This window comes from Bos indicus x Bos taurus, chromosome 3, assembly GCF_003369695.1.
Source record: "Bos indicus x Bos taurus breed Angus x Brahman F1 hybrid chromosome 3, Bos_hybrid_MaternalHap_v2.0, whole genome shotgun sequence".
NCBI classification, from domain to species: Eukaryota; Metazoa; Chordata; class Mammalia; order Artiodactyla; family Bovidae; genus Bos; species Bos indicus x Bos taurus.
Window position 1 is genome coordinate 3,226,499 of NC_040078.1, and position 72,089 is coordinate 3,298,587.

The 72,089-nt window shown below is 42.4% G+C and overlaps 1 protein-coding gene and 1 non-coding gene across 2 annotated transcripts; both read right to left on the bottom strand.

Annotated features, from left to right (window-relative positions):
* Window positions 1–16,593: 16,593 nt before the first annotated feature.
* MGST3 (microsomal glutathione S-transferase 3) lies at window positions 16,594–40,232 on the bottom strand. The gene is made up of 6 exons (XM_027527002.1): window positions 39,691–40,232; window positions 22,127–22,250; window positions 20,929–21,002; window positions 20,063–20,120; window positions 17,615–17,687; window positions 16,594–16,836 (listed from the first exon to the last, which is right to left on the bottom strand). Exons 2-6 carry the CDS (start codon window positions 22,241–22,243, stop codon window positions 16,700–16,702), a joined length of 459 nt encoding a protein of 152 aa, XP_027382803.1. The 5' UTR covers window positions 22,244–22,250; window positions 39,691–40,232; the 3' UTR covers window positions 16,594–16,699.
* TRNAD-GUC lies at window positions 38,200–38,271 on the bottom strand. Its single transcript has one exon. It is a non-coding gene; the product is annotated as a tRNA-Asp (tRNA).
* Window positions 40,233–72,089: the final 31,857 nt, after the last annotated feature.

A 72,089-nucleotide genomic window follows, 5' to 3' on the forward strand; every position in this document is an offset into this window, starting at 1 on the left:
CTGGTTGGGGTGTTTAATGGTTGGATGAGGCCCACCCACAGTGGGGAGGGCCATCTGCTTTGCTTATTTATTAGTTCACCAGTTCAAACGCTGATCTCTTCTGGAAACACCCTCATAGACACATTGGGGCATCATATAGCCCAGTCTGATTGACACATAAACATCACAGTAGCCAATAGGCGAGGGATGATTCTTGTTACTGGGCCTGCATCTGTTTATGTACTGTGGTGGGCAAACACTGTAATTAGAGGATGAGAACAGTTGAATCAGCCTTTCTTTTTTTTTTTTTTTCTCTAATTTTATTTTATTTTAAAACTTTACATAATTGTATTAGTTTTGCCAGATATCAAAATGAATCCGCCACAGGTATACATGTGTTCCCCATCCCGAACCCTCCTCCCTCCTCCCTCCCCATACCATCCCTCTGGGCCATCCCAGTGCACCAGCCCCAAGCATCCAGCATCATGCATCGAACCTGGACTGGCAACTCGTTTCCTACATGATATTTTACATGTTTCATTGCCATTCTCCCAAATCTTCCCACCCTCTCCCTCTCCCACAGAGTCCATAAGACTGTTCTATACATCAGTGTCTCTTTTGCTGTCTCGTACACCGGGTTATTGTTACCATCTTTCTAAATTCCATATATATGCGTTAGTATACTGTATTTATGTTTTTCCTTCTGGCTTACTTCACTCTGTATAATAGGCTCCAGTTTCATCCACCTCATTAGAACTGATTCAAATGTATTCTTTTTAATGGCTGAGTAATACTCCATTGTGTATATGTACCACAGCTTTCTTATCCATTCATCTGCTGATGGACATCTAGGTTGCTTCCATGTCTTGGCTATTATAAACAGTGCTGCGATGAACATTGGGGTACACGTGTCTCTTTCCCTTCTGGTTTTCTCAGTGTGTATGCCCAGCAGTGGGGTTGCTGGATCATAAGGCAGTTCTATTTCCAGTTTTTTAAGGAATCTCCACACTGTTCTCCATAGTGGCTGTACTAGTTTGCATTCCCACCAACAGTGTAAGAGGGTTCCCTTTTCTCCACACCCTCTCCAGCATTTATTATTTGTAGACTTTTGGATCTCAGCCATTCTGACTGGTGTGAAATGGTACCTCATAGTGGTTTTGATTTGCATTTCTCTGATAATGAGTGATGTTGAGCATCTTTTCATGTGTTTGTTAGCCATCTGTATGTCTTTTTTGGAGAAATGTCTATTTAGTTCTTTGGCCCATTTTTTGATTGGGTCGTTTATTTTTCTGGAGTTGAGCTGTAGGAGTTGCTTGTATATTTTTGAGATTAGTTGTTTGTCGGTTGCTTCATTTGCTATTATTTTCTCCCATTCTGAAGGCTGTCTTTTCACCTTGCTAATAGTTTCCTTTGATGTGCAGAAGCTTTTAAGGTTAATTAGGTCCCATTTGTTTATTTTTGCTTTTATTTCCAATATTCTGGGAGGTGGATCATAGAGGATCCTGCTGTGATGTATGTCGGAGAGTGTTTTGCCTATGTTCTCCTCTAGGAGTTTTATAGTTTCTGGTCTTACGTTTAGATCTTTAATCCATTTTGAGTTTATTTTTGTGTATGGTGTTAGAAAGTGGTCCAGTTTCATTCTTTTACAAGTGGTTGACCAGATTTCCCAGCACCACTTGTTAAAGAGATTGTCTTTAATCCATTGTATATTCTTGCCTCCTTTGTCAAAGATAAGGTGTCCATATGTGCGTGGATTTACCTCTGGGCTTTCTATTTTATTCCATTGATCAATATTTCTGTCTTTGTGCCAGTACCATACTGTCTTGATAACTGTGGCTTTGTAGTAGAGCCTGAAGTCAGGTAGGTTGATTCCTCCAGTTCCATTCTTCTTTCTCAAGATCGCTTTGGCTATTCGAGGTTTTTTGTATTTCCATACAAATTGTGAAATTATTTGTTCTAGCTCTGTGAAGAATACTGTTGGTAGCTTGATAGGGATTGCGTTGAATCTATAAATTGCTTTGGGTAGTATACTCATTTTCACTATATTGATTCTTCCAATCCATGAACATGGTATATTTCTCCATCTATTAGTGTCCTCTTTGATTTCTTTCACCAGTGTTTTATAGTTTTCTATATATAGGTCTTTAGTTTCTTTAGGTAGATATATTCCTAAGTATTTTATTCTTTCCGTTGCAATGGTGAATGGAATTGTTTCCTTAATTTCTCTTTCTGTTTTCTCATTATTAGTGTTTCTTGATAGATAATTGCACAGAGGGTCCTCTCGATGGATACTTGTACACAGGGTCCTCTCTTGACAGATACTTGCACACAGGGTCCTCTCTTGGTGGATACTTACACACAGGGTCCTCTCTTGATGGATTCATGGATACTGAGCAAGGCCAACAGGGATCTCACTCCATGTCTCAGGATCCTGGTGTGACTTCAGCAGTGGCAGCCGCCTGGATAAGATGGGTTTCTAGTAATCCCTCTGAAGAGAAAGCAGCTAGGGTGTTCTGTCTGCTACTTCCCTTCTCATCAAATACTCACACTGAACATGAGGAAGTTCTTAGCCCTAGTTTTTAGATGAAGAAACTCAGAATTGGAAAAGTCTTGACCACAGTCAAGTCATAGGTTGAGGAGCGGGGTTCCAACCCAGGAATGTGGGGTTGTTATTCTTGTGCTTTCTGCTCCTTCCACGCTTCCTAGTCCTTAGTTCTGTGTATTCATTTCCTATGACAGTTTACCGCAAACGTGGGGACTTTAAAACAACACCTTTATTATTTCGTGTTTCTGGAAGTCAGAAGTCCACAATGGTTTTACTGGGCAGATCAGGGTGTTGGCGGGGCCCAGCTCCCTCTGTAGGCTCTAGAAGAGACTCCTGACTTTTCCAGTCTCCAGAGTGCATTCTGTGGCTCATGGCCCCTCTGCCTTCAGCACCAACAGCTTAGCATCAGGTCTCTCCCTGCTTCCCTTGCCCTCCTCTGTGTAGGCAGATCTCCCTCTGTTTCTGGACAATTATGACAGCATTGGGGACCGACCAGACGGTCCATAATTATCTCTCATCTCAAGACCCTTAACTTAGTCATATTGTAAAGACTCCTTTTGCCATATAAAGTAATATTCAAAGGTCCCAAAAATTAGGAAGTGGGCATACCTGATGAGGAGCATTATTCCAGCTGCCACCCCAGCCTTGTCCAATGTGTTCTGGACGTTAACAGCTATTGTATTTCACAAATTGGCCTGAACAAAGATTCTTAGCTGTTAATGAAGCATCTTAGGACAATAATATATATATATATATATATATATATATATATATATATATATATAATGCATTTAAGGAAACATGATTTAGCCTAGGGGCCAGGCCTTCCTTTGGTTTAGAAGAAGTTGTGTCATCTAGTTAAATTCTGGAATCTTTTTTTCTCCACTAGTATTTTGATTCACTTTTGAAAGTTAAGCAGAAGGTATCCTTCTTTCTCCCTCCTCCCATCTAATCTGATCTTCCGGAGGTAACTACTGTTAATGTTTGGGTGCATATCTTTCCCAAGATTTTCTTAGAAGTAATAACTATTAACCCTGTATCTTGATGAAGCCACGTGTAAATGTATTCAGCTCATGTTCCTTCATATGCATTGTAGGATTTCTTTGGTTGACAAATTCCTGTGGGAAAGCATCATTTAACTGCTATTGATAGAAACTGTCTTGGAGTTGTATTGATGGGAAAGAGGAAAACCAAGACTCATGTTGGCTCACTCCTTTGCAGTAGCTCAGAGTGCTGATCTCTGGTCTGACTTTTCATTCCATATAGAAGCAATCTCTCACTTGGGCAGGTCTTTTTCAGATAAAAGGTAGCCATTGGGCCCCTTCTTTCCACCTGCTCCTCTATTTCTTACCTTGGAGTCTTTTGCTGCCTAAGGCAAGAATCTGGCAGAATGAAAGTTGGTTACAGTTTACTGACAGCAGCGTGGAAGCCATCCTACCAGGAGCTTCCAGAGATGGGGGTTTGGACAGCCCCGAGCCCTTGCTTGCTTCTTACAATGGCAGTCTCCACCTTGGCTTCTCCAAAGTGCCTAGTTCTGAATTTGGCTTTCATTTGAAGTGAATATAATTCCTTGTTTTTTTTTTAATACCTAAAGACCTATGTTTTTCTTTCTAGGGTATTGAGGGGAAAAAATCTGCAAAGGGGAAAAAGGAGACTAAGCCTTAGCAGTTAAGAGATGCTGTGAAAAACTATCAAGTCAGATCAGCAGTGAGCAGTCTCTCACTGTGAACTAGAGTTCCTCATGCTTTGCTTAAGGCCGACTGTGGCTTCAGTTAGAACACAATCCACGTTCCTTACTGTGTCCACCGTGTCCTGCGATCTCACTTCCTCTGTTCACCTGTGCGTTACTCTGCCAGACTCGTTCTTGCCTCAGGAACCTCATGTTCACTGTCCCTCTTCCCCAGAGAGCATGTTTTCCCAGATTTCCCATGGTCTCCCTATAAGCTGAAAGCCCAAAAGTAAACATTTACCTCCTTAAATCTACGGTACACACCCTCATCCCACTGTGCTATTTTATTTACTTCAAAACATTTATCACTATTTGAGATTACATGCTTGGCTAGAATGGAAACTCTAAAAGCCAGAACTGCCGTGCCACTGGGCTCACAGGAAGTACTCAGTGTTTGTTTAGGTGAACGGATTAGAAGGGTTGGGTAGAGCCCTGGTACACAGTATGGTCCCAGGACAGCAGGCCTATGAATCAAGAGTCTGTATTTTCACAAGATCCTCAGGAGATTCTTATGCACAATAGTTTGCCAAACACTGTATTTAGAGCAGTGGTTCTCAACTTTGGCCACATGTCTGAAATACCCAGAGAAAGCTTTGAAAATAGATTCTAATTTAATTGATTTGGGATTTGGCCTAACTTGTCTGTATTCTTAAAATGTTCCTGCCAGGGTGAATTTAGGGGACAGTCAAGGTTGAGAGCCACTGCTCTACTGCTGTGCTATCTCTAGCCACATGTAGCTATTTAAACACAAAACTAAATGCAAACTCAGCCTTTTAGTTGCTCTCACCGCATTTCAAGTATTCCATGGCACACGTGGGTCGTGGTTCCTGTAGTGGACAGTGGAGATGAATATTTCCATCATATCAGAAAGTTCAATTGGACAGCGCGGCTTAAGAGAGGAAACTGAGAGAGCTGTTTTCGATTGAGTTAGGAGAGCATCTTTGGAAACAAATGCTATAGCGGAGAAAAGGAAAGGGGGCCAACTCTGGGTGGGTGGGGTCCTTGGAACACGAGTAGATACTCTGGTTGCTGACGTTTGATGAAGTTTCACCAGCAGGTGGCGCTCATGCTTTCTCCCGCACCTCGTGCTGGAGCCTGAGCTGGCCCTTAGCCCTGGTGGGGACAGAGCTGGGCACTGCACGCACCGTTGTTTGATTCTTCAGAGCCTCATACAGCAAGGATGGACAGAGGTCAAGATGATGGACCAGAAGGATGTGGCAGTCTCTTCCTCCCACAAATACATCTAAAACAGTCAACGTGTGGAACAGTTCTCACGGAATACCTGCTGAACGCTGGCAGATCTCATATAACCAGAGCTGTAGGAAAGATGGCTGGGTAGGACAAAAGAAAAATGTAACTGGGATGGGACATGTGGCCCTGGGAGGGAGCTGTGAGAGAGGAAATGTTCCCCCATTCTGGGAAGCCCCTTCAGTGGCTGGGGGATCAGCCGGGACACAAAGGGAGCTTCAGAGGCTTGGAGGAGAGTGCAGCGGCTGCACTGTGGCAGGCGGAACAGAGACCTGCACCGACGGTCCTGGCCATGGGCAAACTGAATAATGCAGAAGAGTGAATAAGTGATCTGGAAGATAAAATAATGGAACTCGCCCTATCAGAACATCAGACAAATTTTAAAAACGAAACCAATATTTGAGACCTATGGGAGAACATGAAGTGAGCCAATCTACACATAATAGGGATCCCAGAAGGAGAAGAGAAAAGGGGGTCAAACATGTATCTGAAAGAAATTAGCTGAAAACTTCCCAAACCTAAAGAAGGAAACACATATCCAAGTATAGGAAGCTGAGACAGTCCCAAACAAGATGAACCCAAACAGACCTCCCCCAAGACATAATCGAAATGACAAAAGTTAAAGTGAGGGTCCTAGAGGCAGCGAGAGAAAAGCAGTTACAAGGGATCCTCCGTAAGACTATCAGCCAGAAGGGAGTGGGAAGATATAAAGGTCCTGGAAGATAAAAATCTACAACCTACGATACTCTACCCAGTTAGAGTATCACTTAGAAACATTGGGCTGCACCCCACGGGCCCACAAGCCCTGTACTTGCCCATCCTTGAGACCAAAAATGAGCCTGGAGTCAGTGACTGACATCGGTGGTTTAATGGATGGGGGATCTTATGTGTCTAAAGCAAGCTCCCACTGTGTGCAGCAGTAAGGGGGCAGGACATGGTGGCAATCTTTGCTCCCGAGGGGAGGTTACCAGTTACGGGGGGATTGAGGTTAGGTTAGGTTGTCTTATCTGTTACCAGGGAAACTGGCAGAGGGTCATGCTCCTCACCGCTGCTTTGATAAGTGATCACAGAGGAGATACACTGATCTAAAGATTAGAACAGTCACTAGCTGATGTGGGGGCAAGTGTACAGGAAGGTCAGTCATGTGAGTAGGGTACAGGCCCTTGTCAAGCAGGGGATGTACAGGAAGCAGGAGAACAGCCATCCTGGGGACCTGCTCGTACACTCACACCTACATCCCCTGCATGACCCTCACTGTCTTTGTCCACCTCTCTTCCATGATCCTGGGGACAGGTGTGTAGCAGGGCACTGCAACCAACCAAATACCACAAATAGAGATGGCAGCAGCCAAAGAGTATCAACAGTAAGATACCTAGTGTGCCAAGAAAAATCATTTGCCAGAATGGGGACAGATTTTGGAGCCAAGCACTAACTGGGTTAATAGAGAGGAAGCCAATAGGAGCAGCAATGCCCTGTCTGCTTACAAGGAAGGTAAGGCCACCCCTGGCATTCACAAACCCAGAGCCACCCGCATGGGGCAGGGAAGACCCTAGCTCTGAAGGAAACATTCTAGTGCTCTAGCCAGAAGTGTTTTGTTAGCAGTGCACACATTGCTGCTGCTGCTAAGTTGCGTCAGTCATGTCCGATTCTGCGCGATCCCATAGACGGCAGCCCAACAGGCTCCCCTGTCCCTGGGATTCTCCAGCCAAGAGCACTGGAGTGGGTTGCCATTTCCTTCTCCAATGCATGAAAGTGAAAAGTGAAAGTGAAGTCGCTCAGTCGTGTCTGACTCTTCGCAACCCCATGGACTGCAGCCTACCAGGCTTCTCCATCCATGGTATTTTCCAGGCAAGAGTACTGGAATGGGGTGCCATCGCCTTCTCCGAGCGCACACATTAGGTCTTCCCAAATGAAAAACAGTTAATTCTCCTAGTTGGACTTGTATGTGCAGCCCTATTCCAGCCCACAGAGCATAGCCTGGGATAAGGGGCTCATGGGCAGTCACCCTGGCAAAGTGTGAGCGGTATTGTGTGGTAACGTTTGCTGACAGGTCCTTGTGGCATATTGGCATGTGGGAGCAGAAGCTGGTAAGAGTATTTCCCCTCCCCCGTGGTCAGTCCTCCCCCATGTGGTCTCATGAGCCAGATCAAGTTTTCACAGAAGTCCAGAGGAAGACAACAGTGGCCTCTTGCAATGCCCCTAGCAATCTGATTCATTTCTCAGTGAGGTTCTCAGATGTCCTCTGCTCAGGCTAGGGATGAAATGTAAGACGTCTGACAGGCACAGCGCTAGGAAAAGAGGACTGTTAAGCAAAACACAAGCAATGTCCACATTCTGAGAGGATACCACAGCTGTCCTGGTCTGTGCTGCAGTTCAGAAAACTCGGGTTTCCAGTAATATACAGGAACATGTCCAAAATCACATCTCCAATGGCCACCTAGCTTTACCTTAGATGTCTGAACCACAGCTCCTCCATCTGGACTTTCAAATGTATTCCCCTCCACAATGGCCAGAGCAGCTGTGCCATGCAGGTTCCTCCAGTCAGTAAAGTTTAAGTTAAACCATCTGTTAAGTCAGAATGACTTCTCCATATATCTGTATGTGAAGATTTCCCCATCCTTTCCCTTTTTGATTGCAGTTTTTTGATAGATCAAAGTATATGTCCTTCAAAGCAAGGGCGAATGCTGCCTGCACTGTGTCCAGACCATGTTCCTCCAGCCAGGCCTCCTTTATATTTGCCTATTTCGCTACATTGCAGGAAAACTGATCAGACACTGTTGATAAGCTCTGAGGTATGTTAATGGGGAAATATTTTAGAGGCTACATACTTTGTCAGTTGCACCAGATTGTTACAAACATGGTACATGTGCTTTTAGCAATAGAGGTAAAGCAAGCAGTGTTACATATCCTGAGTAGTTATACTCCATGACAGCTTCACTAGAGAATTTTCATTTCCTCCTGAACATCAAGGCAAAAGTGTGGCTAACAGAATAACTTTCATAAATCCAGACTTCAGTTAACAGTACTAGAATTTAATATCCACTGAAACGTATTTTTCTCTCCAAAATTACCCTCATTTCCACTAAACACAGCCAAATCAAGACTAATTTGTCAATTGACTGCATAGGCCCCTCGAAACTGGCTGTGGTGGAACTCCTCAGGCGTCTCAGACTGAATTCCCAAAAGGCCTTTCGAGGCCAGGAAAGCCAAGCCAGGGTCCGCCATCAGACTCTGCCTCAGTGGAATCCCCTCTTACAGCAGGCCCCCAAAATCTGAGATTCCTGAACATGCCAAGAGAGAGTCTTACCCATTCACCTGATAAGGTTGCTTGGAACCCAAGAATCTCCAATTTCTAAAGGGACCAGGCAGAAAAGAAGAATGTTTCAGTTCTACCCACAGGTATAGTTTACCAAATTGCTGTTAAGTCATAGTTAACTTCAAGGAAGGGCTTCTCTATATCTGGAAAACACAGATCGTACTCCAGACAAAAAAAACAAACAAACAAAAAACCGCACAAAAATTATAACCATATTCACCAGTTAACTCAGCTACCAGTCCTTTCAACTTTTTATGAAGTCATCAGGTTTTCCATTAGCATTCTCTGGTTACTTACCCAGTTCAGCAATATGATTTGAGATTTAACAGAAACCTGTACTTGTCAAAAAGTCCTTCCTCTGAATCTTCTTGAAGTACTTTTTGCAAAAGCATCAGAGTACAACAATAACTGCCTGTAAATGACAGAAGACTTTAAAAGGTCCAGTTAAACTTGATTATAATGTAATCAATACAGAAACTCAGTTACAATAACTAGAATTATGACTGATTATAATCTTGTGCTTTAAAAACCTTAGTGTCTAGCAAAAACCAAGGAGCAAGTAATTGTGAACTGTTTCTCATTCCAGAATTTCCTGATTGGAAAACTTATGCTTTAGTCTTCCTCTCCTAAGAAGGCAAAGGTAGGTAAACTTAGACCCAGCTAGCAATTAATGTTCCAAAATTTTTCCTATTTGAAATGACCCAGATAGTTAATGAATTCTCTTCATTTAACTTAAATTGTCAAAACCTGGAGAGACTGTTTTAGATAGGCATTCACAAAACATAATTATTCCTAGGGAGTTTATCCAAAAGCTCTTATCTCATGTACATTTCCTTAAAGTTTCATCATATTAAGTTGTCTTCCTTGCAGACAGATTTGCAACAGACATAATAAGGTCTTATTTGATCTCTAGTAAACCTAGGTATACAACAGAAGTGCAAGTATCACATTTATCACTGATGACTCTAAAGACTGCTGCTGCTAAGTCGCTTCAGTCGTGTCCAACTCTGTGTGACCCCATAGACGGCAGCCCACCAGGCTCCCCCGTCCCTGGGATTCTCCAGGCAAGAACACTGAAGTGGGTTGCCATTTCCTTCTCCAATGCATGAAAGTGAAAAGTGAAAGTGAAGTCACTCAGTCGCATCCGACTCTTCTTGACCCCATGGACTGCAGCCCACCAGGCTCCTCCGTCTATTGGAGTTTCCAGGCAAGAGTACTGGAGTGGGGTGCCATTGCCTCCTCTGGACTCTAAAGACATATCTGTATTAATCAAACCAACAAGCTTAAGTAGCTTCAGTACCAGATATCGATTCAGTACTGAACATTTCCCAGGTCATGTGAACCTGAAATTGAAATTCATTCTAGCCAGTTTCTTTTATACTTTCTGAAAATTATTTAAGTGCTTAATTTCTTTTAAGCCAGTTAAACAGAGCTCATCCAGAAACCAATCTCAGCCATGCCATTTGGAGACAAAGACATGCCAAAACCAGTTTTAGAATGTCAAGAGTCCCATCTTGGGCATCTTCAGGGTTTTTTCTCCCCCCCAGTTTCTAAACAGCCAATTCAGTTAAAACAAATAACAGTAATAATAATACATATCACTCACATTCATATACATCAGTTTCAGGGGAACATGAATCATCATTCAAGTTACTAGGACCTCCAACAAGGGTCAAAACCAGGGAGAGACAACAGGGCTTAGACTCAGGTACTGGGGACTCATGCACACACCCAAGGTGAAAACCAAACCAGTTACAAAAGGTTCAGTTGGATACAATAGCCGAGCCATTAGGGGCCATTACTCTCCATGCTCACTTGGTGGCTCTCATTCATCAAAGACAGCCACTCCCAGGATTGCCCCACAACTTTCAGGATTACCCCCTGCAACTTTTGGTCCCCACACACTAGTGGACAGTCCCCCCAACTTTCCACTGCTCATCCTTATCTCCCAATGTCTGTGCTCACGGGAGTTTCCTTGGTCTCCTTGCTGGCTCTGACACTTGTTGGGCTGTATTTTGCAGGCCTCCAAGCCCTATACCTATCCATCCTTGAGACTGAAGAAAGAGCCGGGAGTCAGCAACAGGGACCTCAGTGTCTTAATGGGTACGGGGATCTTACGTGTTTGAAGCAAGGTCCTGGAGTGATACCCCACTGTGTGTGGCAGATGGCAGGCAGGACATGGTGTCATGGGAAATTCTACCAGGCAAAAAAGAACTTATATCAATCCTTCTTAAACTCTTCCAAAAGACTGAAGAGGAGGGAAAATTCCCAGAGTCATTCTTTGAAGCCATCATCACCCTGATACCAAAACCAAACAAAGACACTACCAAAAGAGAAAATTAGAGGCCAATATCTTTGATGAATATAGATGCACAAAACTCTCAACAAAATATTAGCAAACCATATCCAATAGTACATAAAAAGGACCACACACTGTGATCTAGCTGTATTAATCCCAGGGTCCCAAGGATGGCTCAACATGTGCAAATCAGTCCTTGTTTGATACACCACATCAACAAAAGACAAAAACTACATACCATTTCAATAGATGCAAAAAAGCATTTGATAAAATTCAGTGTACATTTATGATAAAAACTCTTACCAAAGTGGGTATACAGGGAATATATCTCAACATAGTAAAAGCCATTTATGACAAACAGCTAACATGATACTCTAGTGAAAAGCTGAAAGCCTTCCTGCTAAAATCTGGAACAAGGGAAGGATGCCTATTCTCACCATTTCTGTTCACAACAGTACTGGAAATCCTAGCCACAGCCATTAGAAAACAAAAGGTATCCAAATTGGAAGGTAAGAGGTAAATTTGTCATTATTTGCAAACGGTATGATAATAGATGTAGAAAATCCTAAAGATTCCACATGAAAAGTACTAGAACTGATAGATGAATTCAGCAAGGTAGCAGGACAGAAGATTAACATACAGAAATGAGTTGCATTTCTTTACAGCAACAGTGAAATAATAGAAAGTTTTTTTTTTAAACATCCCTCTTAAAATCACATTAAAAAAATAGTTGGAAATACATGTGACCAAGAAGGTGTAAGATTTATATGCTGAGAACTATAAAACATTGATAAAGGAAACTGAAGATGATTAAAAGAAATACAAAGATATCCCATGCTCTTGGATTGAAAGAATTAATATTGTTAAAACACTAGGCCATTGTACCCAAAGCAATCTACAAATTTAATGTGATACCTATCAAATTACCCATGATATTTTTCACAGAAATAGAACATATAATCCTATAATTTATATGGAGCCACAAAAGACCCTGAATTGCTGAAGCAATCCTGAGGAAAAAGAACAAAGATGGAGGGATAACCCTTTCAGCATTCAGACAATACTATAAAGCTACAATAATCAAGACAGTCAGACATCCTGGAGTGTACAGTCAAGTGGGCCTTAGGAAGAATCACTATGAACAAAGCTAGTGGAGGTGATAGAATTCCAGTTGAGCTATTTCAAACCCTAAAAGAAGATGCTGTGACAGTGCTGCATTCAATATGCCAGCACATTTGGAAAACTCAGCAGTGGCCACAGGACTGGAAAAGGTCAGTTTTCATTCCAATCCCAAAGAAAGGCAATGCCAAAGAATGCTCAAACTACCGCACAATTGTACTCTCTCACATGCTAGCAAAGTAATGCTCAAAATTCTTCAAGTGAGGATTAAACAGTACATGAACCAAGAACTTCCAGATGTTCAAGCTGGATTTTAAAAAGGCAGAAGAACCAGATATCAAATTGCCAACATCCGCTGCATCATAGGAAAAGCAAGTTCAGTTCAGTTCAGTTCATTTCAGTCACTCAGTCGTGTCCGACTCTTTATGACCCCGTGAACCGCAGCACACCAGGCCTCTCTGTCCATCACCAACTGCCAGAGTCGACCCAAATCCATATCCATTGAGTTGGTGATGCCATCCAATCATCTCATCCTCTGTCGTCCCCTTCTCCTGCCCTCAATGTTCCCCAGCATCAGGGTCTTTTCAAATGAGTCAGCTCTTCGCATCAGGTGGCCAAAGGATTGGAGTTTCAGCTTCAACATCAGTCCTTCCAATGAACACCTAGGACTGGTTTCCTTTAGGATGGACTGGTTGGATCTCCTTACAGTCCAAGGGACTCTCAAGAGTCTTCTTCAACACCACAGTTCAAAAGCATCAATTCTTTGGCACTCAGCTTTCTTTATAGTCCAACTCTCACATCCATACATGACTACTGGAAAAACCATAGCCTTGTCTAGACAGTCCTTTGTTGACAAAGTAATGTCTCTACTTTTTAATATGCTGTTTAGGTTGGTCATAACTTTCCTTCCAAGGAATAAGTGTCTTTTAATTTCATGGCTGCAATCACCATCTGCAGTGATTTTGGAGCCCAGAAAAATAAAGTCAGCCACTGTTTGCACTGTCTCCCCTTCTATTTGCCATGAAGTAATGGGACTGGATGCCATGATCTTAGTTTTCTGAATGCTGAGCTTTAAGCCAAATTTTTACTCTCCTCTTTCATCAAGAGGCTGTTTATTTCTTCTTCACTTTCTGCCATAAGGGTGGTGTCATCTGCATATCTGAGGTTATTGATATTTCTCCCAGCAGTCTTGATCCAGCTTGTGCTTCCTCCAGCCCAGCATTTCTCATGATGTACTCTGCATATAAGTTAAATAAGCAGGGTGACAATATACAGCCTTGACATACTCCTTTTCCTATTTGGAACCAGTCTGTTGTTCCATGTCCAGTTCTAACTGTTGCTTCCTGACCTGCATACAGATTTCTCAAGAGGCAGGTCAGGTGGTCTGATATTCCCATCTCTTTCAGAATTTTCTACAGTTTATTGTGATCCACACAGTCAAAGGCTTTGGCATAGTCAATGAAGCAGAAATAGATGTCTTTCTGGAACTCTCTTGCTTTTTCCATGATCCAGCAGATATTGGCAATTTGACCTCTGGTTCCTCTGCCTTTTCTAAAACCAGCTTGACCATCTGGAAGTTCATGGTTCACATATTGCTGAAGCCTGGCTTGGAGAATTTTGAGCATTACTTTACTAGCATGTGAGATGAGTGCAATTGTGCGGTAGTTTGAGCATTCTTTGGCATTGCTTTTCTTTGGGATTGGAATAAAAAATGCTGACACATTGAGTGCAGCACTTTCACAGCATCATCATTTAGGATTTGAAATAGCTCAACTGGAATTCCATCACCTCCACTAGCTTTGTTCGTAGTGATGCTTCCTAAGGCCCTTGACTTCACATTCCAGGATATCTGGCTCTGGGTGAGTATGATTAATCACAGCATTGTGATTATCTGAGTTGTGAAGATCTTTTTTTGTATAGTTCTTCTGTGTATTCTTGCCACCTCTTCTTAATATCTTCTGCTTCTCTTAGGTCCAAACCACTTCTGTCCTTTATTGAGCCCATCTTTGCATGAAGTGTTCCCTTGGTATCTCTAATTTTCTTGAAGAGATCTTTAGTCTTTCCTATTCTATTTTTTCCCTCTATTTCTTTGCATTGATCACTGAGGAAGGCTTTCTTATCTCTCCTTGCTGTTCTTTGGAACTCTCATTCAAACGGGTATATCTTTCCTTTTCTCCTTTGTTTTTCACTTCCCTTTTCATAGCTATTTGTAAGGCCTCCTCAGACAGCCATTTTGCTTTTTTGTATTTCTTTTTCTTGGGGATGGTCTTGATCCATCTCCTGTACAATGTCACAGATCTCTGTCCACATTTCACTAGGCACTCTGTCTATCAGATCTAGTCCCTTAAATCTATTTCTCATAAGGGATTTTATTTAGGTCATACCTGAATGGTCTAGTGGTTTTCCCCACTTTATTCAATTTAAGTCTGAATTTGGCAATAAGGAGTTCATGATCTGAGCCACAGTCAGCTCTTGGTCTTGTTTTTGCTGACTGTATAGAGCTTCTCCATCCTTGGTTGCAAAGGATATAATCAATCTGATTTTGGTGTTGACCATCTGGTGATGTCCATGCGTAGAGTCTTCTCTTGTGTTGTTGGAAGAGTGTGTTTGCTATGACCAGTGTGTTCTCTTGGCAAAACTCTATTAGCCTTTGCCCTGCTTCATTCTGTACTCCAAGGCCAAATTTGCGTGTTACTTCAGGTGTTTCTTGACTTCCTACTTTTGCATTCCAGTCCCCTATAATGAAAAGGACATCTTTTGGGGGTTTTCTAGAAAGTCTTGTAGGTCTTCATAGAACCAATCAAATTCAGCTTCTTCAGCATTACTGGTTGGGGCATGCTGCTTCTGCTGCTGCTAAGTCACTTCAGTTTTGTCCGACTCTGTGCAACCCCACAGATGGCAGCCCACCAGGCTCCCCGTCCCTGAGATTCTCAAGGCAAGAACACTGGAGTGGGTTGCCATCTCCTTCTCCAATACATGAAAGTGGAAAGTGAAAGTGAAGTTGCTCAGTCGTGTCCAACTCTTAGCGACCCCATGGGTTGGGGCATAGACTTGGATTATTCTGATACTGAATGGTTTGCCTTGGAAACAAACAGAGATCATTCTGTCGTTTTTGAGACTGCATCCAAGTACTGCATTTCGGACTCTTGTTGACTATGATGGCTATTCCATTTCTTCTAAGGGATTCCTGCCCGCAGTAGTAGATATCATGGTCATCTGAGTTAGATTCACCCATTCCAGTCCATGTTAGTTCGCTGATTCCTAGAATGTCGACACTCACTCTTGCCGCTTCTGTTTGACCACTTCCAGTTTGCCTTGATTCATGGACCTAACATTCCAGGTTTCTATGCAATATTGCTCTTTACATCATCGGACCCTGCTTCTAACGCCAGTCCCATTCACAACTGAGTGTTGTTTTTGCTTTGGCTCCATCCCTTCATTCTTTCTGGAGTTATTGCTCCACTGATCTCCAGTAGCACATTGGGCACGTCCAAGGTCAGGGGCAGCAGCCGAGAAGAGCTACCCCACCTCCAGGGTCAGGGGAGGCAGCCATGAAGAGATACCCCCCACGTCTAAGGTAAGGAGCAGTGGCTGTGCTTTGCTGGAGCAGCCGTGAAGAGATACCCCATGTCCAAGGCAAGAGAAACCCAAGGCAGCAAAGCTGCTTAAGTCTACTGTATTTTTGTTGCTAAGGATGTCCTCCATTTGTACCTATGCAAGCAGATCTTAGCATACACATGCAGAAAATTAGATTCATCTTTATTAACTTTCATAATCTTCAATTTAGTCTGTCACTTGGTGGTTCAGACTGTAAAGTGTCTGTCTACAACGTGAGAGACCCGGGTTCAATCCCTTGGTTGGGAAGATCTCCTGGAGAAGGAAATGGCACCCCACTCCAGTACTCTTGCCTGAAAAATCCCATGGATGGAGGAACCTGGTAGGCTACAGTCCATGGGGTCGCTAAGAGTAAGACATGACTGATCAACTTCACTTTCAGTTTTTAACTATTAGAATCAGTCTTCAGTAGAGATTAAAAAAAAAAAAAAATCCTATTGTCATTCTATATATTAGCTAGTGATAAGAGAATCTTATATCCCAACTAGCACAAAAAGACTTTCCATCAAGCCTCAGGTGTTTACTGCCATGGCATGATTGTGGGGGGCCTTCCCAGGTGGCTCAGTGGGCATGATTACAAATATTTTCACAATTAGACATTTTCTCAGCTCACACCTTAAGTAAAGATCCTCTGGCAGGGTAGAAGGGGTGCTTAATACCTGTGGCCCCTCACTCATGTAGTAGGAACAGGATACTTATAGTTTAGATAAAGACTCAAAAAGAATTAAATGATAGAGTCAGGGTTAGGTATGAGGCTCACGCCAGCTAAGATTTTATTCAAGAAAAAAAATGTAACTGAAAATAAAAGTCACTCAAATGAATGAGAGTTTCAAAAAACCCTATAATTCTTCAATGGCAGCTCTTGCACCCGCTGTTCAAGCCGGTTCTAACCCAACCAAGATGCTGGAAGGCAGAGCACACAGTGGTGCCCATCAGGCCAATGAGGGCGATGAAGCTCAGGGCTCCCCGCTGCCGCTTTCTGGGTTCTAAAAGAAAGAGGAAGGAACAGAAGTTACTGGGAACGCTCCACAATTACAATGCTGTCAACATCCACCAGCCATTCTATCAAGGCACTTGGGCTTGTACGTTAGACCATTTGGTCTTAAGAGGTCAGCCAACTCTTTAGCCTATGCTGGCAATTGTCAGATACTGCATGGAAAGTTGTGTGTCACAATAGTATTGGACTTTAAAGCAAATTATAGGATAATAATTAGAGCACCTTTGCTTTAGGATCTTTGGGAACTTCTTTCCTCTTCCAAAAGGTAAGCAAAGCCAGAAGAGTCTCTTCCCCACTTGTCTCTCAGAAACACCGTTTATAGTACAGCTGAGGAGCAGATCTGAAGTCTGACTGCCTGGGTTTGAATCCTGGCTTTCTAGCTTACACTTAGTAGCTCTGAGACCTGGAGTCTTAATCTTTCTAAGCCTCAGTTTCCTCATTTATATATTAATACTATCTATGTCATGGAATTGTTATAGGGTTAAACAACATATGCTGAGGTCTTAGAACAGTAATAGACACATTGAAAATATTCAATAAACATGAGCTTTGTTATTAAATTCTATTCAAAGGTTAACAAAAGGAAAGAAGATAACCAATCTTTCACCATGGCTATCAAATTACTTTGATAGCTACAACTTGGTTATCAAGTTACAGAAAGACAAAGTAAATTAAGTTACTTTGCTTTTTGAAAAGCCTTGCTAAACAGGAAAGTACAGTAGCAGATTTTAAATTTGTTTCCTTGGCAGACAGCAGCGTGTCCTTACCTCCTGTGTAATAGCCGTAAGCATAAAGGACTCGTCCAACGATCCAGGCCAAGCCCAAGCCAGAAACTATACGCTAAAATAGAAGGGCTCTGTCAGTGTTTTCATTCAAGAAACAGGCAGATGTTTATTAACATCTAGGATTGATGACATACTTTAATAACAAGTTAACAATTTCATAGATATGGTAAAATACTCCCTACCAAATGAGGGTAGAATGAAATTGTTTTCCGTCAGGAAAATCAAAGCACTGTGATCCTTCCATGAACTGCTCGCAGACCTGAGAGGTGATTGCTGGCCTGCCTTCTCCTCGGGAGGTGGGATGGCAGGAACCACCGGGCTTGCCTTGGAGGGGTCAGGGTGCTAGAGCACAGTGATTCTGCTCTGGGAGAGGCAGGCCTAGGGGTTGCAGAGCAACAGGAGAGGAAACCAACGGAAAGGCAGGACTGGGGGAGGAGCGCTGTGAGCAGTGGCCTGGGCATTCCGTGCTGAGGGCTGCTTCATCAGTGAGGGCTTCCAGAGGGCTCCGAGGGGCTACGCTGCGCCCTATGCCCAAGTGTGGGGCTCTCCCAGAAAAAGCCAGAGGGGGTGCTATGTTGTGAACCCCAGGATATGCAGTCTTGGAAGGGGACAGTCTCCCCGTTTCCAACACCCTTCAGAAGACAGAGGAAAAACTCATGTGAGATGGAAAAATCCTTCCATTTGGCCGCCCTCCTGGGGTGACAACCCCTCTGGTCCAAAGGAGGCCAGGGAGAAAGAGAGAGAAGAGGTGTGAGGACGTGAGTCACGGAGTGCCGCTGTCCTCGAGCATCTTTCCAACTCAGCACTGTCATCAGTGGGGTGAGCTTCCTACTTCAGGGTTTTTGTTTGTTTGTTTCCATGATTTTAGGGAGTGTTAAATATCGGTAGGAGTATGAAACAACCATAAATAAACACCCAGGCACATATGTCTCTATCTAGGAGGTCTGTAGTCTCATTAGGTTGCTCTGTAAACCCAGGAGCTGTGTTAGGCACTTGTCCTCAGAGCAGTCTTAGGGTATTTTTAAAGAACTAAGCTCAAGGAACGGGATCCCGGGGTGCGGGACAGAAGCAGGGTTTGGGTGCAGAGCAGAGGCTTATGGAAGTCTCAGAACCCTAAATGTGAGGTACCAGTCCTCTGGTCACAACCCAATGGAGGGGAAATCTGGCCCCTTGAAAGGAAAGTTTCTGTCCAAAGCAAGACCCAAACGGCAACTAACCAGAGAACCTTGCTTTATGTAGGTAAGGTGCAGTGCAGACCAAATCCAGGGCTCACAGGGCCACAGCAGCCTACAAGGCACCGAGGTGCCCCCTCGGCCCTGCCGTCACCCCCTGCCCACCACTGAAGCCATGCTGCTCACTGCACACCAGGCAGACCAGACAGGCTCCTGCTCCAGGGCCTCCCCTGCCCACCTCCCGTCTGGGGGTGTCTGGAGGCATGTGCTCCCTACCAACTGCCCAAGTGTCTCCTTCGCAGCAGGGAATGCCTCCTGACTGCGCCCCTCAGCACTGGTCCCCCAGCATTCCCTTTCCATCATGCCCACTTGTGTTTCCTCTGCGGGGGACACCACTTTCTAACATACTACGCGATGCATGAAGCTGAAACGCCAATACTTTGGCCACCTAATGCGAAGAACTGACTCATTGGAAAAGACCCTGATGCTGGCAAAGATTGAAGGCGGGAGGAGAAGGGGATGACAGAGGGTGAGATGGTTGGATGGCATCACCGACTCAGTGGACATGGGTTTGGGTGGACTCTGGGAATTGGTGATGGACAGGGAGGCCTGGCGTGCTGCGGTTCATGGAGTCGCAAAGAGTCGGACACGACTGAGCGACTGAATTGAATTGACATGATGTATTGGGTTGGCCAAAAAGTCTGTTAGGGATTTTCTATAAGACGTGGAAAAACACAAATGAACTCTTTGGCCAACCCAATACTTGCATTACTTTTTCATCTGTAACCCCAACTAAGAGTCAGTGCATGAGACCTGGAGTCTGTGCCTGTTTTGGTCACTGCAGTAACCTCAGGTGTCCAGGAAATTTCTGTTGCCTGAATAAATACAGCAAAGGAAAACTCGATAAACATGAGCCTTCTAGGAGCAGACAGTCCTGGGTTCAAATTATGACTTTTTTACTCTAGTTATTTGATCTTGAGAAAGTTATACAATATTCAAGAGGTTTTTTATCTGTTAAAAAAAAAAAAAAAAAACCAGGAAAAATTCTACCTGCTTTAAGAAACTGTAAGAAGTAACAGAATTTAATTCTTTAAAATATACGGTGCCTAGACATCAAAGATGTTCATTGAATGTTCATTTCCTCTTCCCTCCCCAAAGACTCAGTGAATTAAATCTATTAAATCTAATCAGATGCCTCCCTTCTCCACCCCCCCACCCCCCAAAAAAACCACTTGTGCTGTGCGTGCTCAGTACTTACTGGGTGGTAAACACCTCCGACAGCTAGAAAAAATAAGAAGGGAGGGTACACTTCCAACCTGGAATAGAAAGAAAACAACTTTTTTTTAAGAAAAGCACCCTACTTAAGTACGTCCATGTAAAACTAAGAACTTTACATTCTTACTTGCCAAGTTAGAAATGAGAGTAAAAATAATCATTGAGTAGAGGCAGAAGGCCAGACCACTAAGATCATCCACCTTCTTTTGCTTTGCTTGGGATTAGAGGTAACTCAGAAGACAGTGAGTCCAAGACCTCAAAGCTAACAAAGTGAAGAGGTGAATTAGAGTCAACTTGCTTACAGAGCTCAAAGCCTCTCACCCCTAGGCTGGGACATTCAGCATCACTTTAGAGTGGACTTGTTGCAAATACTGCAGAAGAGTACCATAGCAGTAAAGACATGTTGGGGGAGGGATGGAGTGGGAGGTTAGGGTTAGCAGATGTCAGCTATTATATGCAGAATGGATAAACAACAAGGTCCTATTATATAGCACAGGGAATTGTATTCAATAGCCTGTAAAAAACTGTCATGAAAAAGAACATAAAAAAAGAATGTAGGTATAACTGAATCACTTTGCTGAAAGTAACACAGCAGAAATTAACACAAGGTAAATCAACTTCAATTTAAAAAAAGAAATGGAAAGAAAAGGTTATCCAGTCTCTCACCATCCTAACAACTCTTAATTTTGGTTAATATTATTTTAATCTGTTCATAAACACATTTTACAATACTTTCAATGAGTATCCATGATCATCATCCCAATTACTCAGCAAACCAAGGGTTGAGGTGTAGGACAGAAAGCTCCCACTCTGCAGATGTCTCAGGGGCCCAGCAGGGCCAGCACTCACGTGTTCTGGTGAGCTCGCTGAATGCAGTTGAAGATGTGCCCGTTTTCAGGGTCAGTGCTGTACATGGTAGGATACTGTTAAAACAAAGTGCGTATGATCATATGGTTAAGTGTAGCATTCAATGTTGAGAGTTAAAATCAGCCCTAAAGACAATGTATCCCAAAGCATCTTCTGTCATAACTTTGGTAGATGATCATTCAATTTCTGCTTAAATACATGCAGTGAGAGAGGTCTCATTCTCAGAGGCAGATTCAATCTGGGTCTATTAATATCCAGAACAAGGACGTATGTCTGTGCCATTCAAGGGGTGGAGGCAGCATGCACCAAATTCAGTGCTCTTGTTGACATTATGCCGTCACTGGTGGCTTTGAGATGCACTACGAGCAGTAACTGGGAAACAGCTCCGTCCCAAGAGTCAATCAGATACCACAGCCTTTAAGGTTCCCTTACTGGGGGAATGGAAACTGTGTGTGAGAATGTTAATGGATGTGTGCATTGAAAAAAAGAAACTGGACATGAGAACTTTAAAAGGAGTTCTGCTTAGGGAGCCTAATTATAATTATTCAACAGAGTAGACATTTAAAATTGCTCGCCAGGGACAGCTTCAGTAATTATCCCTTCTAGATTAGCTGGAACTAAAGGAAGCACTCAGCAGACCTGCCCCCTACGTCTAATGTCCAAGCACGGGATAACTGTGGCACCACGTGCTTCTTTTCTACTCGGAAGACAGGAAAATCACCAGAAGACATCATTTTAAATGGGCACCCCAGAAAACAACTGCTATTTAACCCCCCCTTTTAAAATTTTATTTATCTTTGGCCACACCTCAAAGGTTGTGGGATCTTAGTTACCTAACCAGGGATTGAACCCGGGCCCTCAGCAGTGAAAGCATGGAGTCCTGACCACTGCTCCACCAGGGTGTTCCCTGTTTAACCTCCTTTAGAAAATAACTCTCTTCCCAGCAAAGAGCTCCAGACAAAAGCACACCTGGTTTTTCTACAGAAGAGACAAAAGAGAAACAAGACCGAAGAGACCCTCTAGCAGGGGCCTGTACTTCTTTCTCTCCTCCCGCCAGACAGGGGCAGAGTTTCTAACAGGTACGTCAGTAGCATCACTAGCATCTCACCTCTGCCTCTGTGGCTGAAAACGGGTTCCTGCCCCCGACACGCCTATAAGGGCACCATGTGTTCCCACTCACCTCCACTTTGTACTTCTTGCGGGCCTTAGAAACATTGATGGCTAGATGAGTTACCATCAAGAAGCTGGCAGCACCAGTTAGAATCACGAAACCATATTCCTTAGAGAGGACGGCCATCCTGACTCTGTGGGAGAAAGAACACATTAGGGTGCAGCCCGGCACTATGGGCGCTGTGCCACAGGAGGTCTCAGGAGTGCGATGCTCTGTAACCAGCAAGTGTATCCCTACAGATCGAAAAGAGGTGTGAGTGATCTGATGGCTCTAAGAGGTAGTCAGAGATGTTAACCACCCAACAGAATCTTTAAAAAAATGACTGAAGTCTGCAATATACACACAGAAAAGTTCACGATCACATTCTCTTCTGTGCTGGAGTTCCTTTGATCAACACTGCATTTATGAGATTTATCTAAACCACTGCAGTGGTCATTGCCATAGGATGGTCTGGCCACTAAAAAACACAATTCAAATAAATATTTCATAAGGCAAAATGCTGCAAGATTACCAGAAGGAGATGGACAGACAAAAAGGGAAAAACAGAAAGAGAGAGAGAAGAGGGTATAAACCAGTAAGTGCACAATGACTCCAGGCTTTCGTTTGTCTGGTGGCATGGGGGACACTGAGGGCAGGGACCTCTAGGCCTCGCTTGGACCCTGAGGCACGTGCTAGTGTGGCAGCAGGAACATCACACTGGAAGGGAAGGAATGGTTTTTAGTGCTTCGAAAGCAGAACGGGGCTCTGAGCAGCTCTTGGAGAACCCAAGCTGCTACTGCTGCTAAGTCGCTTCAGTCATGTCCGACTCTGCGACCCCATAGACGGCAGCCCACCAGGCTCCCCTATCCCTGGGATTCTCCAAGCAAGAACCCTGGAGTGGGTTGCTATTTCCTTCTCCATGGAGAACCCAAGGTGTTCATCAAATCAATACTTCAAAACTAACCCCATGATGTGTCCTGGTGCCTGCAATGCCACTTACTTTGAAATGCATCAAAAATGATGATATAAGCTAATATAGCAAAATATTAATTCTAGAACCTGTGTTAAATATATATATGATAAATGTACAATTCTTTCAACTTTTCTGCATGTTTCAAAAATTTCTTAATAAAATGTTTGCAGAAAAAAAAGCTCATCTCAGCATTTTTCAGTGTTCGGCAGTTTCAGCTCTTTGAGTTCCTGTCCTGCCCCAGGAGGGAAAGAAGGAACGCCAAGGAGAAGAAAACTTGGTGGTTGCAAAGAAGCCCTAATAATCTCAAAGTAGTTAGTGCTGCCTCCAACCTCTCTGAGCTTTATCACCAGATGTCCAAAGAGCACAGCAGCATAAAGAGAAATAGCTACAAGGCTTCCCGAGCTCTCAGCTGCTGGCCCGCCACGTGCACGGATGCTGCAGGCTGACAGCTCATGTGTGTTCTGCCTTCAGCTTAGAGCTTCCATCCCTGCTAACGGTCTGGCTACCATCTCTTCCGTAAGCCTGGGAGGGCTACCCTGCTCCAAAATGTTTCCAGTCATCCTCACTAACAACCCTACCAGACAGTATTCTCCCCATCTTCCAAAGAATGCCCGGAGGTTAAGTAATGTTCCAAAGGTCTAAAAGAGAAAGTAGCAGAGTTGGGATTCAAATTTAGATTCTGATTAGGTTCCGATGTCCCCTTTCAATTCCACTTGACGATTCAGAGCTGACTTGACACTGGAGTCACAGCATCTTTCTCAGTGTGGAATCTGGGGCCTGTAAACAGCTCAGCTCTTTAAAAGTTTAAGTTTCCCTTACATCTGCAAAATAACATTTGAAAACAAAATCCTAAAATCTGCTCACCCCTCACCATGTTTCACAATAATTTCCATCAGTTTCCCTTGCTACAGTCTTTCTTCACCTGGAGCTGCTCGCTGAGGGGTACCCACCACGCTCTTCTTTGGGACCGCGGACACATTCTGGAAAGGGCCATTCCCATGACTCAGCACCAAAGTCACCACCAGGTCAGCCTCTCCTGGGCCATCACGTGTGGCTGCAGAGAGCAAGGAGTCTCTGGTTCCCCTCCAAGCTCCCCTGCCCTCATTCTCTTCTACAGTTAGTCATTTTCAGAGTTTAGAAAATCAGCTTGGGGAGAAAGCTTTAGTAGTAGATAGCAAAACAAAAATACAGAGTGAATACCAAACACCTCTTTGAAAATTAAAATAAGCACGACTACCTAATTACCCTGGAGTTCAACACATCTAGGCCAAACAGGCTATTGAAAATAAAGCTGTCTCTGACTTTGCCAAAAGCTGCCTGTTTAAGAATTAAACTGTCAGGCTCAGCTGGTAAAGAATCCACCTGCAATGCGGGAGACCTAAGTTTGATCCCTGGGTTGGAAAGATCTCCTGGAGAAGGGAAAGGCTACCCATTCCAGTAATCTGGTCTATAGAATTGCATGGACTGTATAGTCCATGGGGTCGAAAAGAGCGACTGAATTACTTTTACTTCACTATCTGGTTTAGATCCAAGTTTCCAAGCTGAAAGTCCATTCAGACCTCAGCTTTGGACAGCAGGCTGGGCTCCCTCACAGCCTGGGGTCACCTGGTGACTTTTCAGCATGCTTGTAATCTTCCCCCAAATCCCGTAAGTTCCATTTTACAGAAAAGGAAATAGAGGCACAGGTAGCGAGGTGAAGGCAGAGCTAAGACCAGAACAGTCTATAGAACTTTCCCCCAAATACTCCAACTAGCCCTAGCAAAACATTAGAATTCGTGGCCAAGTCACTGGCCTCTGTTTTTCTGGCCTGTAAGGGTTTGGGTAGAAGAAGGTAGGTGGCAGGACAGAGAAGTGCCTTTTGAGGATATGTTTCTACTGCAGGCAATGAACTTGGAAAGGCAACTGCTCAAAAATCTGCAATTTGGGGCTTCCCTGGTGGTCCACTGGCTAAGACTCCATGCTCCTAGTGCAAGGGACCCAGGTTCGATCCCTGGTCAGGGAACTAGATTTCACATACTGCAACTAAGAGTTCTAATGCTGCAACTAAAGATCCTGTATGCCGCAACTAAGACTCAGTGCAGTCAAATAAATAACTAATACATGAATATTTAAGAAAATCTGCAATTAGAAATTAATGTTTACTACTGTGTTCCTCTTCCACAATATAAATGCAGTTTCAGAGGACATGCTCAGGCAGTCACACCCTAATGAAATGAAAATGTGTCTCTTCATAAGCTGCTGTGGTGATAGGTACTGGGGGAAAAGGAATCGGGGTGGGGACAAGCAGAAGCAGGAGCAAGACCTTTGCAGGGCAGAGAAGTTACATGAAGGGGGACTTAGAGTCCGATGCTAAAGTAGGTGGTTTGCAAAAGATGGTGTAATGGGTCAGGAAACTGTAAATGTGCCAGGGGCAGGAAGAGAGAGGAGGCCTTCCCCGAGGCTCTCCCTGCAGGGGCCATGGACACGCCTGCACAAGTGCAGGAGCCAAGCCTGTTCAGCCCGCCCAGACGCCGCCATGCACTTTTACCCAGTGAGGAGTCCTGCTTCACAGGCACTGCAGCCAGCACTTCCCAGCTGGTGTGATCAGGGCTAGAATAGAGAGAGCGGCCAATTGTATCAGCTACTAAGCTCCCATGAGGGAGGGACCATGTTTGTCCAGCATCCTCCATGCCAAGCACAGAGTGTGTGCTTATAGAAAGCTGTAGAATAAACAAAACAAGCTGTAAGTCCAGGTGGCTTTCAAAATGATCCCTCCACTTGGCACAGTGCCTGGCATAAAGTATGTGCCTAACCCATGTCAGTTTCCTTTTTATCCCCCTTAAGATATCTACTGAAACAATGGAAGCAATTGGGTGTATGAATTCCTGGAGAAAGAAATCAGAGCACAGAGAAAAGCTCTGTCACTATAGCTGATGAAGACACAAATCCCATGCGGATTGACAATGCTTACAGCTTGTCCTTTAAGAAAAGAATCCGTTTAATTCACTTAGGGGTCAAAAAAAAAATATCTTCATTTAACAAATCCCTATTTTCTGAGGAATCCAGGACAGAGAGCTGGACACTCCCAACCTGTCGTGGGTTTGGGTGTGTGCACTGGGAAAGGGGAGGCACTTCAGCTCACAGCAGCCACACCCAAGGCGGGGCCACCCGCAGCTAGTAGATAGGTCCCACGGCACAGGCTTGCGAAGCTGATATGTGGAACATAAACCTCTCTTTGACAGGAGCACTCATTCGGACTGCACACCACGGTTCGTTGATTACATACCTGCTCTGTGTCTCCAGCAACCCATATATCCACCCAGCAAGATAAGGTTCTTGGGGTGGGAACTCTGCCCTAGACTTTGCCTTCTACATGGTGACAGACACATATCGGTCCTTTTGGAACTGAACTTTCACGACCAGTGTAGATTACTCTGTAACTATCTTGGTTGTATAATAGCACTTGTTAATTTTCATGCAGTTTTCAAGGTTAGTCACACACCAGCTGTAAAGATTAAAATTTATGATCTGTACAAATAAAAATTTATTTAGTTACTTTGCAGTGTTCCATGCTTCTGGGGGACATGTAAAACAGAACCATCTGGAGAACAGCCTGAAAGCAAGGTAGTATACTTTATACTGTTCGTATTTTAAAAATGCTCAATAATTCTACTGGGAATCTATCCTAGGGTAGTAATCAGGAAGGCAAACAGATATGGTTCAAAGACTTCAGCACTGCTTATAACAGCAAAAACAGAAATGGTACAGATGTCCAAACAAAGAGGACTACCTAAATAAATAACATGGCCATAAAATAGAATAGAATCATCAAAAATAGTGAAATATTTCAGATGGTGAAACAGATTTAAAATATAGTGTTAGGTTAAAAAAAGACAACGAAGTGTATATCTTAGTTTTCTCAATAATAGAAAAAATTAAAGAAGAAAATATCAAAATCATAAGCATAGTTATTTTTAGATGGCTGAATTAGATTTTCCTTTGTACCTTCTAGAATGTCTAGCGGACAAGGGAATGGCACCCCACTCCAGTACTCTTGCCTGGAAAATCCCATGGATGGAGGAGCCTGGTAGGCTGCAGTCCATGGGGTTGCTAAGAGTCAAACACGACTGAGTGACTTCACTTTCACTTTTCACTTTCATGCATTGGAGAAGGAAATGGCAACCCACTCCAGTGTTCTTGCCTGGAGAATCCCAGGGATGGGGGAGCCTGGTGGGCTGCCGTCTATGCGGTTGCACAGAGTCGGACACGACTGAAGCGACTTAGCAGCAGCAGCAGAATGTCTAAAGTGAGCAAATATATGCCAAAAAGTTATATGAAAAATGGCCTAACAAAGACCTAAGCAGACATTTCTCCAAAGAAGACATACAGATGGCTAAGAAACACATGGAAAAATGCTCAACATCACTTATTAGAGATATGCAAATCAAAACTAAAATGAGGTTTCACTTCATACCGATCAGAATGGCCATGATCAAAAAATCTACAAACAATAAATGCTAGACAGAATGAGGATAAAAAAGGGAACCCTCTTGTACTGTTCATGGGAATGTAAACTGATAAAGTCACTCACTATGGAGAACAGTATGGAGATTTCTTTAAAAACTAGGAAACTACCATATGACCCAGCAATCCCATTATTGGGCACATAGCCTGAGAAAACCACAATTCTAACAGACACATGTACCCCAGCGTTCACTGCAGCACTGTTTATAATAGCCAGGACACGGAAGCAGCCTAGATGTCCATCGGCAGAGGAATGGATAAGAAAGCTGTGGTACATATACACAGTGGAATATTACTCAGCCATAAGAATGAACAAATCTGAGTCAGTTCTAGTGAGGTAAATGAACCTAGAGCCTGTTATACAGAGTGAGGTAAGTCAGAAAGAGAAAAATATCATGTATTCGTGAATATATATGGAATCTAGAAAAATGATACGATGAATCTATATGTAGGGCAGCAACAGAGATGCAGACGTAGAGAATACGCTTGTGGAGTCAGTGCGGGAAGGAGAGGGTGGAATGAACTGAGGAAGTAGCACTAAAACATACACATTGCCATATGTAAAAGGGATAGGCAGCGGGACTCTGCTGGCTGGCGCAGGGAGCTCGACCGGTGCCCTGTGACAACCTAGAGGGGTGGGGTGGGGAGGTTCACGATGGGGGGGGACATATGTATACCTATAGCTGATTCATGTTGATGTATCGCAGAAACCAACACAACATTGTAAAGAAATTATCTTCCAGTTAAAAATAAGTAAATTAAAAAAAGAAACCAGCAAAAAAAAACGGCCTGACAATAATTAGTAATTGAGGAGACAGAGGAACAGGCAGTATGTTACAATGGAGCCAAAGAGTCAGACCTGACTTTTAGCTTGAACCCTGTTACTTACCCACTGAGTGCAGTACACAGCCTTGCAGGTAAGGGTGCAGTTCTGAAATCAAATTGTCTGGGTTTGGAACCTGGATCTCATACCCCTAGCTGTGGGTCCTCAAGAAAATTACTCAGTGTTTTTCAGTAGCCTCGACTTCCTCGTCTGTTAACTGGAGATGATCATGGCACCTACCCTACATCATATAATAGTTGTAAAGCTAAATAGGGACACTGTCTCTAAACACCCATCAAGCTACCTGCCACACAGTAAGTACTCAATGAATGTTATTTATCAGGTCACACTGTGTGTGCTAATGTGCCGTTAACTGTCTTTGCCCTGATTCAGTGATAAAAGGCGATGTTTGAATATATGATGATAGGATACATTTAAGAATTTATAATTTTAAACTACCATTTTAAGAGAGCAAACATAGCTTATAGCTACACACATGCCCCTTTTCCCCAAACTCTTACTAGCTAGCATGTTATAACAGGTCATCTGACAAGCAGGAGTATCCAGAAGGAAGCAGGCTTCTAGTACAGACCATGGAAATCAGCAAACTCTAGTCCTGCAAGCCCTCCCTGTAGCCAGACACCCTCATACTGCACGGGGCTGAGTGCGTGTTCATTTACTTGTCAGGTATATTGCGTGCCTACTACGGCTGCTCCGTGGGCTGGTGTAAGAGAGAAGATGATAAGCTGGATTTGGCCCCTGCCCTCAGGAAGCTCATGTTCTATTGCAGGAAGTAGGCAAATAAGAAAACAAATAGTCAATTCCAGATTTTTCCTTCATAGCAATGGTCAGAAGCCAAGTACAAAAACTGCCCACCAGGGGCTTCCCTGGTGGTCCACTGGTTAAGAATCTACCTCTCAATCAATGGGATGTGGGTTTGATCCCTGGCTGGGGAACTAAGATCCCACATGCCGAGGGGCACCTAAGCCCGCACTACAACAAAAGATGCTACAACTAGGATCTGATGCAGCCAAAACAAATATTTTAAAAAACTCCTCTCAAAAATGAAACTAAACGGGTTGGGGAAAGGCAGAAATAGGACAGAAGTGTTTCTATTCTCTCCTCACTTAGTAACTATAGAGGTATTTGTTTCTAGTTAACTACTTCCTGGCACACTTAAGTCAAAACAGTTGAGAGAACATTAAACTGAAGGTTTAAAAAGAATTAGTTTTTCTTTTTATTTACAAAATTCTTGTCTCTTATTTAATTGCAGAAATCCTTTTGGGAATGTTTTTATTCCTAGCAGACTTGAATAACGTTTATGATTTGTCTTCTGCCATGGGAAAATCTAAGGAAGCACAGACAGTGAGAATTCTGGAGATAAACTCATGTTCAGACCCCACCTCTGGGAGCTTGTAAATGTCATTTAATTTCTCTGCCAAATTGGAGAATACTATTTACTTCACAGGATGGTTTGAGGAGTTAAATGAGATAAGCTAGACTAAGCATCTGGTACAAACACTTATTAAATGCTGATCCAAACACAAAGACATATTGTACATCCTGGCAAGTACACGTATCTGTCCATCTGTGTGAATACCTCCTAAATAAGGAGGATATTGACTTTTCTACAAATCAGTTATGTGCTCTGACTTAGGAATTAATTCTGATAGTTTGGGATAGATTCAAATTCGGCAAAAGGCGGGTCTATTAGATTCCGGATGTGGACAGCATACTGACAGAAGAACTTAATTTCCTAGTGTGGACAGCATGAGAACATTTAATTCATTTATTCAACCACGATATACAAAGTGTCTATTCTATGCCAGGCACTGCTTAGGTGTGCGAATATAGCAGTGGACAAGATGCAGTCCCTGATCTCAACGCACGGACATTCTAATGGCAGAAGACTGACAAGAAATATGCCAAGTCAATCTGAGCGAGCAATGACTTTGTGTGTGTGTGTGTGTGTGTGTGTGCGCGTGGAGCTGCATCAGGTCAGAGTTGCATCATGCAGGATCCTTCATTGTGGTGCACAGATTCTCTAGTTGCGGCATGCAGGCTTAGCTGCTCCATAGCATGTGGGGTCTTAGTTCCCCAACCAGGAATTGAACCTGCATCGCCTGCACTGCAAAGCAGATTCTTAACCACTGGACCGCCAGGGAAGTTCTCAGGAATGACGATTATGGAGAACATACAAGGCAGTGGTGAAAGGGGATGGGTGGGGGAGGGGGCTACTACAGCAGGATCGTCTGGGAAAGGTCGCTTTTCTGCAGCCAACATCTGCACTGACAGATGGATGTAGAAGAAACAGCCATGCAACACTGAGGAAAAGAACATTCCAGTCAGAGGCAAGATCAAGTGCAAAGAAAGGCTCTGGGTGAGGAAAGGCCAGGACTCCAGTAAATGGTGAGAGTGCTGCTTCTCCTGCTTCTCCCTCAAGGGACTAAAATGAGATGAGCAGAAGAAAGGGTATGGAATTGTTAAGTGTTAGCAGAGGAAGCATCACTTTCCAAAGGGAAAGGTGTTTGATTAAGCAAACATGACCATCTTTAACCATGTGAGCCTTGGGGTGGATTCAACTCCAACACACGGAAAGAGTTTTCCAGGTATGAAAATGGAGCAGGAGTAGTACAGACCCTAAAGGTAAGGAAGAAAGAATTCTGAAAAGAAGTGGACCCCTCTGTGAAGAATCATGAACAGAATATGCTCTTGGCTTTGGTGAGGGGGACCCTGTGCAGCCAGGCTTTAGGGGAATAGTAGAAAGTGGAGTCCATGTGTTGAAGGTCAAGAGACAAGTGGGCTGTAAGGGAATACATCTCGGGCAGCGCTCCCTCCTGAATTCACTCCCACTGTCCAATCCCACCAATACGGCCTGTGCGAGTCCTACCCCTTCCCAGGCAGCTGTTCTTCCCCACGGACCCTCACCAGCCTCAGGCTCTACCTTTGGATGTTTGCATATTTTGAGAATACCTTAGAAACCAAATTACTCCTGTAATATACATATTGAAACAGCAGAATTTCTGCTTGTAACTTTTTTATTTACCAAAATGTTTATTACTGGCCAAACACGACTTTCTGAGCACATATCAGGTTGGAGGGAAAAAAACTAGGAAGCGTAGCTAAGCAGGTGGGGCATGGGACCAGACCAGTGGGTTTCTAGGGGGAGATCAGAAAGCACTGGTACCCTGGTGACTAGTGGGGCCTTGAAGTCTGCGGTGGAAGGAGCAGTACTTGGAGCAACAGGTCTTTGGTACAGCCAGTGAATAGGCAGTGGATTTTTAAAAAGCCACAAGGCACCACTGTCAAGTCTCACTTTAGGAGTGATCAAGCTTGGACTTAAAATGAGGCTGTGTTGTCTCACCCCTAGAAGATATGCTCTTCTGCAGTGCCTGAGTTCATGGGGTTCATTATGCTATCTGGCTAAGGCACTCTCCTCCAGGAATGACTGACTGATTCTCCTAGAAACACCACCACTGAAGTCCTTTACTTCACTTACTATTTCCTCCGATTCCGGCTTCTGCCACCACTCCCCTTATCTCCCTGGGGCAGGGGTTCCTTCAGTTACAAAAGGATTAATCAGAGAACTTCCTGAACTACACCCAGCAGAGTACTCCTGGGGTAAAGCTCTCCTTCACTATTCACTCCACTCCCTCTGAGCTGCCAATAGAAATTCCCCAGGCACAATCAGCAGTGCACAAATGGAGCAAAAGGCAAGCTGGAGCACTGGGCAACGGTCTCAAATAATTTATGACTTTTGAGCCATGAAGTTAAAACAACTTATCTTTTACTAACTGTAAATCAAGCAAATATTTCAAGGGAGAGAGGATTTCAACTTTCAACTCTCTCTCTGCCCTCAAACAAATAAATAAAAGCCAGAGTGGGCAATGGTAACCCCTACTTCCATTTGCAAGATTGCTCTTCTCCATCGGTACAGCAATTTCTCCACAGCTTTATTATTATTATTATTATTGTTAATGCATCAGGACTGGGACAAGGCTAGAGCACTGACAGCTGACTTGGCACCATTCCCCAGTATTTCATTAAAATCCTTATTTGGCTGCCTGTGCTATTAATCCAATCTTCCTTACTTTACATTTTACATGGTATTTTTTCATGAGAATACTACAAAGATGGTAACTTAAAGGGCTTCATCTGACCATATCAAATGGACTTCTATGAGTACCCAGCACTGGGAGGTGGTTCCAAAAACTCGGAAGTTGTGGCAGAGGTCTACTCAGCCTATACCCTTTCAATGAAGTAGTTGTCCAGCCTCGTTTCTGCCTCCAAATATATCTACAAAGGAAAAGGCCTCAAAATTACTTCCAGGCAAGACAGCTGTGCCCATATAAAGCTACATGGAGAAAGTTAAGAGCCTGGAGAGAAGTAGCACAAAAGTAATTCCCTATTTCCATGATGGGAGAGGAAAAAAAGAGAGTTTCTTTGGGCTCATCCTACATTTTCGAAATGCCAGTCTGGTAACTTCTATGCTAAACAGATGGTAAAATCTGTTTGAGAGTCAACATTTCAAATGGCAGCTACATTTTAAAAGGAAGACATGGACAGTTAAGAGAAGGAAAGCAAAACTATTCTCCACAATTGCTTTGCATATTCAGTAGACATTTCTCCAAGGGCTAAAAATGAAAAGTCAGTTGAATAGGCAGGCCATCACATCTCCAGCCTCAATTATTAATTCAAGTGAGGCAAACAGCAGAGGCAGATCACAAAGTGGTTCTCTCCCAGTTTCTCACATTCTTTAATTCCTCATCAACACTGCTAGCAGAACACTCAGAAGGTGGACGTCAGCTGTCACTTAGGGGAATGGAAGAGCTGTCTTTTTAAGAGATACATGTCCTACAATCCAAATCTATTCCATTGAAGATTAAGTAGCCAGAGCTTGGAATATAAAATATTCAAGTTCCACATGTCACTAAAAACCAAAATACTTATTTATCTTTTTTAGCTGTGCTGGTCTTCGTTGCTGTGCAGGCTTTCCCTAGTTGTGGCAGGCAGGGGGCTACGCTATAGTTGCAGTGTACAGACTTCTCGTTGCAGTGACTTCTCTTGTTGAGGAGCATCAACAGTTACGACATGTGGGCTCAGTAGCTGCAGCTCCTGGGCTCTAGAGCTCAGGCTCAGTAGTTGTGGGGCAGTGGGTTTAGTTGCTCTGCAGTCATGTGGGATCCTCCTGGATCAGGGATCGAACCCATGTCTCCTGCATTGGCAGGCAGATTCTTTACCGCTGGGCCATAAGGAAGCCTCACATATGTCATTTTAATTCCAATGTTTTGGTGAACTGTCAATGCTGAGGACAAATGGCTATACCACTATACTCGCTGGGAGCAGGAGAGGGGCTGGTGAAGGACCAGCTTGATGCTGACGCCTGAGTGAATGCTTCCTGGTTATGTTGGATGAGCCTGCACTGACAGTCATACTCTGTTAAGGTCAAAGCAAATTACTTGCTCTCTTCTTCTCTGGACTCTGACTTCAGCGTGAAAACACACTGAACACACACACCGAGTGGAATTGCTCTTGGGAAGAACCGCTAAGTCAGCTCTTCAGGAATCGAAAATACTAGATTGTAAGACTGAACAAATCCTGGGTTCCCTTGTTTGTGCAATGATGAGTTCTCCCAAACAGAGTCTTGACCCAAGAATTCTTGACCCTATGGGTGAGAGTTCCTTGATGCGCTGACCTAGAGGCCTTGAGCCACCATGGACCATCTGGAGCCCAGCCTCCAGGGAGGTGTGATCCCAGGGAGAGGCTGCAGAACACGTCCCATGGTCTAAGGGCACCAACCTCAGAGGACAGGGGGAGAACGGAGAACGCAGAAGAGAATAAAACTCTTGTAACAACGCATTCCCCTGATGCTGGGAGAGGCAAAGAGAGAAGAGGGCGGCAGAGGATGAGATGGTTAGATAGAATCACTGACTCAATGGACATGAACTTGAGAAAACTTCAGGAGATAGTGGAGGACAGGGAAACCTGGTGTGCTGCAGTCCATGGGGTTACAAAGACTGAACAACAACAATTCATTCAAGGGGGCTCATTTGATACAATCTATTCAGAACAAACCATTTCATCAGATGGAATGCTCACTTTAACGAAGGCCACACCTACCACCTTCCTCAGTATGGCCTCAAGATGAGGCCTTCCCCATGTTATCCCCTACTGAATGCTGGGTGCCACGTGCAGTGCAGGGTCACAGTGGTCATCAAGACAGAGAAAGGAGGTCCTGACATGCCAGGAAATGGAGTCAAAAGGAGGAAGACAACTTGGGAGGACCATAGAACAGGAGGAGAAGAGACGGAACTAAGGTCTCTGAAGGATGTGATGTGAGATGTGAGAACACAGTAGAGAAAACAGCAAGTACACAGCCACAAAGGAAAGGGCTTCACTTGTATAAGGGAGAAAAGGGAGACCAGTGTTGGCTGGAGGGTAGTGATATAGACTAGATGAAGAGTGGTAGGAAAAATCAACGACTATTAATAACAGTACTAGTAGTACATATATTATTTACTATGTGTCAAACACGGTTCTAAGTAGTTCATCAGTATTAACTCATCTAAATCCTCACAGCATCCCTATGATATATTATTATTCCATTTTGCAGATGAGGAAACTGAACAGTTAAGTCATTTGCCCAGGACACGCAGCTATCACGGAGAAAGCCTGGATTCACACACAGCCAGGCGGTCTGGCTTGAGAGTCGTGCTCTAAACCCTTGGCTATATATCCTTTCTCAACAAGGTTGGGGAGCAAGTTTGATCACACTTAACCTCTTCAGAACTTTGCTACTTCCCCAGACCCTCTCCTGAGGATAAACTATATTAACGAGCATAGAAAGCTAATAATTAACTCCAAGCCTGTGACTGATTAAAGCCCAAGAGCTTTCTAATTGGAAGAAGAAAAAAACTTGGAAAAGGTCCAAGTTTGGGGGTTTTTTTTCCTTTCTTTTTAATGAGTGTTAGCACTGCAGTTGGAGAAGGCAATGGCACCCCACTCCAGTACTCTTGCCTGGAAAATCCCATGGACCATGGGGTCGCTAAGAGTCAGACACGACTGAGTGACTTCATTTTGACTTTTCACTTTCATGCATTGGAGAAGGAAATGGCAACCCACTCCAGTGTTCTTGCTTGGAGAATCCCAGGGACGCGGGAGCCTGGTAGGCTGCCGTCTATGGGGTTGCACAGAGTCGGACACGACCGAAGCAACTTAGCAGCAGCAGCAACTATGTATGACAAGAGGAGATATTACAGAAAAAAAAAAAAAACAAACCTCTAATCTTTCAGGCGTACAGGTTTGTAAGGAGCAAAGCAGCACAGAAATTAGCACTTCTTTTTTATATCATGATTCCCATACAACCTGTCCCTTAATTAGCATTATATAGGAATGGAGGGGCAGAATGAAACTAAACTCTGACTTCCTGAAGAGGAAAAAAAAAACCTCTAATGAGTCACACTGACACCACTTGGACTTTCCATCACAAGAAATGTGGGTGGACTGTAGTTAATTCTTAGGAGCTGCTGAGTTCCCGTGAGTCTCCATTCAGAGTGATTCTGAATGGAGGAACTGCACAGGCGGCAGCGCTTGTCTGAAACAAGAGTCTAACTCTTCAGGCCTGTCTGTACTTAGAAGGAAGCTGTGTCACAATCCTTCACATTTCTTAGGCTGGAGAAGTAAAAAAAGCATATAGATAAAAATAAATTTCTTTGGCTGTTAAATAAAACAGATTGAATTACGGCACCAAAATACTAGAATACAAGTTCCAGTTAATGAGTAGGTGGACTCAAGAAAGAACTCAGAGGGTAACAGAGGATTGGTGATTCTAAATGCTGAAATCCTTAGAGGTATTTGCAAATATATTTGGAACGTAGTATAACTCCCCCATGGAAAATAGGTAGACAACATAAGAGACAGGGCAATACAAAAATTCTATTTTACATAGTAGTAACCTACCTGGTAACTTCTGAATTCTTCTTTTTCAAAAGGATAGTATACTCATAGGTAGTATTATAAGTATACTCATAAGTAGTATTAATGAAACCAGTTGCAAAAAACCATAGCAGTATATTCTTTTAAACAAATATTGCTTTAAAAAAAGGTAAATGGTTCATGATCAATTGTGCTTGGCCAGGCTGTTCTGAATACAGATTCAGAATATTTAAATAGAAATAAAGGTTCCAAAAAGGACAAGGAGTACGTCAAGGCTGTATATTGTCACTCTGCTTATTTAACTTATATGCAGAGTACACCATGAGAAACACTGGGCTGGAAGAAGCACAAGCTGGAATCAAGATTGCTGGAAGAAATATCAATAACCTCAGATATGCAGATGACACCATGCTTATGGCAGAAAGTGAAGAGGAACTAAAAAGCCTCTTGATGAAAGTGAAAGTGGAGAGTGAAAAAGTTGGCTTAAAGCTCAACATTCAGAAAACGAAGATCATGGCATCTGGTCCCATCACTTCATGGGAAATAGACGGGGAAAGAGTGTCAGACTTTTTTTGGGGGGGGCTCCAAAATCACTGCAGATGGTGACTGCAGCCATGAAATTAAAAGACGCTTACTCCTTGGAAGGAAAGTTATGACCAACCTAGATAGCATATTCAAAAGCAGAGATATTCCTTTGCCAACAAAGGTCCGTCTAGTCAAGGCTATGGTTTTTCCTGTGGTCATGTATGGATGTGAGAGTTGGACTGTGAAGAAGGCTGAGTGCTGAAGAATTGATGCTTTGAACTGTGGTGTTGGAGAAGACTCTTGAGAGTCCCTTGGACTGCAAGGAGATCCAACCAGTCCATTCTAAAGGAGATCAGCCCTGGGATTTCTTTGGAAGGAATGATGCTAAAGCTGAAACTCCAGTACTTTGGCCACCTCATGTGAAGAGTTGATTCATTGGAAAAGACTCTGATGCTGGGAGGGATTGGGGGCAGGAGGAGAAGGGGACGACAGAGGATGAGATGGCTGGATGGCATCACCGACTCGATGGACGTGAGTTTGAGTGAACTGTGGGAGTTGGTGATGGACAGGGAGGACCGGGGTGCTGCGATTCATGAGGTCGCAAAGAGTCGGACAGGACTGAGTGACTGAACTGAACTGAACTGATAGGGAATATAGATTCCTTGGTGGCTCAGATGGTAAAGTGTCTGCCTGCAAAAGGGGAGACCCGGGTTCGATCCCTGGGTTGGGAAGATCTCCTGGAGAAGGAAATGGCAACCCACTCCAGTATTCCTGCCTGGAGAATCCCAGGGATGGGGGAGCCTGGTGGGCTGCCATCTATGGGGTCGCACAGAGTCAGACACGACTGAGCAACTTCACTTCACTTCATAGGGAATATATTTAGATATTGCTATCTGTGCAGCTAGCACTAAATGACTTTTTCACAGATTGATTTGTCATTCACTTCATTCCAGATTTCCCCAGGTAGGTTCAGCTCCTTTACTATTCTCCAGCTTAAGAGGTTCTCCTTCACGGACTGCATCTCTGCAGAACCCTAAACTGGCAGGATTAAGTCTAAATAAGGGGTAAGACTGCCCTTCTCCAGTTTTGTTCCTTATGTATGGAAAGTGAAGTGAAGTGAAGTGAAGTTGCTCAGTCGTGTCGGACTCTTTGCGACCCTATGGACTGTAGCCTACCAGGCTCCTCCCTCCATGGGATTCTCCAGGCAAGAGTACTGGAGTGGGTGGGTTGCCATTTCCTTCTCCAGGGGATATTCCTGACCCAGGTATCGAACCCAGGTCTCCCTCATTTCAGGCAAACGCTTTAACCTCTGAGCCACCAGGGAAGCCCCAAAGGGTGTGTTGCCTCCCCGTCGGGGAATCGAATCCTGGTCTCCCGCGTGACAGGCGGGGATATTCACCACTATACTAACGAGGACGGCGGCTATGTAAGCCCCCGAAATGCGGTTTCTATGATTAGACACAGTACCTCTACCAGTATCTGTTTTATATATAGCAACATCATTTGGGAGTGGGGTGGGGAATGGCTTGACAAAGTTTTCTATTTCTGTAACACTGTGTCAGGAGGGAAGCTTAACAGAATGTCTTCTCTGGCAGAAAGCGTTTGTTTGGATTTTAGATATAAACGTATTAAATTCAGTTAAATTTAACTCCTGTGAGAATAAACAATTCCCTGACTCGGGTACTATATGCTCATTACTGAATTGGTTGACTTAAATTAAGCACAGACTGTAATTTTGACCAGTAACCTTGGGTGCTTCCCAGAAACTGTAGACTCCCAATGATCTACAGATTTCCTATGGGGTGCCCTTGCTTCAGCTCCCACGGACAGAGAAATCTAACATCTGCGGCAATTCCACACGACCACGCCCAGGTCTACAGCACCTGCAAAGAGCCACACATCTGCAGGACAGTTGGGAGTCCTTCCCTCCAGAACCCCTTTTCTCTGTTAGGGGATTAAAGCCATAAGCCCGAGGCTCTTCTCCTACCCACCCTCTTTGTCTCTGCTTTTCTTTCATCTCCTTTCCCACACTCTGGTCCCCGAAGCGGTAAACTTCGTGAGGAAAGTGTTAGCAGAAGCCAGAACATCGGGGAATAAGCTACCAATCAGCCCCCAGCCCCTTCCACCGCCCTGCAGCTGCCCCACCGCTGGGGCCCTAGGGCTCCCTGCAGCCACATCAGATGAAGGGCTCCTCTGAAATTCAAGACAGAATCTAAACGAAGATTCCGCCTCCACTCTTGCTTTAAGGCGGCGGTAGGAAGTGACCCACTCGTAGGTTCCAATACAAACATACGGAAAAACGTTTCTATGAGGCCGGAGGAAAATAAACACAATTCCCTTGGAGGCCCTCCCGGAAACATCCTAGCAACACATGCACATCCGCAGCTGGCGCAGCGCTCTCAGGCCACTCTAAAAACCTGTGTCACCCATCAGGCCTGCACTGCCAGCTGCTCCTGCAGTGCCCTGCGCGCCCATCCTGTGCACCAGAGATGCAGTTGGCAAGGTCGGGTGGGCTCCGGAAGGCAGAAAGAAAGCGCCCGGGGTCCACACAGCTCAGGGAACGGGGGAGAGAAAAGGAAGTAACCGAGGAAGCGTTGACCTTGAGAATCTCCCTGAGTTTTAGATAGCGAGGCTAGTCTGACTTAGACGCTCCAAACTCACTACATCATAGGGAGGATGGAGGGCAAAGGGGATGCAAAGGTAGAAAAAAGAAGGGAGCCAGCGAGCGAGCTTCTATTCAGCTAGGGATGGCAGAGATATGGGCAGTGCCCAGAGCAGAAGCTTAAGTGCCCCCGAGGCCCACCCTCTTCGCTGCGCACAAGGGCCGGGACTCACCTGGATCACCTTCGCTCGCCCGGTGCAGAACGCAGTGCGCAGCGGAAGTGTAGGTGCGGCGTCCTTGGCCTCTATCAGAGTGGGGCGTGGCCCGGGGCAGTCCCGCCCCAACCCCGGGCAGCACGAGGCCACACCCCCAAGGCAGGGCTCTGGGTGCCCGAGAGGGACTTCAGAGTACCACCCCCGGGCCCCAGGTTTTGAGCCAGAGTCTAAATTTTCTTCCTCCTTACTGTTGTCTTCCTCTGTCCATGGAATTTTCCAGGCAAGAATACTGGAATGGACTGCCATTTCATTCTCCAGGGAGATTTAACCCTCCCACCCCCAAATACATTTATCTGTTTCTGCAAATGCCATCGTGGCCGCCTCCCTAAACTCTCCCAGCCAGTTCATATTTCTCGGGTTGCATTTGCTGCATGAAGTGAAGTGAAGTCGCTCAGTTGTGTTCGACTCTTTGCGACTCCATGGAGTGTAGCCTACCGGGCTCCTCTGTCCATGGGATATTCCAGGCAAGAATATTGGAGTGGGTTGCCATTTTCTTTTCCAGGGGAACTTCCCGACCCAGGCTGCACGGTAGGACCTTGATAATTTATCCCTAGCAGAGCCACCGTAGTCCGCTTCTAGGCGCTCTGCGGTGAGGGCGGAACCACAGGTTTGCACGGCGCCTGCGCGAAGTGGGAGGGCACCCAAGCAGAGGTTGCCCGGGAGGGGTGCGTGTGTTCTGGCCGCGTTTAGTTTGGTGTAGACGCTCACGGTCCCAGATTGCTGCATTCACCAGATGAAGGGTTTAGGGATGTTCGAGCCTGTGTGTTTCTCTAATATTGTTAGGTTTTCCAAAATCCGGCACCTAGCACTTCGAGCGTGATGGCCGCACCCATTCGCCCCCGTCTTCACACACGCTGCCCGCTCGCCCGCTCCAGCTCTCCGGAAACGAGACCGCACTGCCTCAGGGACCCATAGATCCTTGATAGCGAATTTCTGCCCCAGTTAGGCCCTCTAGCCTAGGCATGGTGCGGTGAGATTTTAAGTGAGGGTTGCAGGCTGGGTCAAGCTGGAAAGAATGGAGCTTACTTATAAGTGTTGTAAACTCAGCTCCGGAACAGTCCACTGCAGAAAGCACCAGAGTTTCCAGTTTTCACGTATCTTTTTTTTTTTTTTTTTATTCTTATCTAGTTTTCACGTATCTTAAGTGGGCCCGTCACCCCTTTACTCTGGACACTCCACATCCTACTAGGGATCACCGCATGTGGGCCAACCCTAGTGTCTCTTATGTAGGGGTACTTCCTCTCTCAATGAGAGCCTGTGCTTCTAGGTCGAGGTGTAGAAAGGTTGGAATCTTGATCTTGGAAAGGCTCTGCTGCTGCTGCTAGGTCACTTCAGTCGTGTCCGACTCTGTGCGACCCCATAGACCGCAGCCCACCAGGCTCCCGAGTCCCTGGGATTCTCCAGGCAAGAACACTGGAGTGGGTTGCCATTTCCTTCTCCAATGCATGAAAGTGAAAATGAAAGTGAAGTGGCTCAGCGACCCCATGGACTGCAGCCTACCAGGCTCCTCCATCTATGGGTTTTCTGGGCAAGAGTACTGGAGTGGGGTGCCATTGCCTTCTCCGTGGAAAGGCTCTAGGGTGGGTGTTTTAGTAATTTGTCGTATTCACGTACCTGGAAGTATTTTGAGGGCTCATAAAATAGTTACTATTGTTTCAACAACTTCCGACCAGTCTCACACTTTCAGCTTCTTCAGTAAAGTGAAAGTCAAGGTGTTATTCGCTCAGTCCTGCCCAGAGTCTTTGTGACCCCATGGACCGTAGCCCGCCAGGCTCCTGTGTGTTCATGGAATTACCCAAGCAAGAGTATTGGAGTGGGTAGCCATTCTGTTATCCAGAGGATGTTTCCAACCTAGGGGAGGAACCCTGGTCTCCTGCATTGCAGGCAGATTCTTTATATTTGACCCACCAGGGAACCCCTTGTATTTTAGGGTTTCTGGCAAAGAACAGTTTTCATTGAACACTGCAAATAAAAAGGTAGGAAAGCAGTTGTACATTATTGAGGGACATTTCCCCACTCCTTTACTTCCATAGATTGAGGATGTTCTTTGTTGTAGTCTTTTTGTCTACCTCCCGCCACCCCTCCCCATGCCCCCCCCCCCCCCCCCCCCCCCCACTCCTCTCTGCTCCAACCTCATTTCATATGTTGAAACCTAATCCCTTCTCTGAAGGTATTCATGGGTTGGGCCTTTGGGAGCTATTAGATCATGAGGGTTCAGTTCAGTCGCTCAGTCATGTCGGACTCCTTGAGACCCCATGAACCGCAGCTCGCCAGGCCTCCCTGTCCATCACCAACTCCTGGAGTTCACCCAAACTCATGTCCATCGAGTCAGTGATGCCATCCAACCATTCATGAAGGTGGGCCCTGCACAAATGGGATAAATGTCCCTGTAAAAGAGACCCCAGAGTGCTCCCTTGGCCCTTCTGTTGTGTGAGGACACAGCCAAGACAGCCATCTATGAACCAGGAAGAAGGTTCTCATCAGACACTAAATCTTCTAGCACCTTGATCTTCACCTTCCCAGGCTCCAGAATTTAGAGAAATAAATGTTCACTGTTTAAGTCACGCATACTATGGTATTTTTGTTATTGCAGCAGACCAGCAGTAAGACACTTAGTGACTGTTCTATATGAGAAGGCAGCCTGAGGTGGTAGAAGGAATGACTGAAGAGTCGAGAGTAATTCTGGCCATTCCTTTCCCAGTTATCCCTGTTGGACACAAATACGTACTTAATCACACAGATTGTTGTTGTTCAATTGCTAAGTTGTGTCTGACTCTTAGAGACCCCATGGACTGCAGGACACCCCAGGCTCCTTTGTCCTCCAGTATCTCCCAGAGTTTGCTCAAATTTATGTCCATTGAATCAGTGATGGTATCTATCTATCTCATCCTCTGTTCCCTTCTTATCCTTTTGCCTTCAATCTTTCCCATCATTGGGGTCTTTTTTCCAATGAATTGGCTCTTTGCGTCAGGTAGCCAAAGTATTGGAACTTGAGCAGCAGTCCTTCCAATGAATATTCAGGGTTGATTTATTTCCTTTAGGATTAACTGGTTTGATCTCCTTGCAGTCCAAGGGACTCTCCAGCACCATAATTCAAAGGCATCAATTCTTCCATCCTCAACCTTCTTTATGGTCCAACTCTCACATCCATACATAACTACTGGAAAAACCATAGCTTTGACTAAATGGACCTTTGTTGGCAAAGTAATGTCTCTGTATTTTAATATGCTGTCTTGGTTTGTCATAACTTTTTTTCCAAGGAGCAAGTATCTTTTAATTTCATTGCTGCAGTCACCATCTGCAGTGATTTTGGAGCCCCCCAAAATAAAGTCTATCACTGTTTCCATTGTTTCCCCATCTTTTTGCCATTAAGTGATGGGACCGGATGCCATGATTTTGGTTTTTTTGAATGTTGAGTTCTAAGCCAGCTTTTTCACTCTCCTCTTTGACTTTGATTGAGAGGCTCTTTAGTTCCTCTTTGCTTTCTGTCATAAGGGTGGTGTCATCTGCATATCTGGGGTTATTGAAATTTCTCCCTGCAGTCTTGATTCCAGCTTGTGCTTCATCCAGTATGGCATTTTGGATGATGTATTCTGCATATAAGTTAAATAAGCAAGGTGACAATATACAGCCTTGAAATACTCCTTTCTCAATTTGGAACCAGTCCATTGTTTCATGTCCAGTTGCTGTTTCAGCAACAGTTCTAACTGATGCTTATTGACCTGCATACAGATTTCTCATGAGGAAGGTAAGGTGGTCTGCTATTCCCATATCTTTAAGAATTTCCCACAGTTTGTTGTGATTCACACAGTCAAAGGCTTTAGCATAGTCAATGAAGCAGAACTAGATGTTTTTCTGGAATTCGCTTGATTTTTTATATGATCCAGTGGATGTTGGCAATTTGATCTCTGGTTCCTCTGCCTTTTCTAAATCCAGCTTGATCATCTGGAAGTTAGTTCACGTACCGTTGAAGCCTGGCTTGGAGAATTTTGAGCATTACTTTGCTAGTGTGTGAGATGAGTACAATCGTGTGGTAGTTTGAACATTCTTTGGCATTGCATTTCTTTGGGATTGGAATGAAAATTGACCTTTTCCAGTCCTGTGGCCACTGCTGAGTTTTCCCAATTTGCTCCCATATTGAGTGCAGCACTTTAACAGCATTATCTTTGAGGACTTGAAATAGCTCAGCTGGAATTCCATCACCTCCACTAGCTTTGTTCATAGTGATGCTTCCTAAGTCCCATTTGACTTTGAATTCCAGGATGTCTGGCTCTAGGTGAGCAATCACACCATCATGGTTATCTGGGTCATTAAGATCTTTATTGTATAGTTCTTCTGTGTATTCTTGACACCTCTTAATATATTCTGCTTCTGTTAGGTCCATAGTGTTTCTGTCCTTTATTTTGCCCATTTTTGCCTGAAATATTCCCTTGGTATCTCTAATTTTCTTGGAGAGATCTGTATTAACAGTATATATAAACAATATTTGTTTTATGAAAGTAGTATTTGTTTATTGCAGACATTTTGGAAAATGTGGCAGGAAACCATAAGAAGCAAAAATGGAATCGTACTCTATATACTTTTTGTTGTCTCTGCTTTTTCTGCTTCATAAATTGTAAACCATTTCCTCTTTTTTTTCTTGAATAGTTCATTCTTCAACATTCATTTGGTACTGACTGCACGTTATTTCACAGCATGGACATACCAATCCCCTCGTGTTGGAACTAGCTTGTTTTCAATTCTTTACTATTACAGCCAGTGTACAACCTTGTAGATAAATCTGTGTGCATGATTTTGATTATTCCTTTTGGCTAAATTCCTTTAAAGAGGGAGGGTCAGAAAATACATGCGTTTAAGGTCTTTTGCTATCTATTGACAAGATGTACTCCAGGAAAAGGTTTATAATCTCCAACACTGGGTATTCGATATCATTTTCCTCCATCTCCAAGTGAGGATAAGCTCTTTCTCACAAGGTTACTGTGAAGTTCAGTGAAGTGAGGGCAGAAGTCCTACACTCCTTTTGACACAGGATAGTGTAATTTTCAAGTTCCTTTACAGCAGCATGAATTATGTAACACTTTGGTTCAGAGGTTACTTTATCCCCATTTCATTCACTGTTGGTTCTTTTCTCCATTTACAGTGTCTTCTTCCAAGCTTCTCCATAAGGTTGCCTTTGACCTCTCAAGCTCTCTGTCATTGGATTCTCAAACACTGCTCCCTCCAGATGCTTTTCTTCCTGCTTTCCTTTACTGGTTCCTCTTCATCAACTTGTATCTTAAAACTTATCCAGGATTCTCTAAAGTACTGTCCTTTATTTCATTCTCATTCTTCTCTTTGATGAATCTTGTCTTTGACTCTGCCTTATTGATTACATCCACTCCTGTGGTTATTTGGGTGGTTTAGAGTCCAAACCCTCTTCTCTTTGGGGAAAAGCTCTCATTTTCTGTATGTTCTTTGGAGGTAGTGCTTATTAAAATATTGGAGTTGAAGGGCAATTCTTCCTCTGCCTCATTTCAGAGGAGCTAAGCTCAACATTCAGAAAACAAAGATCATGGCATCTGGTCCCATCACTTCATGGGAAATAGAAGGGAAACAGTGGAAACAGTGTCAGACTATTTTTTTGGGCTCCAAAATCACTGCAGATGGTGACTTTAGCCATGAAATTAAAAGACGCTTACTCCTTGGAAGAAAAGTTATGACCAACCTAGATAGCATATTGAAAAGCAGAGACATTACTTTGCCAACAAAGGTCCATCTGGTCAAGGCTATGGTTTCTCCAGTGGTCATGTATGGACGTGAGAGTTGGACTGTGAAGAAAGCTGAGCACCGAAGAATTGATGCTTTTGAACTGTGGTGTTGGAGAAGACTCCTGAGAGTCCCTTGGACTGCAAGGGGATTCAACCAGTCCATTCTGAAGGAGATCAGCCCTGGGATTTCTTTGGAAGGAATGATGCTAAAGCTGAAACTCCAGTACTTTGGCCACCTCATGCAAAGAGTTGACTCATTGGAAAAGACTCTGATTCTGGGAGGGACTAGGGGCAGGAGGAGAAAGGGACGACAGAGGATGAGATGGCTGGATGGCATCACTGACTCGATGGATGTGAGTCTGAGTGAACTCCGGGAGTTGGTGATGGACAGGGATGCCTGGCGTGCTGTGATTCATGGGGTCGCAAAGAGTTGGACACGACTGAGCGACTGAACTGAACTGAACTGAAGGGGTTGGGCACATGTCTTCATCTCTGCCAGTCAAATATTACTCTAAGACTCTGACACTCAAGAGAATGAGCAGCAACAAGGGGACACTTGGAATTCTCATTCATTCATGTGTCTGTAGCAGTGGATGGACCAGAACTCTTGGAGAGGTTTTTCTGACCACTCCATTGAAAACTGCAACTTCTCTCTCCTCATGGCACTCTTTATCCCCCTTCCTTGTTTTATTTTCTACCATCTGACGTATTTTTGGATTTAATCAATTGCTTTATTTATGACCCAAGTCCCTCATTTGAATGAAAATTGCATGAAGGTGAGGATGCTTCTGGAATTTTCGCAGCTGTGTCCCCAGGGCTCTGAGGTGCCTGATACGGGGTACGCACTCAATAACCATCTGTTTCATGAATATATAGATGGCTAGTTCTTGTTGCCTCATTGTCTGGAACTCCCTGGGTTCATGACCTTTTCATGGAGCCTGTGCCTCCAGCCTACCACTGATTCTGTGAGTCCCCATAGCCTTTCAGGAAATATCCTGTTCAGTGAGTTAACAAGAGTCAGCTTCTGTTTCAGGCAGAACAGTTTACTGTATCACAGGCTTCTAAGCTACAGGGTAACCAAAACCACGCTCATTACCTTCCCAGCAAACTTGTATGTATATTAGCAAAGGACATCATCTGAACAATTATCTTGGCTGGATAACTGTCTTCCACTCCTTGTCCTTGGAAATCAGATACTCCTGCAATGGAATTCCAGAATAGTGTTCTATTTAGCAGTGTGATTCGGGGGCGGGGGGGGGGGGGGCGGGGGGGATTGTATAAGTTCTCTGAAGCTTTTTTTTTTTTTTTTTAATGCAAAGTTAGCATACTAATAACTATTTTGCTTGGCTCCTGTAAAGATAGCATGAAGCCTGAGCCTACTAAGGGCACTTAATTAATGCTATTACTAACTGATTTTTGTTGATGACACCTCAAAGCAGTCACCTTTCTAATCCCTCTGCCCTAGTTTAGGCTTCAAGTCTCCTCTAATCTAGACAATGACTGTAACCTTTTAACTGGATTCTTTTTAAACATTCATCACCCAGAAACCATTATAGTTACCTTTTCAAAGCAGACCTCTCCTTTGGTGACTGATGTATAGCTTTAGAATGAAGTCCAGACTTTCCTACACAATATTCCAAGATTCTTTAATAGTCTAGCCTTAAACTGCTTTTCCAGAATCTTCTCATTTAACATTAGTTTCGTAAGCATTCGTTGAGTATCTACTAGATGCCAGGAAGTAATAGCCAGTAAAAACAAGATAAGTCACAGATTGTGACTGAGATTTTAATCTGAAGCTTTAGGAGGCAGGAACAACTTCTGTTGTCTCTTGTGCTTCTGTCATCCACCATGAAAAGAACATTTTTCAGGAAGCATTGCTTCTTCACTCAGAGTCCCAGAATGGGATACATGGCTTGCAGACCCAAACCTGATTTGCAATATGGAGCCAAACTTGGCTGAAAACAAACAAGGTCAGCCAAGCCTAGCACAAGCACAACCAGCTTGCCAACTTCTGCATGAGACATAAATATTTACTGTATCTCGCTGCAAGTCTGAGTTTGTAAGTTACTTTAGCAAAACTGGAATAATACAGAGATAGAACCTAGAGAGCTTGCTTGTAGGCTGGATGTGTGGATAAGGAAAAGGAAGAAATCAAGGCTTTTGTCTTGCAGCAGAATGGAGAAAGAAATCAATTATCGAGGAATTATCAAGTTGGTAGGGGAAAGAATTTGGGTAAGGGAGTCAAGCTCAGCTTTTGACATCTCTAATAGTCTGGGTAAGCTAATTGCTGTTGAACAAGTTACCTCCAAATAGCAATGGCAGAACACAATAGATTTTTCTTTTCTTGTTGATAAAACAGTTCAGTGTGGGTATTCAGTGGGTAATGTTTTGTGTACTGCCTCATGAATATAAGCTCTATCTTGTGACCCTGTCCTGCTCTAGAGCTACATCTGGCTGCATGGGAAGCTAGGAAATGCTTGGCTGGGAGCTCAAGGGGACTTCCCTGGTGGTCCAGTGGCTAAGACGTCACGCTCCCAGTGCAGGGGGCCCAGGTTTGTTTCCTCATCAGGGAAGTAGATCCACATGCCACAACTAAAAATCCCACCTGCCACAGCAAAGATGGGAGATCCTACATGCTGCAACTAAGGCCTGGTGCAGCCAATAAATAAACACGTATTAAAAAGGACTTGGTGACCAACCAGCTGATCCCTTCCACTGCATCTTACTTTAAGATACCTCTTAGATATCCAGGAGAAGATAGTTACCATAAGAGTCTGGCTCCCAGTCTGAGCTTGAGGCACACTTTAGAAGTGAAAGACACGTGGATGGTATTTAAAGTCACACATGGATGGAATAGAATGGGGTCAGGATAGAGATCCCTACTGTTGGGCTCCTCAGCATTTAGAGGTTGGTCAAGCAGGAAGAACTGGCATAGGAAAACAAGGAGGTAAGAGTTCATTACCAATGAGGTCAGAGGGAAACCAGGAGAGAATGACATTACCAAGATGAGAGAGAGGAGGAAGGAGTGGTCAGCTGGCAAATATCGCCGAAAGGTCAAGTAAGGTTTGGAAAGAGAAGTGACATGAATAAGGACAGCTTCAGAGGAGAGATGGGGAAGGAAGGAAGTTTGACTGAAGGTAGATTGAAAAGAGAATTGCAGATGAGGAAGCAGAGATAACAGTGTATAGACAACTCTTTGATAATGTTTGGCTGTGAGGGGAAGTAGGAAAATAAAGGGGCACAGGCTCTTTGTTATAAAAAGAAAAATATGTATGTAAATGTATATAATTTATTATAAAAATGAGGAGAAAATCTGATGCTGTAAGAAATGGTATGACTAAAGAAGGCAATCTTTGGCCAGCCAGGGGTAGATGGAAGAAGTAGAGAGACTGTTTAATATACATATATATAAACAGGAAGGGAGATAAAAAATGAAAATGATATCTTTTACTAGGGAAATAGTACTAGGAAAGCACATCTATCTCCACGCTCCTTTCCTTCCAGGTGGAGAGAGCTCGACTACTGCAACTCCTGGCTCCCCTCTTTGCCCCTGCGCGTGCTCTCCCCAGGGAGGTAGAATGACTTAACCTGGTTGGCGACTCTGGGAAGAATAAACTGAACACAGCTGGCTCAACTTCTCTCTTCTTTCTCTTGGGAAAGAGGAAAAATACGTATTTATCAGTCAGGCAAATAAATGTGAGTGACCTCCCATATTTTTATGTGTTTATATATGTAAGTATATATTTATATGATCTCTTTGGACTGCTGCAACAAAATACCACAGACTGGTGCCTTACATAAACAACAGAAATTTAGAGGATGTCCAAAATCAGGGTGCCAGCATGGTCGGGGAGGGCTCTCTTCTGGGTCTCAGATTTCTCACTTTATTCTTTCTGCCCTCATGACCTAATCACTTCCCAAAGGCCCCATCACCTAATACCATCAACTTGGAGTGAAAATTTCAACCCATGAATTTGAGGTTCAGTTCAGTTCAGTCGCTCAGTTGTGTCCGACTGTTTGTGACCCCATGAACTGCAGCACGCCAGGCCTCCCTGTCCATCACCAACTCCCGGAGTTCACCCAAACCCATGTCCATCCAGTAGGTGATGCCATCTCATCCTCTGTCGTCCCCTTCTCTTCCTGCCCTCAATCTTTCCCAGCATCAGGGTCTTTTCAAATGAGTCAGCTCTTCGCATCAAGTGGCCAAAGTATTGGAGTTTCAGCTTCAGCATCAGTCCTTCCAATGAACACCCAGGACTGATCTCCTTTAGGATGGACTGGTTGGATCTCCTTGCAGTCCAAGGGACTTTCAAGAGTCTTCTCCAACACCACAGTTCAAAAGCATCAATTCTTCGGCGCTTAGCTTTCTTTATAGTCCAACTCTCACACCCATACATGACCAGCGGAAAAACCGTAGCCTTGACTAGATGGACCTTTGTTGGCAAAGCAATGTTTCTGCTTTTTAACATGGTGCCTAGGCTGGTCATAACTTTCCTTCCAAGGAGTAAGTGTCTTTTAATTTCATGGCTGCAATCACCATCTGCAGTGATTTTGGAGCCCAGAAAAATAAAGTCAGCCACTGTTTCCACTGTTTCCCCATCTATTTGACATGAAGTGATGGGACCAGATGCCATGATCTTAGTTTTCTGAATGTTGAGCTTTAAGCCAACATTTTCACTCTCCTCTTTCACTTTCATCAAGAGGCTCTTTAGTTCTTCTTCACTTTCTGCCATAAGTAGAAAGTGTCATAAGTAGTGTCATCTGCCTATCTGAGGTAATTGATATTTCTCCCGGCAATCTTGATTCCAGCTTGTGCTTCTTCCAGCCCAGCATTTCTCATGATGTACTCTACATATAAGTTAAATAAGCAGGGTGAATTTGAGGAGGGTACCCAAATATTCAGATCATAGTATATGTGTGTATGTATATAAATATATATATATACAAATATTTATAACTTTGTCTGCTGAAAGGGTAATGACATCCAAGTAGCAAGGAACACAACTAGGACCCAGATCTTGATTACTTTGATTTCTAAATACCGTTCCTGGGCTTTTCTGGTGGTACAGTGGATAAGAATTCACTTGCGAATGCAGGGGACATGGGTTCGATCCCTGATACAGGAAGATTCTGTGCACCATGGAGCAGCTAAGCCCATGCGCCGCAGCTGCTGAACCCCTGATCTAGAGCTGGAGAGCCAGACCTTCTGAGCCCACGCGCTGCATTTAAAGAAGCCCCCGAGCCCTAGAGCCTGCGTTCCACAGCCACTGAGCCCCTGCACCTAGAGTCTTTGCTCTGCAACTAGAGAAAGCCTCTGCCCAGCAACCAAGACCTGGTGCAGCCAAAAAGAAATTAAATACATAAATGCCGTTCCCCACAGGGAGAACCCAGGGATTCTTGGGAAAATGGCTGAAAACCAGGGCCGCCTAGAAAATTTTTGTTGTGCTAAAAAGTCAAGATGTGGTAAGAAATTTTGATTTTTAACATAAATAAAGACAGTAATAAGCTACAGTTCATTAAATAAGACTGTGAGCGATACTGATAATATATAGATAATATGTAATATATACTTATATATGTACATAGGAGGCATATGGGAGTTCTCTGTAATATTCTTAAAACTTTTCTGTAAGTTTGGAATTGTTATAAATTTAAAGTTGGAGAAAATGCAACTACCATTATCCTTACCCTGTTAAAAATATTTTTTAAATATAAAATTTATATATGTACATTCAAATAAGTATAACTCCCATCTTATCCCCGCTAACACTTTTCAACATCTATCACACTCTGTAATTCATATATTCATCATGTCATTTGTTATTGTTTGTCTTCCCTCCCCTACTGTTTCTTTAAGAACGCAGGCTCCACTGCTCACTGACACACACTGGAGGGCCTGGAGCATAGTCTGGCGTGCAGTAGGTGCTCAATACATACCTGCTGAATGAATGAACAGGTTAGGACTCTCTGGGTCTGGTAGGTCATTATGGCTGACTCTCTGTGGGCCTTTCTCCTGGCTTCTCCAGCAGCATCTCTGCTGGCTCTTCTCATGATACAGGTTATGTACATCATTCTCTCAGCCTCTGGTTTTCCTGTGGTGTCTTTGGTCAGCCTTTCAGTAGGCTTCCCACCATCCTTTGAGGAGACCCTTGCTAGTCAGAATTCAGATGGGCTGCAGCTCCCTGTGGTGGCCTCCGTGTGGTCCTCAGCAGCACTCATTCACCATTTACCCTCATCAGGGAGGCAAGCTGGCTTCCAGTACAATCTGCTCTTTCATCTATTCAACTTATCATTCTCCACACCAATAAACACACAGCCCTCCCTCCAGGGAACCTCTAATAAGCTCTTAAAGCAGTGTCCTTAAAGGTGCTCCCACCATGCTTGAGGTACAACGGGAAGCACCACTCACTTATACATACCCCTTGGGGTAGGCTGGAACTTCAGTACAGAAGCCTTTCCCTAAGTCCTTTCTGATCTTCAACCCCTCAAACCCTTTTGTACCTTTGATAGGCATTACTCATTTAATTGGGTTTTGGAAGCCTGCTCACACCTTTCTGCACGATATTCTGTCTCTCTTTTTACTTTGGTATCTCATACATGGTGTCTCAATCAAAACTTCCAGTTTAGCATCTTATTGCACATGTAAATCTATGACCCATCATGGCTTCAAGTTGTGTTGCTACCAAATAAATAACTCATTAGTCAAAAAGCAATTTCAAAATTATTCAGGTTCTTTTTTGCATTTTTCCTGAATACCACAAAGTGGACTTAAGTTTACAGTGTGACTCTGAAAAGCTTCATTTCCAACTGTGTTTATATTCCTTATATGTCACAGATGTTCGCATTCATTCCTCTCTTCCAGATTTCTCCCAAATTCTTCCCCTGGCCTTCTTCCCTTCCCCAGGGATCACTAGCCCCTCCTTTTCCATTTCTGCCATATTTTGCATCCCTAAAAATCCCAGAGAATAACCTAGCCAAGCTCATCCTTGGCTAGAACAGGTGTGATCAGGAATGTTTGGTTGTACATAAATGGTAGCTGGCAAAGATTGTCCAGCTCCTTTTAATTTATTTTTATTTATTTTTTGGCCATGCCATGTGGTCTGTGGGATCTTAGTCCCCCGACCATGGATTAAACTCATGCCCTTGACAGTGAAAGCACAGCGTCCTGACTACCAGGCCACCAGGGAATTCCCTGTACTTCATTTCTTAATCTCTCTTGTAGGCAGGTGTGGCTGTGTGAGTAATGCAGTGTAAACAAAAGTCGAGGTCTGCTGTTTCCAGACCTGACCCAGAAGACTACTTGCACTTTCCTTTCTCGCTTCTCCTGAGATAGAATGGCAATGACCAGAGTAGCCTTGGATGGTAGAGCTGCTATCAGCCTCGGGCCCTGCGTGATTCTATGAAGAGAGCTGCTTGCCAACCTGGAATAGCTTTCCCAGGATGTTACATGAGTGAGAAATAATGGTTTATTTTGATTAAGCCATTTCACTTTGGTATTCTATTTTATTGCAGCAGTTCAGACTACTTTAAAAATGTAGAAATTAGAATTAGGAGGAGGTGCTGCTGTAATAAAAGTCAAAAATATGTAGCACTGACTTAGCAGTTTGGGAGCATGCAGTGAGGGAATGGAGAGCTTTAGATCATTGTTATCTGAGGGAAATGCAGTTGGTACAACACTTTCTGATATAACCAGGAAGGCAGTTACAGGTTTCTCCTGAGCCTGTAGTTATGGAAGAAGCAGTTGGAAAGAGCCAGAATTTTAGGGTGAGTTGGCTGCCACTTGCTCCTTTTAGCAAAGTGTAGATCTACAAACTTTGGAGCCAGATGTGTTTGAGAATTCAGAATTTTTTGAAGTTTAGAAAGTTAGTAGTACATGTATTGTGTAGTATAAAACACCCTAGCAGAGTTGGGGGCAGCACCCCATAATCAAATACATTTCTAGTTCTGCAGTTAGATGTATGATCATTCATGTTAAGCAGGATAAATAAAAACTGTATATAATCTACATCAATTTAGGTCAAGTTTCACCATTATAAAGTTATAGAAATGAGCCATAGAAAACCTTGGTTTTCAGAGTTTTTTTGGTTTCAGAATTGTGAATGAGACATTATGGACTAAATGATAAGAAAGATGGGACTTTGGGATAAGACGGTAGAGCAGGACTTGAGCTCACCTCTGCTCATAAGCTCATCAAAATTACAATTAACTGCTGGATAACCATTGATAACAAGACTGAAACTTACCAGAAAAGGTATTCTGCCCCCAAAGATATATAATAGAGACCACACGAGATGGTAAATAGGGGTGCACTTGTGATATAACCGAATGCCGTACCACCCAGGCGGGCAACCCACAAACTAGAGAATAGTTAAAGTACAGAAGTTCTCCATGGGAGTGAGAGTTCTAAGGACCATGTTAGGCTCTGCAGCCTGGAGGTCCAGCAGCAGAAGGAGCCACCAGCACATTTGGTTTTGAAGGTCAGTGGGGCTTGAGCACAGGAGCTCCATAGGACTGGGGGAATAGAGATTCCACTCCTGGAGGGTGCGTATATGGTCTTGTGTGCATCAGGACCTAAGGCAAAAGCAGTGACTTCATAGGAACCTGGGTCAGACCTCCTTCTGTTCTTGGAGGGTCTCCTGAGGAGGCAGAGGGTGACTATCATGTACCCTTGGGACATGGGCACTGATGATGGAGATGTTACGAAGTGTTCATCTGCCTAAGCTATCATGGAAGCAGACATCTTGTGGGACATTAGCACCAAGACCTGGCCCCAGCCATCAGCAGACAGTCTACCTAAAGAATTCTGGAGCCCACAGCCACCTATAGACTTGCTCCTTGACACAGCCCTGCCCACCAGAGGGCCAAGACCCAGCTTCACCCACCAATGGGCAGGCACCAACCTATCACACCAGAAAGCCTGCAGAAGCCTCTGGACCAGGGCCAGATACAAGAAGCAAGAGAACTAGGACCTTACAGCCTGAGTAATGAGTCCACAAACACAAGTCTGAACTTACCCAGATCAGCTGGTCCTTGGCCCTTGGGTGATGAGAGGGGAGTGTATTGCTGAGATAGATAGAACATTCCCATACAGAGGGCCACTTCTTCAAGGTTGGGTAATGTAACTAACCTACCACATACATGAAAATATAACTAGAAATTTAAAGAAAATGAGATGGCAAAAGAATATGTTCCAAATGAAGGAACAAGATAAAACCCGGGAATAACAAGAAATCTACCTAAGAAAAAGTTCAGAATAATGATCATAAAGATGAGCCACAATTTTAGGAGAAGAATAGATGCACAGAGCAAAAATTTACAAGAAGTTTTTTAGCAAAGAATTAGAAAATGTAAAGAACAATCAAATAGAGTTGAACAATATAACTGAAATGATAAACACTAGAAGGAATCAATAGCAGAATAAATGAAGCAGCAAAATGGATCAGTGAGCTGGAAGAGTGGTGGAAATCATTGCCATGGAATAGAATAAAGAAAAAAGGAATAAATAGATATAAAGGCAGTTTAAGAGACCTCTGGAACAACATCAAATGGCCCCAAATTCACATTATACACATCTCAGAAAGAGAAGAAAGAAGGGGCCTAGGAAAGTGTTTGATGAGATAATAGCTGGAAACTTCCCCAACATGGAAAGGAAACAGTCACCCAAGTCTCACACAGGATTAACACAGTGTCCCATACAGAATTAAGCCAAAGAGAAACACACCAAGACACATAGTAATCAAGTTTATAAAAATTAAAGATAGAGAAAACACTAAAAAATAAAAAGAGAAATGCAACGAATAACATACAAGAAAATCCCTATAAAGCTATCAGCTGAGTTTTTCAGTAGAAATTCTGCAGATCAGAAGGCACTGGCATGATATATTTAACGTGATTAAAGGGGAAAACCTTCAATGAAGAAAACTCTAAGAGTAAGGTCTTTCAGATTTGATGGGGAAATAGAAAGTTTTACAGACAAGTAAAAGCAAAAGAATTCAGCATCATCAAATTAACTTTATGACAAATGCTAATGGAAATTTCTAAGCAGAAAAAAAGGCCACATCTGGAAACAAAAAAAAATTACAAAATGGAAAAGCTCACCAGTAAAGGCAAACCTACATACAGTAAAGGTAGGAAATCAACACTCACAACCTAGTAGAGAGGTTCAGAGGCAAAAGTAGTAGAAACCACCTGTATCCACAGTAAGCAGTAAAGGGACACAAAACAATTAGATGTAAAATATGATATCAGGACCAGTAATCATGTGGGGTTGTTTAGTCACTAAGCCATGTCTGCTGCTGCTGCTGCTGCTGCTGCTAAGTCGCTTCAGTCATGTCCAACTCTGTGTGACCCCATAGACGGCAGCCTACCAGGCTCCCTGTCCCTGGGATTCTCCAGGCAAGAACACTAGAGCAGGTTGCCATTTCCTTCTCCAATGCATGAAAGTGAAAAGTGAAAGTGAAGTCACTCGGTCGTGTCCAACTCTTAGAAACCCCATGGACTGCAGCCTACCAGGCTCCTTCCTCCACGGGATTTTCCATGCAAGAGTACTTGCATGGAAAAGGAGTGGGTTGCCATTGCCTTCTCCAAGTCATGTCTGACTCTTTGCAAACTCATGGACTACAGCACACCAGGCTTTCCTGTCCTTCACTATCTCCCAGAATTTGCTCAAACTCATGTCGGTTGAGTTGGTGATGCCATCCAAACAACTCATCCTCTGTGGCCCCCTTCTCCTCCTGCCCTCAATCTTTCCCAGCATCAGGATCTTTTCCAATGAATTGTTTCTTTGCATTAGGTAGGAGGGTACAAATGCAGGATATTTAAAATGCATTTGAAATTTGAAGATCAGCAACTTAAAACAATCATGCGTGTGTGTGTGTTTGTGTGTGTACAAATAGATTGCTATAACCAAACCTCATGGTTTTGCAAACCAAAAATTTATAGTAGATACACATATACTCTCTTGAGAGTCTCTTGGACAGTGAAAAGATCAAGTCCTAAAGGAAATCTCTTGAGAGTCTCTTGGACAGTAAAAAGATCAAATCCTAAAGGAAATCAGCCCTGGATATTCGTTGGAAGGACTGATACTGAAGGTGAAGCTCCAGTACATTGCCCACCTGATATGAACAGCTGACTCACTGGAAAAGATCCTGGTGCTAGGAAACATTGAAGGCGGGAGGAGAAGGGGATGACAGAGGATAAGATGTTTGGATGACATCGCTAACTCAATGGACATGAATTTGAGCAAACTCTGGGAGACAGATAAGGACAGGGAAGCCTGGCATGCTGCAGTCCATGGGGTCACAAAGAGTCGGACATGACTGAGTGACTAAACAACAACAACAATAACAACAACAACACACACAAAAGGATTTCAAACACTAAAGATTATCATCAAATCAGAAGAGAAGAGAACAAAAGAGGAAAGCGGGGGCGGGGTGGGGGGGGAAGACCTAAAGAATCCTAAGCAATTAAAATGATAATAGAAACATACATATCAATAATTACCTCAAATGTAAATGGATTCAACGGTCCAGTGAAAATACACAGACAGGATGAATGAATACAAAAGCAAGACCTGTATATTTGCTATCTATGAGACCTGCTTTAGATCTAGAGACACACACAGAAAGTAAAGGGATGGGATATGGTACTCCACATAACGGAAAACAAAAGAAAGCAGGAGTAGCAATTCTTATACCAGAAAAAAACAGACTTTAGGGTAAAGACGGCTAAAAGAGATAAGAAAGACACTACAAAATGATCATGAGATTAATCCAAAAAGATGCAAATTGTAACACTGTAACTCATTGTAACTGACTGTAACTCACTGTAACTCATTGTAACACTGTAACACTGTAACTCATTCACTGAGGCCACCATCACTCTGATACCAAACCAGACAAGGATATCACAAAAAAAGAAAATTACAGGCCAATGTCATTGATGAACACAGATACAAAAATCCTCAACAAAATACTAGGAAACTGAATCCAAAATGCATTAAAAGAATCATATACCATGATCAAGGGTGATATATCCCAGGGATCCAAGGATTTTTCAATATCCACAAATCAATCAGTGTGATTCCCTACATTAACAAATTAAAGAATAAAAACCATATGGTCATCTCAATTGATGCAGAAAAGTCTTTTGATAAAATTCCACATCCATTTATGATAAAAACTCTACAGAAAGTAGGCACAGAGGGAACATACCTCAACATAATAAAAGCCATATAAACCAAACCCAAAGCTAACATCATACTCAACAATGAAAAGGTTAAAGCATTTTCTCTGAGATCAGGAACAAGACAAGGGTATTTACTCTCACCACTATTATTCAACATAGTTTTGGAAGTCCTAGCCACAGCAATCAGAGAAGAAGAAGAGATAAGAGGAATTCAGATTGGAAAAGAATAAGTAGATCTCTCGCCATTTTCAGACAACATGATACTATACCTATAAAATCCTAAAGATGCTATAAGAAAACTACTAGAGCTCACCAATGAAATCGGTAAAGTTTCAGGATACAAAATTAATGCACAGAAATTAGCGACATTTCTATACAGTAACAATGAAAGATGAGAAAGAGAAATTAAAGAAACAATCCCATTCACCACCACATCAAAAAGAATAAAATACCTAGGAACAAAACTACCTAAGGAGGCAAGAGACCTACCGTTACTCTGAAAACTATAAGAAACTGATGAAAGAAACTGAAGACGACACAAACAGATGAAAAGATATAACATGTTCCTGGATGAGAAGAATCAATATCTTAAAAATGGCTATTTATCCCAAGGTTCAGTCACTCAGTCATGTCTGGTTTTTTGTGACTCCATGGACTGCAGCGCTCCAGGCTTCCCTGTCCTTCACTATCTCCCAGAGATCACTCAAACGCATGCCCATTGAGTTGATGATGCCATCCAACTAGCTCATCCTCTGTCATTCCCTTCTCCTCCTGCCTTCAATCTTTCCCAGCATCAGGGTTTTGTCCAATGAGTTGGCTCTTTGCACCAGGTGGCCAAAGTATTAGAGCTTCAGCTTCAGCATCAGTCCTTCCAATGAATATTCAAGGTTGATTTTCTTTAGGATTCACTGGTTTGATCTCCTTGCAGACTGAGGGACTCTCAAGAATCTTCTTCAGCACCACAGTTTGAAAGCATCAATTCTTCAGTGCTCAGCTTTCTTTATGGTCCAACTCTCACATTCATACACGACTACTGGAAAAACCATAGCTTTGACTGCTGCTGCTGCTAAGTCGCTTCAGTCGTGTCTGACTCTGTGCAACCCCATAGATGGCAGCCCACCGGGCTTCCCTGTCCCTGGGATTCTCCAGGCAAGAACACTGGAGTGGGTTGCCATTTCCTTCTCCAATGCATGAAAGTGAAAAGTGAAAGTGAAGTCACTCAGTCGTGTCCGACCCTTAGCGACCCCATGGACTGCAGCCTACCAGGTTCTTCTTTCCATGGGAGTTTCCAGGCAAGAGTACTGGAGTGGGGTGCCATTTCCTTCTCCGTAGCTTTGACTGGACAGACCTTTGTCGGCAAAGCTATAGTCATCAAAACAATATGATACTAACATCAAAACAGTTATATAGATCAATGGAACAGGACAGGAAGCACAGAAATAAACCCATGCATTGTGGTCAATTAATCTATGACAAACGAGGCAAAAATATAAATGGAGCAAAGAACATCTCGTCAGTAACTTCTGGGAAAACTGAACAGCTACATATAAAAGAATAAAATTAGAACATTCTCTTACACCATATACAAAAGTAAAACACAAGATGAATTAAAGACCTAAACGTAAGACTGGATACTATAAAACTTTTAGAAGAAAACAGACAGAATGCTCTGACATAAATTGAATTAATACATTTTTTATCTTATCTGCTAGAGTAATGGGAATAAAAGCAAAAATAAACAAATGAAATATAAACTTAAAATTGCATAGCAATTTTGCATAGCAAAGGGAATCATAAATAAAATGAAAAGGCAACCTACAGAATAGAAGGAAATATTTTCAAAGGATGTGACAGACAAGGAATTGATTTCCAAAATATATAAACAACTCTACAGTTCAATATCAAAGCAATAAACAATTCAAGAAATTGTTGAAGATCTCAAGGAATGGGCAGAAGATCTAAATAAACATTTCTCTAAAGAAGACATATAGATGGCCAAGAGATACATGAAAAAAATGCTCAATATCAATAATTATTAGAGAAATGCAAATCAGTACCACAATGAATGATCAATTCACACCAGTCATAATGGCCATTATCAAAAAGTCTACAAATAATAAATGCTGGAGAGGGTATGGAGAAAAGAGAAGCTCCTATGCTGTTGATAGAAATGTGAATTGGTGCAGCCACTATGGAGAACAGTTTCTTAAAAGACTAAAAATATTACCAAACAATCTAATAATATCACTTTTTGGCATACATCCAGAGAAAAATCCATTTAGAAAAGATTATGCACCCTAGTGTTCATAGCAGTACTATTTACAATAGCCAAGACATGGAAGCAACCTGAATGTCCGCCAATAGATGAATGGATAAAGTAGATATAGTCGCACAGACAGACAAACACACACACATATATATACATACATATGTATACATATGTATAATAGGTTATTGCTCAGTCATCAAAAAGAATGAAATAATGGCATTTGTGGCAATATGGATGGACCTAGAGATTATCATTTTAAGTGATGTAAGTCAGACAAAGGCAAATATATAATATTGCTTATTGGTGGAATCTAAAAAAGGACACAAATTAACTTATTTACAAAACAGAAATAGATCCATAGATACAGAAAACAAACTTATGGTTACATAAAGGGAAAGTGGGGCAGGGATAAATTAGGAGTTTGGGATTAACAGATATATACTACTGCATATAGATAACCAACAAAGACCTACTATATAGCACAGGAAATTATACTCAATATTTTGTAATAGCTGATAAGGGAAAAGAATCTGAAAATAAAATATGTATCTATCTGAATCACTCACTACGCTGTACACCTGAAACTAACATGACATTGTAAATCAAGTATACTCAAAGTAAAAAAAAAAAACTATTTTATAAAACTATTTTATTTTGTAAAAATAAAAACATATATAAGTATATAAATATAAAAAAATATATATATATATATATTTTTTTTTTGGACTGCACTGCATGGCATGCAGAATCTTAGTTCCCTGACAAGGGACTGAACTTGCACCTCCTGCAGTGGAAGTGCAGAGTCTTAATCACTGGACCACCGGGGAAGTCCCTATATTTTTAAAAATAAAATTACAAGAGAGAGATGAGTCCAAGCAAGAACTGACCTGTTTTCAAGTAGAAAATGACTAGATAGAGTAGATAGAGCCCAGAAGTGGGGGCATTTCTTAAATGTATCTCAGACTGCAAGAGATCAAACTGTTCTTGTTCAGAGACCCCCTGTTGGGCTTTCTCTGTCAAAAAGAAGCTAGCTCTAAGGTCATTATCCAAATAAGGCTATTGCTTTCCTGCTATGCCTTTGTTTCAGAGGGACTTAAAAAAAATCTTTTCATAGCTGCATGTCTATATTCATCTCTCAATATAAATATTTTTGTTTGTACAAGAAGGTTTCTACTAAATTTATGTTATTTGTTTTGCTTTTTTTTTTTAACATAATACAAAAACGTCAGAAATCTTTTCATATCAGCACTGAGAACACATTTTCTTTAAATTGTGGCATTTTTAATGCAGCAGTTGAATGCACTTATACTTTGTTTAACCAGCCCATTATGGTAGACAATTTCATTGGTTCCATTATTTTTCCTCTATTTTGTGAAAAAGGCTGCAGTGAATATCCTTGAAAAGTTGAAAAGATACTCTGGCATAGTTTGCCAGTATATCCTTAGGGTAAGCACCTAGCGGTGGGATTGTAGGGTTAATGAGTCTGTACATTTTAAATATTGAAATCAACTGTCAAAAGTTTTCTCCAGGAGGTGTCGACAAATTTACCCTTCAACAACATTTCAGGACAATGTATGAGAATGACTGTATTTCATGTTCAACAACTCCAGAGGGAGTTATGGGTGTTCACAACCTCCATGGATCCATGAAGCCTTCCTGCCAGTCTCATGGGAGAAATACTGTATTCCATCATCTTGGTTCTCATTTCTTTGCCTTTGTGTAAGGCTGAAGATCCCATCTATACTTTTATTTATTTTTTAACTTCTTGTAAAATCCTTTGTTTATTTATCTGTTTAGCTTTTGTTATTTGAATTTATTTTCTCTACTTGTATAACTTTGCACACAAATTAAGGATATCTGTTGTTTATTTTCCTGTACTTCAAATATCTTTCCCCAATTTGTTAATGAGTTTTAGGATTTATTTATTAATGTATTTATTTATTTATCAAGGAGAAATTTATAAATTTGGTATGGTTAAATTTATCAAACTTTTGCCTTATGTCTCAGTGCCTTGATATCTTTCTTGGAAAGGTCTTTTCCCACTCCAGAACCTATTGTAAATTCACTCATGCTTTATGTAGGAATTGTACAGATTTATTTTATGTAAAATATTTGATACATCCGTAATCAACTTTGTTATAAACAGTGACATATGAATCCACCTTATTTTTCCTAATATTCTTCAATTCCCCCAATACTATTTTATTTACCCCATTGACTAGATTGCATATAAATTCACTGATCAGAAATGATATCTTTATTATGAACAAAAACACTATGCATATTTAGGTCTCTTTCTGGATTCTCTTTTCTGTTCCACTGATATCTTTTTTTTTTAGTTTAATTTAAATTTTTAACTTTACAATATTGTATTGGTTTTGCCATATATCAACATGAATCCGCCACAGGTATATACGTGTTCCCTATCCTGAACCCTCCTCCCTCCTCCCTCCCTGTACCATCCCTCTGGGTCATCCCAGTGCACTAGCCCCAAGCATCCAGTATCGTGCATTGAACCTGGACTGGCGACTCATTTCATATATGATATTATACATGTTTCAATGCCATTCTCCCAAATCATCCCACCCTCTCCCTCTCCCACAGAGTCCAAAAGACTGTTCTATACATCTGTGTCTCTTTTGCTGTCTCGTATACAGGGTTATTGTTACCATCGTTCTAAATTCCATATGTATACGTTAGTATACTGTATTGGTGTTTTTCTTTCTGGCTTACTTCACTCTGTATAATAGGCTCCAGTTTCATCCACCTCATTAGAACTGATTCATATGTATTCTTTTTAATGGCTGAGTAATACTCCATTGTGTATGTGTACCATAGCTTTCTTATCCATTCATCTGCTGATGGACATCTAGGTTGCTTCCATGTCCTGGATATTATAACCAGTGCTGCAATGAACACTGGGGTACACGTGTCTCTTTCATTTCTGGTTTCCTCTGTGTGTATGCCCAGCAGTGGGATTGCTGGGTCATAAGGCAGTTCTATTTCCAGTTTTTTAAGGAATCTCCACACTGTTCTCCATAGTGGCTGTACTAGTTTGCATTCCCACCAACAGTGTAAACGGGTTCCCTTTTCTCTATACCCTCTACAGCATTTATAGCTTGTAGACTTTTGGATCGCAGCCATTCTGACTGGCGTGAAATGATACCTCATAGTGGTTTTGATTTGCATTTCTCTGATAATGAGTGATGCTGAGCATCTTTTCATGTGTTTGTTAGCTATCTGTATGTCTTCTTTGGAGAAATGTCTATTTAGTTGTTTGACCCATTTTTTGATTGGTTTGTTTATTTTTTCTGGAATTGAGCTGTAGGAGTTGCTTGTATATTTTTGAGATTAGTTGTTTGTCAGTTGCTTCATTTGTTATTATTTTCTCTCATTCTGAGGGCTGTCTTTTCACCTTGCTTATAGTTTCCTTTGTTGTGCAGAAGCTTTTAAGTTTAATTAGGTTCCATTTGTTTATTTTTGCTTTTATTTCCAGTATTCTGGGAGGTGCGTCATAGAGGATCCTGCTGTGATGTATGTTGGAGAGTGTTTTGCTTATGTTCTTCTCTAGGAGTTTTATAGTTTCTGGTCTTATGTTTAGAACTTTAATCCATTTTGAGTTTATTTTTGTGTATGGTGTTAGAAAGTGTTCTAGTTCCATTCTTTTACAAGTGGTTGACCAGTTTTCCCAGCACCACTTGTTAAAGAGATTGTCTTTAATCCATTGTATATTCTTGCCTCCTTTGTCAAAGATAAGGTGTCCATATGTGCGTGGATTTATCTCTGGGCTTTCTATTTTGTTCCATTGATCTATATTTCTGTCTTTGTGCCAGTACCATACTGTCTTGATGACTGTGGCTTTGTAGTAGAGCCTGAAGTCAGGCAGGTTGATTCCTCCAGTTCCATTCTTTTTCTCAAGATTGCTTTGGCTATTCGAGGTTTTTTGTATTTCCATACAAATTGTGAAATTATTTGTTCTAGCTCTGTGAAGAATACCGTTGGTAGCTTGATAGGGATTGCATTGAATCTATAAATTGCTTTGGGTAGTATACTCATTTTCACTATATTGATTCTTCCAATCCATGAACATGGTATATTTCTCCATCTGTTAGTGTCCTCTTTGATTTCTTTCACCAGTGTTTTATAGTTTTCTGTATATAGGTCTTTAGTTGCTTTAGGTAGATATATTCCTAAGTATTTTATTCTTTTCATTGCAATGGTGAATGGAATTGTTTCCTTAATTTCTCTTTCTATTTTCTCATTATTAGTGTATAGGAATGCAAGGGATTTCTGTGTGTTGATTTTATATCCTGCAACTTTACTATTTTCACTGATTAGCTCTAGTAATTTTCTGGTGGAGTCTTTAGGGTTTTCTATGTAGAGGATCATATCATCTGCAAACAGTGAGAGTTTTACTTCTTCTTTTCCAATTTGGATTCCTTTTATTTCTTTTTCTGCTCTGATTGCTGTGGCCAAAGCTTCCAAAACTATGTTGAATAGTAGTGGTGAAAGTGGGCACCCTTGTCTTGTTCCTGACTTTAGGGGAAACACTTTCAATTTTTCACCATTGAAGATAATGTTTGTTGTGGGTTTGTCGTATATAGCTTTTAATATGTTGAGGTATGTTCCTTCTATTCCTGCTTTCTGGAGAGTTTTTATCATAAATGGATGTTGAATTCTGTCAAAGGCTTTCTCTGCATATATTGAGATAATCATATGGTTTTTATTTTTCAATTTGTTAATGTGGTGTATTACATTGATTGATTTGCGGATATTGAAGAATCCTTGCATCCCTGGGATAAAGCCCACTTGGTCATGGTGTATGATCTTTTTAATGTGTTGTTGGATTCTGATTGCTAGAATTTTGTTAAGGATTTTTGCATCTATGTTCATCCCACTGATATCTTTTAAACAATTTTAAGCATGGGATCACTACTTAGACTTAAAAAAATTTATCTTTTTGATTGGTGCAATTAATATGATTAATAGATTTGGGGATGAAGACTTGGCTGCTGAATGGTTGTAGCAATACTAAAGAACTAACCAGCTGAGGATTTTACCTTTGTGGTTGCTGTGTTAGGAGGGACTGGGGCCAAAGGCTCAGCCAGCATGGTTGGGGCTGCCAAGGCCAGGGCCAAGAAGACAGCCCGAATGGTCATAAGATTGCTTACACACTTGGGAACTGACTGAAGAGCAAATGTGTTGGGAATAATGCAATCCAAGTTTCTCATAATCTGAGAAAGACATTACAATTATGGAAAAGCAGAGGTTGGAAAAACTCTGTGGTGTTAGTTTGGAATTGGAAATATTGGTGTGAACTCATTGTTTTGAATATGAACAAGTAGAATGATATAAAAATAGATTTATATGTTATAGATGTATATTCATATATTTCTGGCTCTATTTCCTATAAGGAACTAAAAGCAATAATATTCCAGTAACAATGACTATAATTAGTGCCCAGATCTTGGTTTCTAAATACTTTTTTTCCACTAAAAGTAATGATCCTTGGATACATGGTTGATTCTGGATGTGGGGGGAAAAGTATAAGATGAGCCTTGAAGATCATTTTTGTGCCTGACAGTTAAAGTTGCTCAAAGAATAATAAGTGAAATGCCATAGAGACATAAGAATCAGCTTAAAAACATGTTCCTTTGGTTAAATCTGGGACAAATCAAGCATCAAAACATAATAATAATAACAAATGCAGTCCTCCCAATAAAATAGAAATCCATGAGTCCTCACTGTTATAAATAAATGCATAAATAAAGAAAAATAATTGGGGGAGAAAGGAAAACTGTGCTTTAGAGTAAGATGCCAACTTATAAATGTAGAGGGAATGATGACTTGTTAATAGAAACATTTTGCAATCACTGTAGTAATATTGTCACCCTGTTTATTTAACTTCTATGCAGAGTATATTATGCGAAAGGCTGAGTGCTAAAGAATTGATGCTTTTGAATTATGGTGCTGGAGGAGACTCTTGAGAGTCCCTTGGACAGCAAGGAGATCAAACCAATCAGTTGTAAAGGAAATCTACCCTGATATTCATTGAAAGGACTATTGCTAAAGCTGAAGCTCCGATACTATGGACACCTGGTGTGAAGAGTCAACTCACTGGAAAAGACCCTGATGCTGGGAAAGATTGGAGGCAAAAGGAGAAGAGTGTGGTAGAGGATAAGATGGTTAGACAGCATCACCTACTAAACAATTTTGAGTGAACTCCGGGAGATAGTGAAGGATAGGGAAGCCTGGTGTGCTGTGGTTCATGGGGTCTCAAGGAGCAGATACGACTTAGCGACTGAACAATAACAACAAGAAAGTAACTGGCTTGCTCTCTTTAGAAATGTCAAGGTCATGAACGTTGGGAAGGTTTGAAGAACTTGAGATCAAAGAGACATGACAATTAAATATTGTATATGATCTTGGATGAGATCCTGAACCTATAATAGGTATTATTGGGATAATTGACAACATTTGAATGTGATCTGTGGATTAGATTCAAATGAGCCCTTTAAAAGGTGAAACACCATCGAGACATTTTCCTGTTAGCCTGGAAGAAGATAAACAGCCATGTGGTGAACTGTTAACAGAGGGGCCAAATGGCTAAAACCCAAGGAAGACTTGGAGTCGAGGGTGACCCCCAGCTGACAGTCAACAACAACCTCAGCCTTACAACAGAAAGGAACTGAATTCTGCCAAAACCGAGATAAACTTGGAAGAGGATCCAAAGCTCCAGATGGGACCATAGCAGGACACCTTGGTTCAGCCTCATGAGACCCAGAACAGAGAACCAAGCTATGTTGTGCCAGACTTCTAACCTACAGGAACTATGAGACTGAAAATGCAAGTTGTTTTAAGCTGCTAAATTTGTGGTAATTTGTTATACAGCAATGGAAAACAAATACAGACACTCAGGATGCAATTGAACTGCTGGGAAAGTTTCTTGATGAATGGGAAAACTGTCAACCCTCTGAAACCTGGGAAAAATGCTACTAGATTACTTGTGTGGTTTGAAGTTTCTGCTGAAGCTAAATTGGAAAGGAACACTTTGCATACAGATAATGTACAACATAGAAAGTTAGCAACTAGTATGTTAGAGCTGTTATCCTGGGGAGGAGGTTTGATTTTTATTAAAAAATAGTAGTTGCCATATAAAACTCCTAGAAGAGAACATAGGCAAAACATTCTCGACATAAATTGTACCAGTGGTTCAGGTCAGTCTCTGAAGGCAATTGAAATAAAAGCAAATAATTTAAATGGGATATAATCAAACTTATAAGCTTTTGTACAACAAGGGAAACCATAAACAAAATGAAAAGACAACTCACAGATTGGGAGAAAATTTTTGCAAATGATGTGACTGACAAGTGCTTAATTTCCAAAATATGGTAACAGCTTATAAAACTGAAAAACGATGACAACAGCAACAATAACAACAAACCCAGTTGAAAAAATCAGCAGACCTAAATAGACATTTCTCCAAAGAAAACATACAGATGACCAACAGGCACATGAAAAGATGCTCAACGTTGCTAATTATAAGAGAAATGTAAATCAAACTGCAGTGAGGTACCACCTCACACCGGTCAGAATGGCCATCATGAAAAAGTCTACAAATAAAAATGGTCAGTATTATGAGTTGACCTGTGTGCCCACCCCACACCACCCTCATTTCTATGCGGAAGTTCTAATCTGTAATGTGACTATATTTGGAGATAAGGTATTAAGAGCAATAACTAAGGTTCAAGGAAGTGCTGAGGGTGGAGGTGTGATCCTTAGAAAAAGAGGAAGAGACACCATAGATCTCCCTTTCCCCATGCACTTGTGGTGAAGAGGCCATGTGGAAGCCTGGTGAGAAGGTGACTGTCTATAGAACCAGGAAGAGAGCCCCCACCAGAAACTAACCCTGACAATACCTTGGTTTCAGACTTCTCGCCTCCAGTATTGTGAGAAAATAAATTTCTGTTCTTTAAGTCACTCAGTCCATGATGTTTTCTTAAAAGCAGCCCTCGCCAACTAATACAGTAGCTGGCTCATTAGTCAGTCTTATCTAAATAAAGTGGAATCAAGGTATGAGGATCCAGTTTTCAGCAGCTATATTGATAGTGGCCCAGGTTCTGAATGGAGAAGGAACTGGTTTGATTTTATTACTCACTCAAAAATGAGTCACTACCAATAGCTCAGTTTTCTGAAAAGCTGAATGCCTTTAAGTACTGAAATTTTAATCATTTCTATTTTTTCCTGTGATGGCGATTGCCACATTTCTCAACAATAAACTTATACCATTTTAAAAACTGATCTTTACACCTTGCCATTCTATGATGAGCAAAGTTTTATTTCACCTCCATTAATTACAATTTCTCCACCCTTTGAAAGGGTCCTACCACTAGTCTCAGTTGCTCAAAACATATATTTAAACCTCTGCTTCATTTTCCATAAACAAGAGATAGTATTTAATTTTACACTTTGGATCTTGGTAATTCCACTACTTTTTGCCTCTCTTTACCTCATTTTCACTCCCTTTCTTTTGACAGCTATTGATCTATTTTGACAATATTCAGATTAATAGCATTTATACTTTGTTCTGAAACTGTGGTTAATTTCCCCATAATTTGTCTATCTATAATTTGAAAGCCAATAGTCAGTGTTAATATTATTATGATGGTATAAATATCATCATAGAATAATAGAATGCTGTATTTATGATAGAATCAAATATTGTGTTGGGCGTCTCTCTTTATTTTGTGTCATGTTCCCTGTACCTCTCAGTGGATAATGATGCTAAACAGAAATATGATAAATATAAGTTAATGTTCCTTTGTAACTCTGGATCATAACTATGAACTCCAAAAAATTTGCTTGCCATATGCTAGTGGTGTCCTTAGGGTTTAATGAGGTATACAAGATGGTTTTCTCCTAATATTATCATTTATTGAATAACCACTAAATGTCATGCATTCTGATGTACAATATTTTTGTTTATCTTATAACAACCCTGTATTACTCATATTTTTGCAGATGAGAAAGAACAAGATATTACCTGGAAAGACTGGATTTGAATAAAAGACTGATACCACATTGGGTTAATTTCCCACATTGAGCATGAATTCTGCATCTTGAGATTTGCCTCTATTTCAGGGAAACTGGGGTTGGTGGTCACCCTATAAATCGACTATTTCCTAGAAATTTAAAAAATTATTAGAAACAACACAATAAGAATAATTATCATTTCCATGGCTTGGAATTCATTGTTGTTCTGCTAGCCAGTTATTTCATTTGCTAGTATGTCATTTAAATTGGGAGCTCTTACCAAAGCCTGGACTGAGGTGAAAACCGTGTACATCTGCAGTGCTGAATGCCGCTTATACTTCAATATATTAAAGGATATTTTTCTCAGTTGGTTTTTATTGGATGGTAATTTTTCTATATGTTGCATGCATCAGGAGCCTTCCTTTGCTGCTTCCCCCTCATATTCTGCCTCTACCGTAGAGCACCCTCAGAACTCAGACCTTGAACCTCTTTTCTCTGTACACTTGTATGGTGATTCATTTACTCCCATGACATTAAATGTTATCCATTTGAGCTCATTACTCCTAAATACATATTGTCAATGCAGATTTTCCCTGGAACTCTCAATGTAGATACTCAATTACCTATTGGATATCTCCTTTTAGATGTGAAATAGCTCAAATTTAAAATGTCTAAAGTGAATTCCTCCAGTTTTCTGGAAAACTTACTTCTCCCACAACCTTCTATATTTATTCCAAAAATGACAACTCTATCCTTCTAGTTGCTCAGGCCAACTTTAGAGCCACCCTTGACTCTTATTTCAATCTCTGACCCTAAATGAAATCAGGCGAATCCTCCAAGACACATCCAGAATTGAACCACCTCTCAGCACCTTCACTCTAACATCATGTCCAAGCCATGTCTTTCTCGGATTATCGCTGTAGCCTCTTAATGGTATCCTCAGTTCTGTTTTTGCCCATCTATAATCTATGCTCAATGGAAATCCAGAGCTATTCTTTTACAAAACCTGTTGTGTCACTCCACTGCTGAAACTCCACAATTTTTTTTCCATCCCACCCAGAGGATGACTTCACATTATGTGTCACATCATCACCCATCACTGTCCTGCCTTCATCTCTAGTCTCTCTGACCTCCTTGCTTCTTGAAAACTCCAGATATGCTCTTTGTGATTCCTCTTTCCTGCAAAGCTTATCCCCAATTATCTGAAAGTAGGATCCCCCATATAACATGCAGGGCCAATATAATGAAAATCTGGGATTTCTTGTTAAAAACTGTTTTGTTGTTCAGTCGCTCAGTTATGTCTGACTCTTTGCGACCCCATGAACTGCAGCATGCCAGGCTTCCCTGTCCATCATCATCTCCCAGCGTTGGCTCAAACTCATGTCCATTGAGTCAGTGATGTCACTCAATCATCTCACCCTCTGTCATCCCCTTCTCCTCCTGCCTTCAATCTTTCCCAGCATCAAGGTCTTTTCCAATGAGTTGGCTCTTTGCATCAGGTGGCCAAAGTATTGGAGTTTCAGCTTCAACATCAGGCCCTCCAGTAAACATTTAGTGTTGATTTCCTTCAGGATTGACTAATTTGATCTTTTTGTTGTCCAAGGGAATCTCAAGTCTTCTCCAGCACCACAGTTTGAAAGCATCAGTTCTTTGATGCTCAGCCTTCTTTATGGCCCAACTCTCACATCCATACATGACTACTGGGAAAACCATAGCTTTGACTAGATGGACCTTTGTTGGCAAAGTAATGTATCTGCTTTTTAATATGCTGTCTAGATTGGTCATAAACTTTTCTTTCAAGGAGCAAGCATCTTTTAATTTCATGTGTGCAGTCATCATCTGCAATGATTTTGGAGCCCAAGAAAATAAAGTCTGTTACTGTTTCCATTGTTTCCCCATCTGTTTGCCATGAAGTGAAAGGTCTGTCTAGTCAAGGCTATGGTTTTTCCAGTGGTCATGTATGGACGTCAGAGTTGGACTGTGAAGAAAGCTGAATGCTAAAGAATTGATGCTTTTGAACTGTGGTGTTGAAGAAGACTCTTGAAAGTCCCTTGGACTGCAAGGAGATCCAACCAGTCCATCCTAAAGGAGATCAGTCCTAGGTATTCATTGGAAGGACTGATGCTAAAGCTGAAACTCCAATACTTTGACCACCTCATGCAAAGAGTTGACTCATTGGAAAAGACCCTGATGCTGGGAGGGATTGGGGGCAGGGGGAGAAGGGGACAACAGAGGATGAGATGGCTGGATGGCATCACCGACTCGATGGACATGAGTTTGAGTGAACTCTGGGAGTTGGTGATGGACAGGGAGGCCTGGCATGCTGTGATTCATGGGGTCACAAAGAGTTGGACACGACTGAGCAACTGAACTGAGCTGAACTGAACTGATGGGACCAGATGCCATGATCTTAGTGTTTTGAATGTTGAGTTTTAAGCAGTGTTTTCACTTTCTTTTTATTAAGGGTTTCAAAACCCTTAATAGGTAGTTAGTGTGTCAAAACAAGTATGGGCCCTTCTGAGCATGTGACCCTGTGTGAAAGTCTGAAAATCTGCCCAATCCCACAGTCATCTTCTCATTGAATTCTTCTCTGACCACCGTATTTAAAATGTCATTACATGACCCCCATCTGAACTCCTTATTTGTCCTCTACAATTTCCTTTTTCTCTTTAGCACTTCTCACTCTTTGATACTTTATAATTTACTTACTTTTATTTTACATTTTCTGACCTCTCCTTGCTTTAGAATATATGAGAGCGGGGGTTTTGTTTTGGTCAGTCCTGTATACTTAGCACTTAGAACAGTGCCTGGCACATAACAGGCACTCAAATACTTGTTGAAAGAAAGGATGAATAAATACATTGATTTTGTAGCCTCATGGTGGAAATAGTTAAGCTTTTAAATCCATCCTTTAGAGGGAACATTCTGTGAACTTGCAATTGTATAAAAATTGCACAATTTGCTTTCATTGACTTCTTTTTAACCCCAGAGCATGCTTGGAGTTAGAACAGAACCCACAGAATAATTGGGCCATCTTGCATTCCCAGAATTTAGCCTCTCCATGTGTGTTTTTCCTCATGCAATCCTGCCTCCCCTTAAAAGGTTCTAAAAAAAATTTT

What these genes read in the sequence shown, in the direction of transcription:
- MGST3 (XM_027527002.1), bottom strand. Translation starts at nt 22,243, where the DNA reads ATGGCCGTCCTCTCTAAGGAATATGGTTTCGTGATTCTAACTGGTGCT. An exon ending in CAGCGAGCTCACCAGAACAC is followed by an intron (nt 20,121 to 20,928) that starts GTGAGTGCTGGC and finishes TTTCTATTCCAG; the next exon opens with GTTGGAAGTGTACCCTCCCT. An exon ending in TTACGGCTATTACACAGGAG is followed by an intron (nt 16,837 to 17,614) that starts GTAAGGACACGC and finishes TCTTTCTTTTAG; the next exon opens with AACCCAGAAAGCGGCAGCGG.